This window comes from Equus quagga, chromosome 15 (assembly GCF_021613505.1).
Source record: "Equus quagga isolate Etosha38 chromosome 15, UCLA_HA_Equagga_1.0, whole genome shotgun sequence".
In the NCBI taxonomy this organism is placed as follows: domain Eukaryota; kingdom Metazoa; phylum Chordata; class Mammalia; order Perissodactyla; family Equidae; genus Equus; species Equus quagga.
The window spans coordinates 36,226,958-36,298,467 of NC_060281.1; the positions used below are offsets into that span (position 1 = coordinate 36,226,958).

Sequence of the window (71,510 nt, forward strand, 5' to 3'; positions counted from 1 at the left end):
TAGCTTAACAGAGATTTTAAATCATAGGGTCAGAATCAGATGACCTAGGCTCAAATGCTACCACTTGCTAGCTGTGTGACCTTATCTGTGTCTCATATTCCTCATCTCTAAAGTAGAAATAGTAATCTCTAACTCAAAAATTTGCTGCAAGGATGTGGTACAACAGGTCTTAGGATAAATTCTACAATAACACATAGTATGAACTAAGGAACAAGATTTATTGGAGAAACTTAGAAACCAAGAGTCAATCACAAGAAGCATAGTCCTGAATACTCTCATAATCCCATGGAGGGATGACCCTGGCCCAAGCTGTTTGACATGCAGATAGTCAGTGCTTTAGTCCTGAACCAATTACTCTACCTTCTCAAAGGATAAACTTGAATGCCACTTCTTAGAGAGATGACAAGACTACTTGATTGCCAGGCAGCCTCAGTTTAGATGTAAACTTATTATAAGAGCTGCCTGAAGAAGGCCACTACCTGGCACCTAAGGACCATGGATACTGTGGAAAGATGTGGCTGCTCCTGTTAGAAAATATAAGGTACTGGCCCTATGGTAAGCTGAGTTTAGGTGCAGTTCCTCCTTCCAGGAGGAGAGGGAAACCCCAGTTCCAGCTTTCTTACTTCCTGGACAACTACAGTGAGAACCCAGGATCACTTTTGAATAGTTCTTCACATTGCCCCACAGAAGATTACGCCAAGTTTTGCACATTGTGTTTAGTATAGTATCTAATTAAAGTGCTCAATAAATATTAACTATTATAGTTAGTCCTATTTGGCTATTGTTCCTTTATATAACTTTCATAAGAATCTCACAAGGGGAGAAGTGGCTGACAGAGATGGATTTAGCCTTTTCTGAATCCTTTAGCAAAAAAAAAATTCTAAAGCAACTCAGACCTCACCCTCAACTCTTAAAATGTGACTGATAATCACATCGATAGCTGTCTGAGTCTCCAACTTTATAACTCATCTGTATCTTTGTTTCCAAAGAGCTTTCTAACTGGTCTACAACTCCAAATTCTCTCCCATCCAGTTCAAATTTCAGTCACCAGTGTTTTCCTCCTGAGACACATTATCATATAATTAGTTTTGATAATTACTATAATTTCAAAGCTGTCAAGAAATAGGCTGGTCACTTCTATGTGATGTAGAACAGGGTATGACCAATGAGTCTCATGATCATGTGTCCTTTGTAACATGTCCTTCACAGTAAAATGAGCCCCATGATTTGAGATGTCAGTATACCAGACACTGAAAGTCCTTGAGTGGTGGTGTTAGCTGAGGCACTAGAGACAGGGAAACACATATATGTATACAGGTATATGTATAGCTAGAATACATATAAAATCCTGTAAGGATGAGTCTCTGACCACTCCAAGGCAGAAAGTGTCCAATGTGATCAACCTGCCATCAAATAGCTGGTTAATCTTTTCAAAAGATCATACCATGTCAAGGGCTCAGTGTCAGTGATAACTCTCCTGTCTGAGAAAATTAAAAGTATCCCACACCCTAGCGTTTAAAAGAAAGGACACATAGAAATAAAATATATATACAATGTGGGGTATATATTAGCGTCCTGGGGCTGTTGTAGAAAGGTACAACAAACTAGGTGGCTTAAAAACAGAAATTTATTGTCTCATAGTTCTGCAGACTAGAGATCAAGGTGTCAGCAAGTGGGTTCCTTCTGAGTGCCGTGAGGAATAATCTGATCCATGCCTCTCCCTTAGCTTCTTTTAGTTTGCTGGCAATCTTTGAAAACTTGGTTCATAGAAGTATCATCTGATCTTTTCTTCACGTTCACTTGATGTTCTCCCTGTGTGTGTTCAAATTTCCCCTTTTTTTAAGAACACCAGTAATATTGGATTAAGGGCCCACACTACTGACTTTATATTAACTAATTACATCTACAATGAGCCTATTTTAAATAAGATCATCTTCTGATCTACTCGGGGTTAGAATTTCAATATATGAATTTTGGGGAGACACAATTCAATATTTGATGCAGACAATAATAAATATAAAATAAAATGTTACATATATATTATATGTTATATATATAATATATAATATATATTACATAAATATATATAATAATATAGTATATATAATAAGAATAATATAATAATTATATATAATTACATAACTATGTATTATATAAATAATATAGTATATATATAAAATGTATATATAAAATATATATATAAAATGTTATATATATAAATATATAATAAAATGTTATAAATATTAAGAAAGATAATATAATTTTGCACCCAACATAAGAGCACCTAAATATATAAATCAAATATTAGCAGACCTGAAGGGATAATAGACAGCAATACAATAATATTGAGGGACTTCAGTACTCCATTTTCAACAATGGATAGATCATCTAAACAGAAAATCAATAAGAAAACATTGGACTTAGACTACATGTTAAACAAGATGAACTTAACAGACACTTACAGAACATTTCATCCAAAAGCAGCAGAGTACACATTCTTCTCAAGCACACATGGAACATTCTCCAGGAAAGATCACAAGCTATGCCACAAAACAAATCTTAATAAATTTAAGAAGATTGAAATCACATCAAGCATCTTTTCTGACCACAATGGTGTGAAACTAGAAATCAATTACAAGAAGAAAACTGGAAAATTCACAGATATGTGTAAATTAAATGGCATGTCACTAAACAACCAATGCGCAAAAGAAGAAATCAAAAGAGAAATCAAAAATTATCTTGAGGGCTGGCCCAATGGTGTAATGGTTGAGTTCACGTGCTCCGCTTCAGTGGCCTGGGGTTTGCAGGTTCATATCCTGGGTGCAGACTTAGCACTGCTCATCAAGCCACACTGTGGTGGCATCCCACATAAAATAGAGAAAGCCTGGCACAGATGTTAGCTCAGGGGCAATCTTCCACAGAAAAAAAAATTATCTTGAGACAGATGAAAATGGAAATACAACATATCAAAACCTATAGGATGCAGCAAAAGCAGTTCTAAGAGGAAAGTTCATGGCAATAAATGCCTACATCTATAAAAAAGAAAGATCTACATAAACAATCTAACTTTACACCTCAAGGAACTAGAAAAAGAAAAACAAACTAAGCCCAAAGTTTGTAGAAGGAATAAAATAACAAAGATAAGAGAGGACATAAATGAAATAGAGACTAAAAAGACAATAGAAAATATCAATGAAACTAAGAGCTGGTTTCTTGAAAATATAAACAAAATAGATAAAGCTATAGCTAGACAAACCAAGGGGAAAAAAGGACTCCAATAAATAAAATAAATGCAAGAGGAGATGTTACAACTGATATCAAACAAATACAAAGGGTCATAAGAGACTATGAACAGCTATACACCAACAGCTTGGACAACCTAGGAGAAATGGATAAATTCCTGGAAACATACAACCTAACAAGACTGAATCATGAAGAAACAGGAAATCTGAGCAGACCAATTACTAGTAAGGATACTGCACTCAGTAATTAAAAACCTCCCAACAGGGGCCAGCCCCATGGCCTAGTGGTTAAGTTCAGCACACTCCACTTCCACGACCTGGGTTCACTTCCTGGGTGCAGACCTACACCACTTGGTGACGGCCATGCTGTGGTGGAAATCCACATATAAAATAGAGGAAGACTGGCACAGATGCTAGCTCAAGGCAAATCTTCCTCAAGAAAAAAAACCTCCCAACAAATAAAGTCCAGGACCCAATGCCTCCACTGGTAAGTTCTACCAAAAGTTCAAAGAATAATCAATACTGATACTTCTCAAATTCCTCCAAAAAATAAAAGAGGAAAGAAAACTTCCAAACTCATTTTAAGAGGCCAGCATAACGCTGATACCAAAACCAGACAAGGACACTACAAGAAAACAAAATTACAGGCCAATATCCCTGGGAGAAAAAAATGGCACAAATCCTCAGTAAAATATTAGCAAACCGAATTCAACAATACATTAAAAGGATCATACACCATGCTCAATTGGAATTTATTCCAAGGATGCAAAGATATTTCAACATCCACAAATCAATCAACGTGATACAAATACAGTCACACATCACTTAACAATGGGGACATATTCTGAGAAAGGTGTCATTAGGCAATTTCGTTATTGTGCAAACATCATCAGTGTACTTACACAAACTCAAATGGTACAGCCTACTACACACCTAGGCTATATGGTACTAATCATATGGGAGCACCTTTACATGTGCAGTCTGTCGTTGCTCAAAATGTTATTATGCAGCACATGACTGTATTAACAACATGAAGGATAAAAATCTATGATCATCTCAAAGATGTAGAAAAAGCATTTAACAAAATTCAACATCTATTCATGATAAAAACTCTCAACAAAGTGGGTATAGAGGGAACATACCTCAATGTAATAAAGGCCATATATGACAAGCCCACAGCTAACATCATACTCAATGATAAAAGGCTAAAGCTTTTCCTCTAAGATCAGGAGCAAGACAAGGATGCCCACTCTCATCACTTTTATCCAACATGGTATTGGAAGTCCTAGCCTGAGGAATTAGGCAAGAAAAAGAAACAAAAGGCATTCAAATTGGAAAGCAATAAATAAAACTGTCTCTATATGCAGATAACATGATACTATACATAGAAAACCCTAAAAATGCCACTAAAAAACTGTTAGAATCACTGAACAAATTCAGTAAAGTTGGGGTATACAAAATCAACATACAAAAATCCATTGTTTTTACACACTAATAACAAACTACCAAAAAGAGAAGTTAAGAAAATTAATCTCATTTACAATTGCATCAAAAAGAATAAAATACTTAGGAATAAATTTAACCAAAGAGGTCAAAGACCTGTGCACTGAAAAACATAAGACATTGATCAAAGAACTTGGAGACACAAACAAATGGAGAGATATTGCAAGTTCATGGATTGGAAGAATGAATATTGTTAAAATGTCCATACTACTCAAAGAAATCTACAGATTCAACACAATCCCTATCAAAATTCCAATGGTGTTTTTCACAGAAATAGAAGAAAGAATCCTATCATCTGTATGGAACCACAAAAGAACCTGAATAATCAAAGCAATCTTGAAAAAAGAACAAAGTTGGAAGCATCACACTTCCTAATTTCAAACTATATTACAAAGCCATAGTAATAAAGACAGTATAGTATTGGAATAAAAGCAGACATGTAGATCAATGAAACAAAATAGAGAACCCAGAAATAAACTCATATATACATGGACAATTAATTTGCAACAAAGGGGTCAAAAACATACAGTAGGCAAAGGACAGTCTCTTCAATAAATGGTGCTGGGGAAACTGGACAGCCACATGCAAAAGAATGAAACTGGACCCCTATCCTACATCTCTCACAATAATTAACTTGAAATGAATTAAAGATTTAAATGTAAAACCTGAACCATAAAACCCCTAGAAGAAAAAATAGAGGAAAAGTTCCTTGACATTTGTCTCAGCAATTGCTGTTTTGGATATACACCAAAAACAGTCAACAAAAACACAAATAAACAAATGGGACTTCAGCATAGCAAAAAAAAATCAACAAAATGAAAAGACAACCTATGGAAAGGGAGAAAATATTTGTAAATCATATATCTGAAAAGAGGCTAATATCTAAAACATATAAGGAATTCATACAACTCAATAGCAAAAGGAAAATAATAATCTGATTAAAAAATGAGCTGAGGATCTGAACAGACATTTTTTCAAAGAAGACATACAAATGATCAACATGTACTTGAAAAGATGCTCAACATCACTAAAGATCAGGGAATTGCAAATCAAAACCACAATGAGATATCACCTCACACCTCTTAGAATAGCTATTATCAAAAAGACAACAAATAACAAGAATTGGTGAGGATGTGGAAAAAAGGGAACCCTGCACACTGTTGGTGGGAATGTAAATTGGTGCAGTCACTATGGAAAACAGTAGGCAGTTTCTTCAAAAAATTAAAAATAGGGGCTGTCCAGGTGGCGTACTGGTTAAGTTCACAAGCTCCCGCTTCAGCACCCTAGGGTTCTTGGGTTCAGATCCTGGGTGTGGCCATACCTACTGCTCAGCAAGCCATGTTGTGGTGGCATCCCATATACAAAATACAAGAAGACTGGCACAGATATTAGCTCAGGGACAATCTTCCTCACCAAAAGAAAAAAAAAATTAAAAATAGAAGCACCTTATGATCCAGCAATCAATCCCATTTCTGGGTATATATCCAAAGGAAACAAAAACAGGATATCAAAGAGCTATCTTTACCCCCATTTTCATTGCAGCATTATTCACAATAGCCAAAATATGGAAAGAATATAAGTCCCAATCAACAGATGAATGGATAAAGATGTGGTATGTGTGATGTAATATATATATAATGAAATATTACCCATGAGAAAGAAAGAAACCCCCTACCATTTGTCATTTGTGACAACATGGATGGAGCTTGAGGGCATTATGCTAAGTGAAATAAGGCAGAGAATGAGAAATACTGCATGATATCACTTACATGTGGAATCTAAAGAAAAAGTCAAACTCAGAAACAAAGAGTAGAAAAATAGTTGACAGTGGCTGAGGGTTGGGAAATAGGGAAAGACTGGTAAAAGAAGGTTAAAAACTTCAGTTATGAGTAAGGTCTGAGGATCAAATGTTAAACATGGTGACTATAGTTGATAACACTGTAGTTTATAATTAAAATTTTCTAAGAGAGTAGAACTTAAATGTTCTCACCAAAAAAAATATGTAAAGTGATAGATGTGTTAAATAACTAGATGAGAGGCGTAGCCTTTCACAATGTACACTTTAAATATCCTACAATTTTATATCTAAATTATACCTCGATAAAGCTGAAATTTTTTAAAAAGGAAAGATAAAGCAGGGTGAGGGGAGGGAGTGATGGAAAGTACTATTTTAGAAAGGATGGTCAGGACGGTCCCTCTGAGTAGGTGATATGTGAGCAGAAACCAGAATGAAACAAAGGCGTCAATCTTGTGAAAATTATGGGGAAGAGAATTTCCCAGGAAATTGCAAAGGATTTGTTTGATGCGTTTGCTGAATGGCAAGAAAGTCAGTGTGGAGAAAGTGGCATAATCGTAGGAGATTCTCCCTGTAGCAGCAGCAGGGGAAAGAGCTAATCGTGAGAAGCCTTATATTTCATATACTATGATTTTTATTCTAAAAGTGATCATTCAGAATATAGGATGTTCTATAAGATAACTTGCCCGGGCTCTTTAAAAAGTCAGTGTTATGAAAGACAAACGTGAGTGAATTGTTCTACATGCACAATATCCAACAAAAACACCATGTAAGCAACAAATGCAAGCCACATGTGTATTTTAAGTTTTCTAGTAGTAATTTAAAAAAGTAAAAATGAACAGCTGAAATTAATTTTAATCATATAGTTTATTTAACCTACATATTATTATTTCAACATGTAATCAGTATAAAAATTGAGATACTTTATATTTTTTTCCGTGTAAAATCAAAACCGGTGTGCATTTTAACGGACAGCACATCTCAACTGCACTAGCCACGTTCAGCTCAGAAGCCACACGCGACTCGTGGCTACCATATTAGACAGAATAGTTCTAGATTAAAATAGACTAAAGAAATATAACAATCGCAGTGTGTACCCTAATTGGATCCTGACTGATGGGGAAAAAAACAGCTATAGAAAACTTTCCAGGATAATGGGGAAATTTGAATGTGGGCTGGATGTTAGGTGTATTATTGAATTTCTAGTAATTTTCTTGGGTATGATAATGGTATTGGGACTACGAAAAAGAATGCCATTATTCTAAGAGAGGCATGCTGAAGTATTTAGGGATAATATCATGATATTTTCAACTTATTTTCAAATGGTTTAGAAAGCAATGAAGCAAATATGACAAAATGTTTTATAAAAGGGGGTGGTTGATGGGAAGCCACTGGAGAATTCTAAGCGAAATCGCCTGATTTGAATTGTTAAATAATCCAGTTGGCTGCTCTGTGGAGTCTGTCTAGAGGCTACCCTGTAGGGAGGCAAGAATACAAGCAGTAGCTTGACCTAGATGGAGATGGTAAGAAACGTATTCAGGGTATATTTTAAACATAGCATTGACATGATTTGCTGACATTCTTGAGATAAAAGGAAGAGAACTTTCAGGCAAGAGACTGGTAGAAACACAGGTTTTTACTTTTCCCCTTCCATGATTCGCCTTGAAATGCCCACATGAATACAGAAATAGCACGTGTGTGATTTATTACAACATACTGTTGATGCAGAGCTGAAAGCAGAGCATCATTTAGTCAAACAGGATTGCAGTGAAGGTCAGGAGAAGATAACGCCAGTTACATAATTAAGACTCCTTGCCCAGAAACTATTAGGGCAGAAATCCAATCAGAGGTTACCAGGGGCTGGGGGTAGGAGGAGTGACTGACTTCAAAAGGGACAAGAGGAAATTTGGGGGGATGATGCAAATATTCGTTCTTGATCATGATGATGTTCACACAACTATATACATTGGGCAAATCTCACAAAGCTGCACACCTAAATTTTATGATATGTCAATTACATCTAAATAACCCTGACTTTAAAATTTTTTATTATTATTACCATATTCAGAGAACATTTCCTCTTTTTTAGCAAAAGTTTATCATTAAAAGAGAGAAAGGAAACATTATTTATGCTAAATTCTCCCAATTAATATATGACTAAATACCATCTTTTTGTATAGGGAGAACTATGAGTACATAAAACACACACACAAAAGAAAGACTTCTTGCCTAAAGAACAGAACATGATACACAGCCACAGCTTAGGATAAGGGGACCAAGAGCAGTCAGCAAAGGCAAGAGGCAAGAGGAAAGGAACAGCTGGAGGCACTAAAGGGTAACCCAGAAAAAGCATATCATGGAAAGCAGGGAATTCATTTCATTCAAGAAATATTTACTGTGCCACCCGCCCCACTCCCTCCATTTACCAGGCAAGATTCTAGTGGCTTAGAATAGATCAGCAAACAAGAGACCAACTTCCCTGTCCTATATTCTAGCAGAGGGATAAGATAATACACGTAATAAATAAACATTATAAACAAATAAAATATACATTAGAAATTACTAAGATGTATGGAAAAAAGTAGGGTAAGAGCGATTGAGAATACCAGGAGGCAGGATACAATATTAAATAGGGTTAAGTTTACAAAAAAAAGTAAGGGCTCCTTAGTGTCAAATGCTGCAAGGAGGCAGATGTGGATGTGGCTGAGGAGAGGAAATTGGACTCGCTGATTTTTCATTCTCACGCTGAGGGAGTTTCTCTTCAGTACGCTTTCTTCTTTCATGCCCATTGGATCTGAGCTCACTCTGAAAGCTTTCCCACACTTCTCACATGTATATGGTTTCTCTCCTGTGTGGACTCTTCTGGGTACATTAAGATCTGAGCTCTGATGAAAGGTCTTCTCACATTCATTACATTCAAAGGGTTTCTTCCCAGTGTGGATCCGGTGGTGTCCAGTGAGGGCTGAGATATTCTTAAAGGATTTCCTGCAGTCCTCTCATTCACAGGGTTCCACTCCAGTGTGAATTCTCTCGTGTTTAATAAGATCTGAGCTCCCATGGAAGGCTTTGTGACCCTAGTCGCACATAGACGGTTTCTCCCCACTATGGATTCTTTTGTGCTGGGTTAGGGCAGAGCTCTGGCTGAAGGCCTTCCCACACTCTTCACTTCCATAAGGTTTCTCACCACTGTGAATTCTGTTATGTAGGGTGAGGGCTGAGATCACTCTGAAAGCTTTTCCACATTCTTCACATTCACAAGCTTTCTCTTTGTCATGCATTTTCTCGTGGGGAATAAGTTCTGACTGCCAACAGATGTTTTCACAACTTGTGCTATATTCACAGAAACTGTGTGCACTGTGAATTCTTTCATACATGGCATATTCCAAGTTTATGTGCAAACTTTCCCCTAATCCTCTTCTTTTTGTTCTGACGTCAGAATGTCCTGATCTTCGTTGTTCACCTCCTTAGAATTGCTATTCTTATCTTTCAATGCTTCTATGGATTTTCCACACTGATTCTTCTATTTGTCAAGATGACTCAGTGTGACTCCTCATTTTCAAAACGTTCTTTTCCATTGATTCCCCACTCCTAACCTGGGTCTTAACACTTGACACTAAGAAAAAGGAAAAATAACAATAAGGAAGAGGGAGAGCAAAAAAAGAAAATGTCACTTGTTTATTGCACTCACATGGGAGAAAAAATGAATAGTAATTATGTGGAAGAAGAATAATGGGCTGTGACGAAACATTTTCTAGGCGTAAAAATTGTTTAAATACTATAAGCAAGGAGCAAGACAAAATTTACAAGAAATAGTGGGATAGAGTTTCCCAAGAGAGACAAAGGGAAAGGAGAACAAGTTGAAATAGAAAATAAAAGGAAATAAAATATGTGGTAAACAATAAAATGGAAAATCTAAGCACACAAAGATAGGGGTGTATAACCTCAGAGTGCCCTCCAAACTGAATTAAATGGAGCTAAAAGAATAGGTTACGTCTGGAGTAATCCCACCAAGAAGGCTCAGGAATGAGATGCAATTGAAGGAATCTGTTCAGCCCTGGGCTAATGCACGCACCTCACTTCAAATACATTCTCTTCTGGCTGCTAGATTATTCTCAGTATTTTCTTTCAAAATATAACTCTAAACTCCTCTTCCATACATACAGAAACCACTAAGCTCCCTCCTATAGGAAACTTCCCTTGATTAACTTTGACCCAACTCTGATCAAACCAGGAGTTGTCTTTGGGCTCTCTTAGAAATTATTGTTCACTCTGTACTAATATGTGAATTGTTACATATGCTATTTTGTTAACTCTTAGCTAATCAGGTCATATATTTATTTTGTCTCCCTAACAAAAATGTAAGCTCTCTTCTGGCATAGATTCTACCTATTCTATGAATAATCTCTTAATCAAAACCCAAAAGAAAGTTTATCTTCAATATAAGTATGGTATATTATTTCAATGATGCTATTCATAGACTCTAAGCATAGCAATGACACCTGAAATAAGAGACTGGTATGCTCATGGGCTCTTTCAGCGTTCATATAACAAATATTTATTAAACATGAATCATATGTCACTATGTTCTGGGGATAACTACAGTCCCTCACTTTAAAAAGCTCACAGTCTAGTACTATGCTTCTCAAACTTCAGTGGGCATATCACATGGGGAGCTTGTGAAAATGCAAATTCGATCCTGCCCCTGGATATTAATTAGTAGGTCTGAGTGATACTCAGGAATCTATATTTGTAATAAGCACTCCCACTGATTCAGATTCAGGTGGTCCTCGGACATCACTCAGGGAAATACTGTCTAGTAAATCCATATGTTTTTTGAAAACAAACCAGGAGAACATCAAGGAAGACTGGGTTGAAGATCCCATTGCAATGGACTAACTGACCTGGGGGAAGACTAAGGGCTTTAAGAGTGTGGTATATGGGGATTATAAATTTTTATCTAAAGTGGTAAAAATAAAATGAATCTGAATGCAAGGGATCCTATGCTTTTTGAATGATGACAGGTTGAAACTCTGGTATTCAGTTTTTTTCCATTTTTCCTTCTGGAAGATTTTAAGATTCATAGCTGGAAATGATCTATATGATGTGTTGTTAAATTTCCAAGATAAAGAAAGAAGAGAAAAGAAAGTAGAAACTCTCAGATTCTTTATGACTCACCTGCCCAGGAGCTTGTACAGGCCTCTCTTAAGTCAGCTCCATGCAGATCGAGAACATAGGATTCCTGACCCTGCTCCAGCTGGGAAATTACAGCGGGTCTGGGAAATTGCAATGTTCCTTGTATGGAAGGTAACAGGATACAATTACCTGGAGAGTAAAACAAAGCTACTCCAAAGCCTGGTCCTAGACTTATAGTCAGTAACAGGTCAATAGAGATCAGAGGGATAAATAAGCAGAGAATAAATAAGAGACAGATTTAAAATATCCCCAGAGTATATAAAACATATAAATAATTCCTACAAATCAATAACAAGAAGGCAATCAATTAGAAGTGTGGCAAAAGAATAGGCATTTCACAAAATAGTATGTCTAAACAGCCAGTAAACATTTAACAAGGTGCTCAACTCCATTAGTTAATAGTGAAATGCAAATTAGAACCATAGCAGATATCATTTCACACCCACCATAATGGCTAAAATGAAAAGGACAGTGCCAAGTGTTGACAAGCCTGTGGAGCAACTATAACTTTCAAACACTGCTGCTAGGAGCACAAGTTTGCACAACTACTTTGGTAAACTGCCATACACTATGACCCAGCAATTCTTAGTTATAAATGCAACAGAAATGCATATATATGTTCACCAAAGACATAATAACCAAAACTGGAAACAACTCAAATGTCCATCTACAGTAGAATGACAAATCATAGTATGATCACCCAATGGAATAATCTACAGTAACAAGAATGAACGAACGGTGACCGCTGGCAACAAAAGAACAAATCTCACAAATATAATGATGAGTGAGAGAACCAAACATAACAGAAGATATACTGTTTGATTCCATTTATATAAAATTCAAAAACAGGCAACATTAATCTATCAGGTTAAAAGTCAGGGGGCCAGCTCCATGGCTGAGCAGTTAAGTTCGCACGCTCCGCTGCGGCGGCCCAGGGTTTGGATCCTGGGTGCAGACGTGGCACTGCTCGTCAGGCCACGTTGAGGCGGCGTCCCACATCCCACACCTGGAAGGACCTGCAACTAAGATATACAACTATGTACTGGGGGGTTTGGGGAGATAAAGCAGAAAAAAAAAAGTCAAGAAAATTATTATCTCAAGTAGAGGCAGAGAAAAGTACTGCCTGAAGCGGGCACAAAGGGGCAGGCTACTGAGGTGCAGGTAATGTTCTGTTTCTTAATCTCGGATGGTCATGTGGGTGCTTTTGCTTTACGAAAATTCATCAAGCTGTACACTTACAACAAATATATAAAAGGAAAGGAGAGAATCGTATCAGAGAATCAGCTTTCTGATCCCCAAAAAGCAAAGGCACATTTACCTAGGCTGCCCTCTTTCTGCTAAAGAAAAAGAAATTCTTCCTGATGGATTGTGTGCAATAAGATTTTATAGGAGAGTTTCTCTCTGATCTAGTGGAGCTGGCAGGAATTAAAGGATGAATTCCATGAGAATTCAAGGATAGCAAAGGAAGCAGTTTCCCTGTGTACATACAGAGTAGTTCCACAAAACCAGAAATGGTCAGCAGAGAGAAAATTCTATCTCTGGACCCAAAGAAAGTCCCAAGAAACTCTTCCCTCAGGAGGCCATAAAGATAGAGCATGATCCTTATCTAAGTAACACTGAACACTGATACATGAAAAAGTAAAGCAGAACCAAAGTGAGTGCATAGAGTCTTTACCCAGAGAAAGCCAATTCTCATAATTCTCCAGCATCACATTCCTATAGGCGTCCCTCTAAGCAAGGATCAAACACATCCATTCCTTCTGAGTGAAGTACAGAGCTATGTCTTCAAACATCACCAGCTCCTGAAACAACAAATACCTACTGTCCTGGGAATAATCCTACGACTGCAATAAAATAAACAAGGAGATCTTGCTAGAGTGAAATGCTATCACTCTTATTATGATTGTGGAAGAAGTGCAGGGAAACAACAGAGAAAGCAGTAAAGGTGTGAGGGTATAATCTAAAGACAGAGTTACACCAGCAAATAAATTCTATTTAATGGGAAATAAACATCTAAAATTTGGAGCTGGGTAGTCGAAGACTACCTTGATTGAGGGTATAAATTACAGTTGGCCTTATTCACAGAGAATAATCACTCTCAAGGAGAGAAAGGAAATCAGAGCTCACCTGGGGACAGTTTATCAAAGATAACTCTTCCCATGCCCTGTCTCCTTGGCAACTCTCATGATGAAAGGCAGATGCAGGGGAAGCAGATGTAGCAGACAGGTGAGAAAGTAATCAACAGAGTCAATGGGGGCAATTCCTCAGTAAAAGACTCCCTCCTGTCAGTAGTTTTCCTGTGACTCTAGGAACCCTATCAAGATGTATCCTAAAAACAGAAACTAGAACCCTCACTGCCATGGTCAATACACTCTCAACTCAACTGGTTTCTCTGGTAGCTCTCACCTATTTTCATACAGTGTTCAATCTGTTTCAACAAGCTAAAATGATCTCTGACATACAGGCTTCAGGTTTTCCCTGTAGGATTCTGTTCACACTGCTGCTGCCATCTGGAATATGTCTTTGCTCTTCTACCTATATCCTAACCCTCCAATCCCTACCCTGTCCCCACCCATGATTGACAGCACATCTCCTCTGAGAAGACTAGGGAACAAAATGATGCTCTCTTGGGGCAGCCCTCAAGCAAAAGTTCATTGGTCAGCTAACTATTACTTTTCTTTTACTTACTTACTGTGGTCCATCACAGAAATTCTGGGATTCTTTTCCTCAGATCAAACTCCTAAAATTAACTGCATCCTAGCATTCAGTAATCCTCCCACCTTTGATTTTCTAATCCTATCCTCTCTATATCTATTGTGGCACAGCCTTTTTAACAGATACAAAGGTGCAAACTATATACAAGAAGTATGTAACAGAGTCGTTTGATACTCAAAAAGCCTGACAGAAATCTAAAATATTAATAGGAACTTCCTTTTTCCATTCCCTTTGATATAGCCAGCTCATTCTGAAGCCTGAGGGTCACTCACTGGACTCTGTGCTGCTTCACTGTTACCTTCATAATCCATTTTCCTTTCACATCTCTTGGTACTTAGAAAAGAAACCCATTCAATCTCTAAAGTTAACCCACACTTTCATTTCCAAATTCATATCCTCACAGATTCTGAACTCTAATTTATCGATTATCCAGAAATCCCCTGGATAATCTTTCCTCATGTCTGAAGAGCAGTATCTCAGAGCTGAGGCACGGACCTCAGTATTGAGCTGGTTTCCTCCAGTTCTTCTAACACCTTTGCAGCACTCCTCCTTCTACCACAAGTGCAAGTCTGCCTTTATTTGATCTGTTTGAAATACAGTCATGTGTCACTTAAAGACAGGGATGCATCCTGAGAAATTCATTGTTAGGCAGTTTCATCCCTTGAACATCATAGAGTGTACTTACACAAACCTAGATGCTATATCCTACTACAAATCTAGGCTATGTGGTACTAATCTGACGGGACCACTGTCATATACGCAGTCTGTCATTGACTAAAACATCATTATGCAGCACATGACTGTACGTCACTTTTAACTATTCTCTTCCTTTCTCTGACTTCCTTCTTGCTGTTTCCTACTTAGTTTTCCTCCTTGGTCTCCTTCAAGGGTAGCTCTTCTTCTACTCACCTCTTGCACTCTAAGTGTATTTAAGGTCTCCATCCTAGTCCCTCTGCCAGTCTCACTGTACACCTTCTCCCTAGTGACCACATTTACATTCATGCCTTCAACTTGAGCAGATGACTCTCAAATCTGCATTTCTAGCCCAGATCTCTCTACTCAAGTCAAAACACGTCTTCACTCAATAGACACCTTTGCTTCCATGTCCACAGGCACCCCAAACTCATTATCTCTAAGTCCAAACTGATCATTTCCTTCTTCTATAATGCCAAACTTAGTGAACAGCACTTCTATCTACTCAGTCATCAAAGCCATAAACCCCTCTCTCTATGTACCTTATACATATACTCAGTCATAAAGACCAAATATTCCATCCCTGTTATACCTCTGACCCCACTCCCAGAGCACCTGGTACATGCTTCTACCACAGTACTTATCACATTGGATTATTATCACGGACTTCCTTGTTTGTTTCCCCAAACAAACTGAAGTGCCTTGAGAGCAGGAGCCAAATGTTCTTCAATTTTGTATCTCCACTACCCAGCATAATTATCTGGCACTTAAAGTATGCTCAATACATTCTGCATGAATGAATGCATGAATTAAATTAATTGTTAGCATCTGCTCCAGGAGTACAAGGGGCTTACAAAGAAAGCTGACCTTATTAAACTGAGAGCTGGCCTCTCCTCCTAGATATATCAGGTATAGGATTAGGGGCCAACCTGCAGCTCTCCAGATGAAGACCTACAGTGCCTCCTCAATTGCACCAGCAGTCTGGAGCTTTTGAGTTCCATCAGACAGACTTTCTGGCCCAAGGGCAATACATTTACTCTTATCAAATATTTTAATATTTTATCTTTAAAAAACATTTGGCTTGGATAATTTATTTACTATTCTATAAAACAGAGAACAGAATATCACAAATAAAATCTCCCTTTGTCTAATTCTCTTTCAGAATTTTCCCAATTAGAAATCCTGCACTTTCTCTGGGCTGGGGCCAAACGGCATCTTATCAGGTAACAAAACTTACCTCTTGTTTATGAGAGGTTGTATGTGACATCCAGATCCTCCCTCAATTGATAACTTGGTTCCTTAGGGTGAGGCTTACCCTTATTCAATCCCACCCTTTCCAGCCACAAACTAGAATCATCCTGTTTATCTCCCTCTTCATCATCTGGACTGAAATAGGATCCTATATTTTTCATCATTGTAAGGAACTGAACTGCTACATTACACCACAGCCATTCTCTCTAAATAAGGGCTATCTAGTAAATTATTAAAGGTGAAGTCAGTAACCAGAATATGAAAAAGATGCATGTCTTTTTACCATGAAGCTGTTTTATATCATATTTCCTAATAACTAAATAGTCTGTTGTGAAAATATAGCGAAACGCAGAAGGAAATGCAAACCCCCTGACTACGTAACCCTCATCGTAGCTTTACCATTATTTGGACCTAGGCCCCCACACCTTGGAAAAGACTTCCTGACAATCTTACCTAAACTGTCACATCTACCACCCCATCTTCTCCCAACCTCATCACTCTCCCCCTGCTTTATTTCTACATATACATACATATTTATTTTCTCTCTTTTCCACTACACTATGTGAGCTCCCTGAGGGCAGCAACTTTATCAATCACCATGTCCAGAGAAAGCCTGGGGAATGAAGGAGGGCAGGGACAGAGCTGTGAAGCCTGGAACAGCTGAGAACAGGGAGTTCAATCCCCATACCAATTTTAAAGAATGGGCTGTGGGTCACCCTAAGGAAAACATGGATGATCTGCAAACATGTTCTATAAAGGGCCAGATGATAAATACTTATGGTTTTGCAGGCCACACAGTCTCGATCTACTCAACTCTGCTGTTCTAGCATGAAAGCCGTACATAAACAAATGAGCATGGCTGTGTTCCAATAAAATTTATGGACAGGGAAATTAGAAATTTTATAATTTTCACACGTCACAAAATATTATTCTTTTGATTGTTTTTCAACCATTTAAAAATGTAAAAACCATTTTTAGTTCAAGGGCCATACAAAAACAGGTGGTAGGTCCCATTAAGCCTGCAGGCTGACCTCTGCCATAGGGAATAAGATGGCCAGTCTCCAGAGCCACAGCAGGGTGGGGTTGCTTCAGGAATAGCTCAGGAATAGCTTTCAGTCACTCAGAGGGCAGCCCAATGTTCATTTAGTTCTTTTTTTTTTTAATATTCATATGTATAACATCTAAAAATCAGTTCTTGGTACCATCCTTTGGAAGACATGATCTAGCTCATTTTCTATTGGACTGCCAGAACTCTCTTCATAAGCAGAAGGATGACTGCTAGCTCCCCACCTCTCTTTTGTAGGACCCAAGAAAAAGGGATGACATTTTCAGGCTGGTTGACTATGGGCCAATGTTGGATAACTGGTGAATCCAAGGCTGATACCAAAATCTTCTCACACGCCAAGCTCTGCCTTTCTTGGGCACCAGATGGAACCCCGATGTAGGAATGTCATCAAAAGGGAAGAAAAAAAGGACTATTCATATGTTAAAATTAAAATCCCAGGAAAGATATGAAGGAGCAATCTCACTGGACTGCAGAGAAAGGGAAAATCCAATTCTCATTCCATTTTAGAAAAAGACAGAGGATTCATACAGAGTTTCCTACAAAAGCATGCAACTCTAAAAACTATATCAATATAGTCAGCAACAAAGAGGTCAAGGAAAAATCTCAGTTGAGGAGCTTTGCCACTACCTGCTTTAGCCCTTAAGAAAACCAGGTTCTTCATTGTCTCTCCCCTGGCCAGTAGAGACTCCGCCTCCTCTTACCTACTCTTCTCCACCCAGATCTCACTCTTCATCTCCCATCACTCCTATGACCACCTCTCTGCTAGGTGAATCATGGACCCACCTCCAGTCCTGTCTCTCTCCAGGTAGGACATCCAGGGCCTGCTCCTCAGGACAGGCCTCCTCAAGGGAGCCAAACCCATGTGGACACCTATCAGAAATAACTGCCTTCTCTGACGTGACTGACATTTTGAGCCACAGGGCAGGAGCTGCTCTGCCTTTTCTGTCCATTGACAGTATGGCTTTAGAGACCAGTAAAGTTCAGAGGCTCCACTCTGCATTTCAAGTATTGGCCTGCAAGAAAAGGGCAGGAGAAAAGAAAGAGAAAAGAAGTCATGAATGAGAGTAGTACCACATCAACAATTAAAGATCACAAAAGGAGCCAGCCCTGGTGGCCTAGTGGTTAAAGTTCCATGCTCTCACGGCTTCGGCCACATGGGTTCACTTCCCTGACACGGAACCACACCACCCATTTGTCAGTTGCCATGCTATGGTAGTGGCTCACATAGAAGGATTTACAACAACTAGGATATATAACCATGTACTGGGGCTTTGGGGAGGGAAAATAAAAACACTTTTAAAAATCACAAAAGAACCTAGCAGCTGGAAGGGAAAAGAAATTGGCAGACAGGAAGAAAATTAAAGCTCTGATCAGAATTTTAGGGTTACCAAGGACAACCTAATACGGTGGTTAAGAGCTCAGATGCCGGCACCAGACCCTTTGGGTTTCCTATCTCAACTTACCAGCTATGCCACCACGGGCAAGTTTACTATCCTCTCTAGGGTTCAAGTTGCCTATCTAAAAATTGCGATAGGGATAGCACCCACCTCATTGGGTTTTTTGAGAGTTAAATGACTTAATACATATATATATAAAGCACTTAGAACAAGACCTGACCCAGAATAAGCGCTATATTCAACTGTGTGCCAAGTAAAATTTTAAAATTTTAATGTTAAAGAATGAGGAGCTTAGGATCTTCTCCTAAAGAAGGAGCACGGGGAGTAGAGAAAAACAGGCTAGAAGAGGTAAAGAAAAAGATGCTCGGCCAGGCGGGACCTCCTGCATCCCAATTCACCCCACCTCCCGCCCCGCCCCAGAAGGCCGGCGAGCGGCGGCCGCCAGAACTCTGCCCGAGACTGCACATACCTGCCCCGCGGCCTCAGCTCCGCCGCCGCCCTTGCGAGTCCTGCCTTCCCGGCGGTGGCACGGAAGGAGTGCAAAGGGCGCCCCCAAGGTGAGGTCGAAGAAACCCCACCCGCGCCTCAGAGCCCTCAAGTTCCGCAGTCTCCATGGTAACGCGCGGCTCACCCTTCTAGGACCCCCGGAGGACTCTTCTCTTTGGTCCAGCGCTGCAAACCCTGAGAAGCTGGAGGGTCTGAGCCATTGCTTTTCAGTTTGAGACTGTTGCCACGTTTGAGAACAGATTCGCTTGCACAGGAAATTTATTTTCTTCAGTGAATGAAGAGAGAAAACAAAGAAAGAAAATGGGAGCAAGAGTTAATCAGAATTACTTGATTGTAAACTCCATGGGGCAGATATCTTTAACTCTTTTATTCACTCATGTATCCCAAGCTCTTAAAACAGTTGCTGAAGAAATGCTTATTAAATAAATGATTTGAAACGGGTCTGAAAAAAATCGCCGCAAAGCATCTTTGACTAACAGCATATGCCTCTTATCAGTAGCTTTATTTAAAAGAGAACTACGTGTCGCATATATTTAAATGTGTTAGAATTTTTAGGATTATGAAGACCCGCAAGCATGCATTATAAAGTATGCTGTATTTTCCAAAATATTGCATTTCCAATATATGGTATTTTTCTATAATATATTTAATTATATTTCAGCATAATGATTAGCAGCAGAAACTTGAACAGAAAATATTAAATATATGTTAGTAATAAAGTTAAGCACAAAAGATATATTTAAAAGTTTGAGGATGTAGCAAATATGTTTTAGATTGTTCTTCCCAACACTAGAATATGAACTTTCTAGCATAAAATTAGGGGACATTACCTTTTTAGAAGAGGAAACTCCAAGAAAATTATTTCAAAAGGACAGCCAAAATAAACAAAACAAAATCCATGAAATCAAAGACAAAAAACAAACACCTGCTAAATTTCTGAGTTGAACTGGAAAAATAATCAGAATACTTAACAAGATTATTGGAAGGAAAATGATAAAAGACCTATGACAGTTAAAATGAATGAGCTGGAGCTACATTTTTCATTAAGGACAAATCTCAAAACCATAAAGTTAAATACAAAGTACTAAGTAACCCCTCTGAAGTATTCTTGCCAAAAATATTGAACGTAAATCAAATCAAGCCTTTAAACTTAGAGAATATGTACACAGTGAAACCATTTGTATAAAATTAGTAAAATGTAAATTATACTATATAATGTTTGCGGCTACCCACATATATACTAAAAATGTATAAACATGCATGGGAATAACAACATCAATATCAAGATCATAGTTAATCTGAGAAGGAAGGGGAGAGGGCTTGGGGAGGGGAAGACAAGGGAATTTAATCATTTCTGTAATATTTAGGTCAAGTTAGATGTTGAGTATTTCTTAAATTATTCTTTTGTATGCCTGAAATACTTGCTATTTTTTCCCAAAACCCCAGGAAATGAATTTGGTAATTTCAACAGATGGCAGAGGGGCCATAGAATTACTTAACAACGATCAGGCTTCTATTTCTCCATCAAAGATCCTGACCTTCAATTGAGAGTGGGAGGAAAAACAGTAATATGTGGAAATTAAATTTCATGACATACAAGGAGATAGTAAAAGAATAACTACTTCCTGTAAATGCAAGTCTTCATATCTAGATAAAATCACTTGAAGGATCCTGAAGGCAGGCAGATTGGCCACAGGACCCCTGAAGGCCACTTTGAAGGAGTGCGACTGATGCCCAAGACTGGCAGATGTCCAAATTTTTAAAAAGTAAAGAAGGTGAATTGTGGAATTAACAGGCTGAAAATCTTGACATGGATCCCTGAAAAATTCCAGCATTAATGATTTTAGGACATCTTTTATGAGCAATTAGGGTTAATCAAGAACAAAGAGTGTAAGTAAATTGTATCTCAGTTGGACTAGATTATTAAAGTGGCAGACTAAGGGTCTGCTGTGGAAGTAAAGTATCTTCATATCAGCAAAGTCTATCATAAATGAACCCCATGAATATACGCGAATTGGAAGTTAGTACTGTTAAGTAGATTGACATGAGGAAGGAAGAATGTACCCACTCAGCCTGGATGGTAGGTGACTATGTATAGCATCTTTCCTGCAGCCCCTTGCTCAGTGTCTTTGCACAGTATTCACTGAACTCAATTACAGAATTAGGGACTTAGTATCCTTAGGGATCAGTCTAATCAAAACACAACTTCCTTTAGAGGAGAAGGATAAAATTGTATTAAATGGAGGATTGGAGACATTTTTTTGTATAAAGATCATTATTTAGCAATCATTATGAGCCAGGCACTTTCATATAAAATACATTATATTTTCCTCCTCACTATAAGCTTGTGAGTGAAGGATTTATTGTCACTATTTTACAGATGCAGCAATTGAGATGCAAAGGAGTTAAGTGACTTGCCCAAAATATCAAGCTAGTAAGTGGCAGAGGCAGGAATGAGGTCTTCTGCATATAAGATTGGTGCACTTTCCATGATACCACTTTATAACAAATGTGCCAAGTACTTTCTAATCTCCTTTGCCTTTGAATAAATAGAAGCCCTGATTGGGCTGGAGAGACTGCCTTTATGTTCAGAATAGTGCACATATGAGATCCAAGACTCTGAAGTCATTAGTTTCTCTTCTAATTTTATCCTCCTTTGTAATTTTAGGCAAACTTTTAATCTCTTGGGCCTCAGTTTTCCCAGGTGCGAAATGAAGGAATTGTACCTGATGACTACTATGGTATCTTCCAGAGGTGCAATCTATTATTCTAATCATGAAATTTGATGTCAGGCAATGTGTTAAATGATTTCAATATATTATCTCATTTAATCCTCATAAAACTCTGAAAATTAGGTATTTATACTGGATCCATGTTGCAGACGAGGAAACTAGGGCATGAAAAATATACCTTGCGTAGGGTCTTATGCACACAGGTACCAGGTAGTTTAGCCTGAATTCAATCCCATAATTAAGTAAATTTGATTTCATTTTGATAAGCTTTAAAAGAAGTTAACTATGACCATTCACAAAGATATGCTATCATTCTTCCCACTGAAAGGAACCGAGACTCCTTGGAGAAATGGCTGATTCCAGGTCTGGAACAGGAAATATACAAAATGAGACTGAAACATCTTGTCCTGCCAGAAAGCAAAAAAGCTATCAAAGACTCTTAGAGTTAGATGAAAAGGACAAAGGAGGCAAAATAAAGGGACTCCCACTGGCCAAAGATGGAATCATTTGAACATTAAAAAAATGTAATGACTGCAATTGATTAAGACTCCTTGAATGTTTTTTTAAAATCCATGAGTTCACAGTGATACTCAAAAGGAGAAAACAAATATATATATATATTAGTTATCAATTACTGCATATCAAATTACCTCAAAATTTAGAATCAAATATCAAATATTTATTATCTCAACAAGTTTCTACAGGTCAAGAATCCAACAGCAGTTTAGCTATTGGTTCTGATTCTATCACAAGATTGCAGCCAAGATGTCGACCTGTGCTGCAGTCAAGTGAAGGCTTGACTGGAGGCTGGAGGATCCACTTCTAAACTCATTCATATGGCTCTTGGCAGGAGGCTTCAGTTCTTTGCCACATGGGTCTCTCCTTACAACATGCAGCTAGCTTCCCCCAGAGTGAATGATCTGAGAAAGAGAGAGAGAGAAAGAGGGACCAAGATGGAAGCCACAGTTTCTTTTATAACCTAATATTAGAAATAACATCACTTCTGCTGTATTTAGTTGGTCACACAAACCGACCCTGGTATAATGTGGGAGGCAGGTACACAAGAGTAAGAATACTGGAAGACAGTGCCATTGATGGACATTTTGAAGGATGTCTAACACATCATTGGTCATGGCACCTGGGCCACAACTACTTACTCTGAATATTGGCAATTACATTGAAAAGTTAACTTTTATTCTGTCTTTCCTATATGAACTACATTCAGAATAACCAAACAGCCCTGAATTGATAGGTTGATGACAGGTACTCCTTCTTTGCAAAGGAATTCTAGCTCATAAATGTGAAAAAATTATTGAATTAGAAAATCACAATTTCACCATCTCTAATGAAATGGTTGATTCAGGCAAAGAACATAATGGACGAAACCACCAGATGAAAGGTTGATGGAGAACTTGACATGGAGGGATCCAACTACCAAGTGCTGAACTCATTCATCTATTCTAGCATCACAAAGAGTGGAACAATTGGACATTATATGCTTCCTGATATAAAGCAAAAAAAAGAAGTACATAGCAACGGTTAAGAATTCTTACCCATAAAGGTAAACCAAACTCTAATCAAACCTTTAGAGCTAACATCTAGTTAACAGGAAATACAAGGCTAGAGAAAAAATGAGGATGCCAGAGACAAAGCCAGTATGTGGAGCGTTCAGGACAAATGACCCAATTTGTTAAACGAGGGAAAAAGTGAAAGATGTTAGGAGAAACAGAAATAATCAAATAAAGCATGTAGACTTTAGATCTGGATTCAAAGAAGCAGCGTATTCTATATATTTACGAAAGTTTAATATGCACTCGGTGTTAGATGGTAACCGGTAATTATTTTGTTAGAAGGGATGATGACATTGTGGTTCACTTAGAAAATGCCATATTTTTTAAGAGATGCATTCTGAAGAGCATAAAATTGAAATAATATGTTTGGGTTTTGCATTAAAATAGTTCAGCAAGAAAACCGGGAGACAGATGAAACAAGTGTGGCAGAATCTTATTTATTGTTAAATCTGAGCGATGAGTATATGGGGGTTCATTATACTCTCCTCTCAACTTTTGTGTAGGCTTAAATTTTTCATAATGAATTTTTTAATTTTTGGGAAAAAGTATCCAATTATTTATTTTGTATTCTTAGCTTTAATATTTAAAAGTAACTTTTTCATATATTTATGTCACAAAATTTCTGTCCATTCCAATCAATACATCCCTCCACGACAATAACGGGTCAATATGGTAACGTTTCCGCAACCGTTTACCCTTCACAAACTTGCGCAAACTCCTAGAAGCCTCAAGCCGGAGGAGGCCAGGCGGAGAATTTCCAGGAAACTTCTCGACCAGAGAGTTGAGGGGTTTCCTAGAAAGTCACCGGAAATGATTACTGGAAGACTAGGAAGTGGAACTAGTCTAGATTTCTCTATTTTGTCATTTCTTGGGGAGAATATCGGCTGGAAGGTCTGTGGCTCGAGCCAGCGTGGGACGGGACCTCAGCTGGAGTCCCAAGCTCCTAGCGAGGCCGGAAAACTGCCTGAGAGGCGGGAGGGGAGGAGCCCGGCGCCGCCACTTACCTCACTTGAATACACCGCCTCCTTGGGGCTCCCGGGATTGCTGGCGGGGAAGGGCGGACCTTTGGAGCCGGGTCCGCTGGGAGTGGGGTCTGCTCGGGTTCCTCCCCCAGACCGGGCTTTCCCTCTGGTGTTCCTAACTCCCTTCTGCTCTTACTGCTCCAGTGGCTTACCTTTATCGTTTATTTTTCTCACCAGCATCCATTCATGCATTCATTCAACCGATTCCTAATTAGGCGCCTACCAGTGCAGGCACTATTTTAGACATTGGCAATATAGCAGTGAACAAAATAGAAAAATTCCTGCGCTCAAGAGCCTAGGAGCCTACATTTTAGTGAAGATGAGACCGACAATAAACAAGAGATATAGTATATAGGTAACTCATGCACCATTTTGGAAAGTGATAAAGTGCTACAGAAAAAAAAATAGAGGGAATGTAAAGCAAGGTAAGGCATACCTGGATTGGAAGGAGGGGGTAGGTTGCAATTTTAAATAGGGAATCTAGAGTAGGTGTCCTTGGGAAGACGATATGCAAGCAAACACTTGAAGGAGGCAAGATTATTCACCGTGCGGATAGCTTGAGGTGGAGGGAACACTGTTGCAAAGGACCTAAGATGGAAATGTGCCTAAGATGGAAAAGAAAAAATGTCTGTGTGACTGAAAAGGATTGAATGAGGCAGAGAATAGTAGGAGAGGTAATAGGCACATCCTAGAGACTTGTATGCCACTGTAAGGACTTCACCTTTTATTTTGAGATGGTTAGAAGTAATGGGCACATTCTGAAAGGCCTTGTATGTGGTTGTAGAGTAAGATGGAGCCATTGGGAGGTTTTAAGCAGACAGACGAAATGATCCAACTTAAGTTTGAAATGGACTGCTCTGATCGTTGTATAGAGAAGAGACAGACAGAAGGCAAGGATAGAAGCAGGGAGACCAGGTAGAAGGCTACTGCAATAATGGCGGGCAAGGCACGTGATGGTGGCTGGGACCAGGGTGGTAGCAGTGGAGGTTATATTCTGGATATATTAACATTTTCAATTTGTCTTCCTGTGCTCCGTCATCTCCCGCAGATACCTCAGATCTTCAGTGATTTCTTTTTGCTGTGGTCGTGTTACTTTCTTTTCTCCTCCTTTCATCGAATATGCAGGAAAACAAGGTGTGAGACCACAGCTAGCTTAATGCTGCTGATGAACCCCAAATCCAGGGCAGTATTTGACACATCAAGACAAGTAGCAGCTGCCCTGTGAGTCAGGAGAGGCCCTTTGGCTGACACCACCGAGATTAATATCCCCCAAGGGAAGCTGGCATCTACCAGAATCACTTCAAAACTCGTTGTCTGAGCAAAGCCAGAACTGACTTTGGGAGCAGGATCCAGCCAGCAGAGAAGAAACTGAGACAGCGTTGGAAGACTGGAAAAGAAAGCTGGGTAAAAAAATGCAACAGGTAAGAAGAGGAGGGTCTGCGATATATCACAAGGAGGACGAAGGACAAGTGAACCCAGGAGAGGAGGAAAGCAGTGGGAGTGGTGGTGGGCCCTGATTGACCTTTTGGAGCTCTTCTCCTTCTGGATGTTATTTTTCCTGGATGGCCTGGTGATCGTTAAATCATAAGTCAAAATTAAATTTTCTGTTATATGTTTTTCACCACAGTTTTAAAAAGTTTTTAATATAATGAACCCTTTCTAGTTCTAGAGTAATCGGATGCCATTTCTAATTTTCATTAGGTCAGCTGGAGACCGAGTCCCTGATTTTCTCTCCCCTCTTGGTATTTCTGAGAGTCAATTTCTATGGAAAAAACTTTCTAGTTGGTTGAAGCTTCCCATATATTTTTCTCCCCTCCATAACCTCCCCGAATTTATTCTGTGCCCTGCAATAGGTTGTTATGTCAGATGAGAGTCCAGGACCACCAAGCCAGCTGCTTTGGACCCCTGAAACCCAGCTCTTCCAGGAAAGAGGTGAGGCACACAGGATATTGTGGCAGGAGTCAAGGGAGCTGAGAATGGAGCAGGGGCATAGAATGCATGGGAAATGCTTCCTGGGGCCTGGAAATCTGCTTATTATTGAGCATTTATAGAATGTTCCTGTTATTTCTGTACTACACTTGGATTAGTATTGAGAGGAGCTAAATTATTCCATTTCTGCCCTCATCTTAAATTAAATTTAAAAATTATCAAACATCCATAAGAGAAGATTCTACAAAGCAATTTATCAAAGAAATTGAGTGCATTCAATCACTTATTATATGCACAACTTGATATATATGATAAATAGCGTAGCTATTTGTACATAAATATTTACACCTATAAAACTTGTGATATAATTCAGTAACTCTTACCCAACCACAGTTTTACCAATTTGTAAAATTTGAGTATATGTAATTTTATTTCTGTAGACTTTTTTGGAACCCTGAGATTTTTAATTATACTATAGGAAATATGCTGAGAAATAGAAGATAAAGCAGTGGCAAAAGAAAGAGTAACGATTTTGTCATGAAACTTTGTGAAAAGGAAAAGAATTTTATTAATTTATTTTATGATTTAGTGATTCTGGGCATTAGAAATGCTCTTTGGTGGCATATGTGAAGAGGAAAGTGAGTAAGGTTTGTATTGAAATGGCTGCTGGAGGGGGGACCCAGGAGATAGTATTTAGCAGTTCTGGAGTCATAAAATCAGACCCTGAAAAGCATAGACTTTTTGACAAAGGATTAGGCACCTGGGAACCCCAAAAGTAGGCTTCTTAATTTATATTACCGCCAAAGGAAAAAAAAGTAAAATATATTTCTAAGTTTATTATTGGGACTTCCAGAGGAGAAATCCTGAAATTTCTACTGTATAAGGATTCATAAATGAAAATTAATATTATAGAACATATGTATTACAAATTCAGGAGAGATAAAAAATAATGGGTATTGCTTAACTTGGGTGCTTATTTTATTTCATTTTTTAAATATAAAAATATATACTTTATTATGGTTCACAACTGACTGAGTCTCCCAGTGCTCTTTTTCTCAAAACATCTTGAATTGTTTTCCCATAGGTGATTTTCAGGACCATAAAGTTTACAGTTACCTAACATAATATAAATGAACTAATCTTGTCCCAGATTATATCTGTACACCACTTTAACAAATAGTTTTGTTATGGACTGAATGTTTGTGTCCACTCAAAATTCATATGTTGAAGTGCTAACCCCCAATGTGATGATATTTAGATGGGGGGCCTTTGGGAAGTAATTAGGTTTAGATAAAGTCATAGGGCTGGGGCTCCCATGATGAGACTAGTGTCTTTATAAGAAGAGGAAGAGGGGCCGCCCATGGCCGAGTGGTTAAGTTTGAGAGCTCTGCTTTGGCGGCCTAGGGTTTCCCTGGGTCGAATCCTGGGCACGACATGGCACTGCTTATCGGGCCATGCTGAGGCGGCGTCCTGCATGCCAAAGCTGGAAGGAAGGACCCACAACTAAAAATATGCAACTATCTACCGGGGAGGTTTGAGAGAAAAAGGATAAATAAAATCTTTTTAAAAAAAGAAGAAGAGAAAGAGACCAGAGCTCTCCCTCTCTCCTCCATGTGAGGACAAAGCAAGAAGGCAAGCCAGGAAGCGAGCTCTTAACAGAACCTAACCATGCTGGCACCCTGATCTCACACTTCCAGCCTCGAGAACTGTGAGAAATAAATTTCTGGCATTTAAGCCACCCAGTCTATGGTATTTTGTTATGTCAGCCTGAGTTGACTAAGATAGTTTTGTATTGTTTGAGCATGTAGGCTGTCTCCCAAGTTCATTTTTAACTTGAGGGCAGAAGCTGACCTTTCAAATTCCGAAGCTAAAAAATAAAGCTTAAGAATCATTATGTTGGTTACCAGGTGCTGAGAAGAGGGAGAAATGGAGAGTTGTTTACTGGGTATAGAGTTTCAGTTTTGCAAGATGAAAAAGTTCTGGAGATCTATTACACCACATTGTGAATATTTTTAACGCTATTGAACTGTACACTTAAAAATGGTTAAGATGGTGGATTTTATATGTTTTTTGCCACAATTTAAAAAATTTTTAATGAAATGAACACTTAAAACAAAAAAGAACCACTATAAGTTGGCAAAACTTTCCCAGTTTGTGAAGAGGATATGGTAAAAGTCCAGCTGGGATATATCTGGACGCGAGTTTGAGTTAAATAGGAGTATATTTTGTCAAAACTTCTCCAATGGTACACTTAAGACTTCTGCATTTTACTGTATGTAAATTTTACTTCAAAAACAAGAATGTAAACAAATATTGAACTCTAATTAATGATATGTGTGATAAAGTGTTTAGGGGTGAAGTATACTGATGTCATCAACTTAGTTTGAAATGCATCAGAAAATGAAATGGATGAGCCAGCACTGATGGCCTAGTGGTGAAAGTTCCATGCTCTCACCGCTTTGGCAGCCCAGGTTCAGTTTCCAGTCACAGAACCAGACCACCCATCTATCAGGAGTCATGCTGTGGCAGTGGCTCGCATAGAAGAACTAGAAGAGCTTAACAACTACAATATACAACTATGTACTGCAGCTTTGGCGAGGGGGGAAAAAGCCCTTTCAATAAATAAATAAATAAATAAATAAATAAAATGGATTATTAATAATAAGACAGATACAGGGATAATTAGATAGATATGTGATAAAGCAAATATTACAAAATGTTAATTGTAGAATATGAGTGGTGAATATATGGATGTTTACTATACAGTGCTTTCAGCTTTTCTTCATATTTAAAATGTTCATTGAAAAAAGCCCAATTGGGAGGTTTAAGCTTGTTGACGTTATAAGGAAAAGAATTGTTATGTAGCATTACAGAGCAGAACATGTACCTGCTGTCAGCTCTGTGTTATTCAGGGGGGTGGGGACTTTTTAAGACAAAGAATTATACAGTAACTTGAGTTTGTTTGTTTTTTTTTTGAGGAAGATTAGCCCTGAGCTAATTACTGCCAGTCCTCCTCTTTTTGCTGAGGAAGCCTGGCCCTGAGCTAACATCCATGTCCATCTTCCTCTACTTTATATGTAGGATGCCTACCACAGCATGGTGTGCCAAGTGGTGCCATGTTCACACCCAGGATCCAAACCAGCGAACCCCAGGCCCCCGAGAAGCAGAACATGCACACTTAACTACTGTGCCACCAGGCCAGCCCTGTAACTTGAGTTTTTACAGTGAGATAGTGGGAAAACTGAGTGGTATCCACAGTGATTGAAACACAGCCCTGGTCTTAGTTAAAAGCTAAGAGTAGCCTAGACCAGAGAAGAGTCTTCTCTGGAAATGTCTATGGGAAGAAGCCAGTTTGCTCCTAAACTGAGTTTTGGTAAAATTGGAATGACAGTTTTGGGGGCCTAAGGCCAAGGGGTGATCCAAGCATCTTACCATAGGTGACTGACCCCATTCAAGCTTGGACTTGGGGGAGTGGTAATGAATGATCAAGAAAGATAAGTCACCATAAACACTGAAGCTACAGAAGGGTTGAGCTGGCCTGCAAGGAATGAAATAGGACCCCATTAATTAGTAATGTGAAGCTGTACTTCTCACTCAATCCATATGGATTATACCTAGACACTTGGACTCTCTGAGAAAGTTTCTCTTGCATTTTAAAAAGCTGTGTGTGCTGTTATACGTTGGTATAGGGAGGATAGCTTACTGTTAGGAAATTAATAGGAGAAAGAATCACAGGGGGAAAGTGATTCTTCTCTAATAAGAACAAGGAAAAAATTTTTTCTGATAAACTAATTGGACGTAGACGAGCCATTAAGTTACCTAAAGAAATAAGCTTTGGGCTTATCCCTGGATATTTCTGTTTCACACCTCCCCTCCTTTCCTTTCCCCCCATACCCACCCCAAGTCTCTTTGGAGGAAATGACTTCAAAATTCAAGTACAGGAAGAAAGGTTATCATCCAAGCTGGTGGTCAGTGATTTGAGCCTTTTGGGGAGGGAATAAGGTTATTCTCAGGTAAAGAGGGACCAGAGAAAAACATATAGTAGGTGAGAGAGGAAGAATACAGTTACACTTGGTTTGGCTGCTGTGCCAGGCCTGATGCCTAAAACTGGAAACTGAGACTGGAGAAATAATGGAAAAGGAGGATACTGTAAGGCAGTAGACTTAACCTCTAAGTTAGAGCTCAAGAAGCTTCTACATTTGAGGAAGAGAGGATGAAAGTGAAAGTTTTCATTAATAATATGCTGAATTGACTCTCTGTTTATTTCTCCTCTCTCAGCTCTACCAACTACTCAATGTCCTTCCTTTGGTAAACATGAAAGCCAAGGAAACCTGCCAGGAGCAAATATCACACTGGTGAGCCAGGCCCAAGTGAACTGAGGCCCCCTCCATCCTTCCTGGAAATATTTCACTGCCTCCTAAATTATGACCTTATTTTCACTGCATTCCCTGGCTGTGAAACTCCCAAATCCAGATGCTGCCTCTCATAAGGATCATTTTGTTGGATGACAAACTTTTTGATTTGTTTCCTCTTTCATTATTTTTCACTTTTGATAGCCTGTGCTCCCTTTCATCTCATCCCCAGATATATACCAAATAGTAACAGCCTTTCACTTCTGTAAACCTTCTCCCTACAAATTCCTTTCTTCTGCCTCTGTTTCCTGAGAGAACTATGGGGTCTTCTCCGGGACAGCAGGACATATTTTTTCAGGAGTCAGTGAAATTTGAGGATGTAGCTGTGAACTTCAGTAGCGGAGAGTGGCAGTGTCTGACCCATGCTCAAAGGCACCTCTATAAAGATGTGATGCTGGAAAATTATGGGAACATGGTATCACTTGGTAAGGACTTTCCCTGCATTTGGCTTAGTACTTTCTCCCTCCATTTTTTTTAATTGCTTTATTTATTGATGTATATGGGGTCTCATATTGAAAGTCAGAGCCCTCATTCTTTATCATCAGGATCGTCCCTCAAAATTAGAATTTTGAGTTGCCTCTGTTACATGGCAAGATAATTTTCTGGCTAACCTAGTTGCTGTTTTCTGATTCTCTGGGATGAGACTTTGCCTGGGAAAAAGGAGACACTTAGCTTCTGTTCTCCCTGGATTCTTGCCTCCTCATGCCTCTTATTTTCCATTAGGTGTTGTGTATTTAGTTCCTTGTCACGATCTCTGTCCTAGCAGCCCAAAATAGATGGCCTCCCTGTGCATGCTCCCATGCTCCAAAATAAAGCAGAGAAATACAACCAAATGATTATTTCCCAGAGTCTTTTTCTTTGCCCTTTTGATTATGACTTTTCTGAGAAAGTCCCTAAACCTATTCATTTGCATTTTACCAGACCCCTGAATAAACCCTTCTCTCTACCTAAATGAACACTGCATTCCTGTTTCCATATGCAAACAGAGGGGTCAGGGCAAGTGTTAGGACAGTTCCATGTTGCTCTGCACACTGTCTTATTCCTTCTGTACAACCAGGATTTCCATTTCCTAAACCTCCTTTGATCTCCCATCTGGAGCGAGAGGCAGAGCCCTGCGTTCAGGATCTGCAGGACAGCGAGTTCCTGAGCTGCTCCTACCCAGGTGAGTGATGGAGAAGCTTTCAGTCTCCTCCTCTCTTCCATGTGACAAAATGGTTGTAGAATGTTCTTAGTGGTGGGGCATCTATCTTCAAGGGCTCAGAAGAAAACCCATTCAGGAAACCTTAAGGAAGAGGAAAAAAACAGCAAGCTGGGCAGTTATTCAGTCATTATCTAATTGGTTCTTTGCACCTATCTAATAGGCTTTTTGCAGTTTGGTTCTCAAAAACAGTTCAGACAATTCATCTCCTGTCTGTATATCAGTTACTCCAGTGCTCAGAGAAGATTACTTTTTTGCCTCCAGGTCTTTTTTTCCAGCATTTTGAGTCCTGGACCCTTCACCCTTGCCTTTTCCATTCTTTCTCATTGTGAAGTTAGTTTCTTTTGTGGCTTCAGCTCTGAGCTCTGATGCACGTGCCTGCCACATTGATAACGCTAACCCTCACCTCTTTCCTGGGCAGCAGTCTCATGTTTCTAACTCCTGGTTTTTATTTGGATATCCCCTTGTCATCTGGAAAGCAACATATATAAGTCAAACCCCTCTCTCCTCACAGGCTGTCTCTTCATTAACTCTCCCTACTTCTGTATCTGGTTCTACCTTTTTCTCACTTTGCCTTTCTGTTCTGCCTGACCCTCTTGTCTAGTCAGTTGTGAAATATTATCAGTTCTTCATTCAAACCATTTTCTGTATTTGTCCTCCAAAAAAATCGTTCTTTGTTTATAGGCCAACTCCAGCTACCCTATCATAATATCTACCTTTCCTTTCTTCCTCCCTTCCTTCCATCCATCAGACATTTATTGACAAATTATTGTACAACAGGCACTATACAAGGTACTAGAGATATAGAATCAAGTAAAATATAGACCCTCACCTCCAGAAGCTTATTTTCTGGTGGGGAAGTCAGGGAAGTAAATAAGCGATTGTGTAGTACATTATGGTGAAATTTACAGAGATACGTAGATAGAGATATGTACCTGGTATATACAAACATAGAAGAGAAGCATCTAAATCTGACCTGGGGACGAAAAGACTGCAGAAGGAATGACAACTGAACTAAGTTATGTGGAATAAGTGAGATCATTTAGTTGAAGGAGGGGAGAGGCATTCCAGGCAGAGGGAATAGCACGTAAGTATTAAGGAGTAAAAGAATATGAACTGTGAATAGTTCAGTACGACCAGAGTAAAGGACTTGGGGTAGCCTGTGGGGAAAGCACAGGAGCAGCAGACAGGGCAAAGATCATGATTGAAGGAGTTTTTGATAAACTATAGACCTTGAACTTTATTCTTCTAATAACAGCTAAGATTGATCAAGTACCTACTTCAGTGTTGCAAGTGCTTTACGTACATTGACTCATTTAATTATCATGAGTAGTCTAGATCCCATTTAATAGATAAAGCAACTCTGAGGCACAGAGAGAAGGTACATCATCCTCCAAGTTTGCATAGCTGTTAGAGTCAGAGCTGAGATTTGAACCCAGGCAGCCTTACTCCAGAGCTGGGTCTCTTGACTGTAGGCTTTACTTCCTTTCTGTCCGGTTAACTATGGAGTGCCATTGAAGTATTTTAAGCTAATCAGTGACATGATTAGATTTGATCTTTAGAAAGAATAATGTGGAAGCAGTGTAGAGGATGGATTAGAGGGCAGCCAGACTAAAGGACATTTGGGGGATATTGAAGTTAGCTAGTGAGGATGCACTGGCAGTACCAATGAAGAGGAAGGCATAGAGCTAAGAGATAATAAGAGATGGACTTGGACTCTTTAGTTGCCAACAGTGGGAATGAACTCAAGCGAGCATAAGCAAAAGAACAGGAATTTATTTATTATTCAGGGTGTGTCATGGAACCTAAGGGCAGTAGATACATCAGGCTTAAGAAGGGTCTGGAATGCCATCAGGCCCGTCTCTCCAGCTGTCTTCTCTGCTACTCTGTGCTACTCTTTCTTGACAGATTCCCCTTCTCTGCTTCTCAGTCCAAATGGAAGAACATTCCCTCCCTTATACAATATGCCATCCCACCACCACTGGTTCCAAAATTTAGTTTCTAATGCTCTAGCTATCGTCAAAGCCTGGCCTTACCTGCTCTCACATCACAATTCCAAAGTCCAAGAAGAGAGAATCTGGCCTCGTTTGGGTCAGGTGTTGCCCAGATCTAATCTGCCCTATCCAGATGGGCAGAGTTACTCTGCAGAAATATGGCTCTCCAGGGCGCACTTGGAGCAAAGCAGACAGATCCTAAAGGGGGACTGCACTGGCACTTCAGCACCCCCTCTACAGCTCACTTCACAGGTGGAATTTGTAAAATGTTAACTGCATAAATATGAAGAGTTGAAGATGATTTCCAGTTTTCTGTCTTAGGTGACAAGGTGTATGAAGTTGCCATTCACTAAACTAGGAAATTCTAGAGGATGAGTAGATTTGTAAAGATTTTTGTAAAGTTCACTGCGTTTGAAATATCATAGTACTTTTCATTATTTCAACCTATCTCGACCTTTGCCATAACGTTAGCAATTTTTCTGGCATAGGAAAGTCATTTACTCTCGAACAGCTTAACATTGCCTCACCTCTCCCATCTCACGTATTTCCTTTTCTCTGAACACTGACATTTTTATTTTCTTGTTTAAGTATCAACTGACAAGTCATGGCCTGAGAATGAGAAGGCAAGTTCGGAACAAGAAATTTTTGACAATGAAGAAGTCTGCTTGGTGAAATTTAAAAGTCTCCTAAAAGTTGTTTCCCAGGATCCTCAGGTTGGAGAATTTTGTTTACAAGATATCAAATTAGAGAGTCAATGGGAAGTGCCTATGAAGGAGAAACTGAGAGAAGAGAAAGAAAGCTGTGAGAAAGTGACCTTCAAGAAAGGAAAGAATCAGAAGATACTTAGAAAAAGCTTCAATCCAAACTCCAAATATATTCCATATAATAGAGTTCTTATAGGACAGAAACTCCATGAATGTGCCAAATGTGGCAAAAAATGCAGTTGGCTTTCTGACCTAATTCTCCATGAGCGAATTCACTCTGGTGAGAAACCTTATGTGTGTAACGAATGTGGGAAAGCATTTAAGACCAAAAATCAGCTTTCTATGCACCAGATAATCCACACAGGGGAGAAACCCTTTAACTGTACCCAGTGTGGGAAGGTCTTCAGTAGTAGATCAGCTCTTTGCCGACATAAAAAAACCCACAATGGAGAGAAGCCTCACGGATGCAGTGACTGTGGGAAGGCCTTCAAGACCAGGAACCGTCTCAGTATGCATCAGATAATCCACACTGGGGAGAAGCCTTATGAATGTAATGACTGTGGGAAGGCTTTCCAGTTCAAGCATTCCCTTACCATCCATGGCAGAATCCACACTGGGGAGAAACCATATGAATGTGAGGAGTGTGGGAAGGCCTTCAGTGGGCGTTCAGACCTCACCAAACACACAAGAATCCACACTGGAGAGCGACCTTATGAGTGCAATGAGTGTGGGAGGGCCTTCAGCCGGAGCTCAGACCTAAGCAAACACAAAAGAATCCACACCCAGAAGAAACACTATGGGTGCCCTCAGTGTGGAAAAGCCTTCAGCAGCAAGGCAGAGCTCACCAAGCATAGAAGAATCCACACTGAAGAGAAGCCTTACAGGTGTAAGGAGTGTGGGAAAGCATTTCGTCATAACTGTAAACGCAGGGCTCACGAAAGAGAACACACTGGAGAGAAGCCCTATCAGTGCGGGGATTGTGGGAAAACTTTCCAGGATCGGCATTGCCTTACCATCCATCAAAGAATCCACACTGGAGAGAAACCTTATAAATGTCCAGAGTGTGGTAGAGCTTTCAGTGGGAAGTCAAACTTGACTAATCATCAAAGAATCCACACTGGAGAGAAACCTTACAGATGTGAGGTGTGTGGGAAGGCCTTTCATCAGAGTTCAGTCCTGAGACAGCACAAAAGAATCCACACTGGTGAGAAGCCATATACCTGCGGTGAGTGTGGCACGTCTTTCCGTCAGTGCTCAGCACTAATTGGACATAAGCGAGTTCATACTGGGGAGAAACCTTACGAATGTGAGGAGTGTGGAAAAGCTTTCAGAGTGAGCTCAAATCTTACTGGACATAAGAAAAGAAAACACAGAGCATGGAGAACCCACAAACTTGATGAGAGTGGGAAATCCTTCTCTCCACTAACTGTTTCTCAGACCTTTTCAGTAGTCAATATTTTGACCACCAATGCCTGAGTAATGATTCTGGTGTTTACACTTTCCCATTTCTCCTCCTTCCTCTCAGACTGTCCTTGCCTCCTGATTCCCTGACCCCTAATTGTGAGATCAAACAGCCTTTGTCCTTGACCTTCCTATTCAGTGTTTCTTCAGTGAGTAACTCACTTCCAAGGCTTTGTCTGTCAATCATAATATTAAATACTTACCAGTGCTTGCCACGTGCCAGGCACTATTCTAAGGGCTTTACACTTTTAACATTAAATCTATACAGCCTCCTTATGGGATGAGAAAATTGCATAAAAAGATTAAGAAACCTGCTCAAGATCACTTAACTAGTAAATTCTGCAAAAATGCCCCCTGAACGCTCAGACTTATTTGGGCAATTTCCGTGTGCCTGCACCACATCTTTTGGATGTGAAACTATACCTCAGTTCAGCACAGAACATTTTTTTAATTGATAAACATTCATCATTTTTAGCATAGTTTTTTTTAATGTAAAGCCTGAATGGTACTTCTTCATGTGGAATCAGGATTGCTGAGGTTCAGGGGGAAAGAGAGGCAGGGCAAGGACATTTTTAAAAATTACAGATAAGTAGAAGTCAGCTCTATGCTGTGTTGATTTCTTAAATATTTGCTATGTGTGTTTGCATGACATATAAAATGCTCTTTCAAATGTATTAGTAAATTTATATCCTTCTTTTGAAGTCTTTCAGTGTCTCTTAACATCCATCCTTTCTCTCTCAAATGTTATAGGTCCTTCGAACAGAATTACCATAAATACCCACATACAGTAAGGCTGTTAAAAGAGAAATTGAAAATCCTGGAAGAGGTTGCAAATGTGTCATCTTAATTAACATAATGACTATAACTGAGAATTAAATTTAGTTCTGAGATCCCTGGCTGGTAAAGAAAGATATGAGCTGGGTTAATCAGCATTTCTCAAAGGTGTTTTACAGGTTAATGTTTCTTTAAGATAATAAGTTTGGGAAATGCTGGCTAGGTGAGTTTTTTAATTCCCTTAAAGACTTCTCAGGGCTTGTAAGATGCTAATGTCCTTTCTGAATCTTAAAGGAGCTATAAAAGCATTACTTTCCAAAAGTAATTGACCACAGAATCCTGTTTAGTTGAGCATCTTTGTGGACCCTTGTTTCATAGAAAACATTTTGGGAAGTGGTTACACATCATCTAAAAATGAAGGGCAAGGAGTCTAAGAGATGCAATTTTCTAGGAACAAATTCCAAAGGGAATTACATGGTTTAGTATTCAAAAGATGGATTAAGACATTGTTCCTTAGGTTCAATTTCTACAGGAAATTAGAGCATATTCTTTACATAGCTATTTCTTACATGGTTTGTCGATGAAAGCATTTAGGACATAACTCAGTGAAATTGTTTCTCTGGAGGATGAAACTGGATATGTGGCTTTCAGATGATACATGACTTAAGGAAAGAGTTTAGGATGTGTCTGGAGAATTGGTAGTGGTTTTCCAATCCTTTTAGTGTTTCAGGACCCCTTATTTGATGATCAACACATTTCACCGACACCCTCTCTTATACATGCACACGACAGTAGTTGTACTTTAACTCTTGATGACAAAATGTTGCCATGCTCTTCTAGAGAATCTGAGGTTTTGTTAATCACAAATGTATATGCTTTTGGAAAATGTATATACATGTTCAGGATGTTTATTTCGCTCACAGGCTATGATGCGCGTTTGGATTTTGGACTCCTAAGTCCTCAGCCCAACTTGAGAACCCTATAGTGCATCCCTTCATATCACTTCTTCAGTCAGTTTTAACAGAATCTGGCAAGGTGCGATACCAGTTTAAATTCTGGACCATCCTGGAGTGTTGATGTTTTGTATTGCTGATTGGAGCGGCCTATTCTTCAGATCCCAGTGAACTGGAGGGGTAACAAGCCTGACATCCTGTTGTGAAAGTTGAGATGCCTTTGTATTGAGCCCAAATAGAATACTTTTAGACTCCAGTGGTGTAAATTGATACAACCACTTTGGAAAACAGATATTATCCTGTAAAGTTGGACTTTATCCTACAACCAAATAATTCCATTCCTAGGTGTATATCCTGAGAAGCTCTTCCACATAAGCACCGAGATTTACCTACACAGATTTTCAGAGCATAATTGTTCATAATAGTAAAAACCAAAAAACAACCCAAATGTTCATCAACACTAAATAGAAAAACAAATTTTGCCATATTTAGATAATGGAATAGTATACAGCAGTGAACATGAATGAACTATAGCTATAACCAATAAGATGGATAATTAGTAGAAATTTCATGTTGAGTGGAAAAAGTGAGTCTCAGAAGACAACATACAGTTTGGTACCATTTTTATGAAGTTCGCAAACAAGCAAGACAAAATAATACATTGATTAGTGATTTATTTATAGGTGTAAATTATTTAAGTAAAGGAATGATAGACACAGACTTTAGGATAGTGGTTCCCTCTGACAGCGAGTCAGAGTGATGGGACAGGAGAGAAGCACATAAGTTGATGCAAATGTCTTAGTAATATTCTAGCCCAGAACTGTCCAACAGAAATACAATGCCAGCCACATATATAATTTCAAATTTCCTCATTAAAAAAGTAAAATTAGTGAAATTAATTTTAATAATGTATTTTATATATGGCCCAGTATATTCAAAATACCATTTCAACATATAATCAAAAATATATTAATGAAGTATTTTATTTTTTCGTGCTAAGTCTTTAAAATCCAGTGTGTATTTCATTTACAGCACATCTCAGTTTGTACACTAAATTTCTATTAGAAATACTGTCCTTGAATTTCATAAAACATATAGTTGAAAAAAATCAATTCATAAAGCCAAGTTGTCCCAAACATATTAAAAGTTTTCCAGTAACAGAATGGAGAATCCTCTTTTATTTATTTATTTATTTTCTGCTTTATCTCCCCAAATACCCCTGGTACATAGTTGTATATCTTAGTTGCAGGTCCTTCTAGTTGTGGAAGAATCCTCTTTTAAATTTAAATTTGCACTAATTAGAATTAACAATTCAGTTCTCAGTCACATTAGCCACATTGAAGTGCTGAATAGCCACACGTGGCAAGTGGCTCTGTATTGGATGGTGTAATTCTAGATCTTGAGTGATGTGTTGAAAATTGTTCATTTTAATGTTATGCTTCAAAACTTGCTGCATATCTTTTTGAATGTATAAAATATAATAAAAGGAAACAACAAAATCTAGAGAAGCAATCCAGGGATCCCAATTAGTGGAAGTTCCAAAAGAATAAGAACATAAAAACAAACAGTAGGAAATTATCAAAATAATCATATAAGAAAATTTGCCAGAAAGTAAAATTAGTTCCTAGAGGGAAAGTCCTGCCAAGCACACAGTTCACTGAATGACATAACATCTACACCGAAACACATCAATGAGAAATTGCAAAATACTGTGCATAAAAGAAATTACAAATACTGTGGATAAAAGAAAGATCCCCAAAGTTTTCAGACAAAACAAAATCAAATACAAAGGACAAATAGAGTAGAATCGAAATAATCAAAAATAGCACTTGGAGATGATAGACAATGCAGTAATGCCTTCAAAATCCTAAGGGAAAATTATTTTTAACTTAGATTTCTATATCTAATCAAATGATTAACCATGTATGAGGTAAAGACATTTTAAAGACATGGAAGATCTCACATGCATATTTTATCATATGCTCCACCCAAACAAATGAGTAAAATCAAGAAGAAAAAAAGAGAAATGGGATCCAAGAAGTAGACTTTACAGCAGAGGAAGGAAGCCAAGGTAAGCCCCTGATTCTAGCTATGCAGCAATCAGTCCGGACTGGAGAACTCTGGAAGTTCTCCAGGGAAGAATATTAACTAGTGCATTTGACGAGTTAGAAAGAAGTATTTAGGAGTTTCACAGTTATGTTGGAGAATTAGGAATAATGTGTTATAGTGACAGAAAACTAATCACATGAAAAGATAAGGCAACTAATAAATTTAATGTGATCAAAGTTTACAAAAAAGAAAATATCATCATAGTATGGTACATGTCTCAGTACAAAAAAAATACTTTGTACTGAGAGGATGGCAGATGAGAATCAGTTGTGGGATAATGAGTCAATTCTCAAATTCCAAAATAGAAAGAAAAGACAGTGTCTAAAAGGATAGATAAGGAAATAGCAGTAGCAGTATGTTATTTTAGCTGAAACTTACTTTATGCACTCATAGTGTCCTCTATTTGTCCTTTTACGCATTGTAATCCTGAAGTTTGAATTGCAACTCACACATAAGTGGTAACAATTTAAACATCAAAGTGTAAAAGGGAAAATAGTAGTTTCTGTAATCTTTTCTCTGCCTGTTGACAACATGTAACCATCAAGAACTGTGAACAGTCTGATAGTTTACTGCATTTGTAAGGTAATACACCAGACTGCCACAGTTTCAAGGTTGCTGCTGGAAGACCTGGGGCAGAGATGTAAGGGAAGCAAAATTTTACCTCTGTTCTCTTAGAGTTTTCAGCTGGGCCTGACATAAGACAGATGAACAGGAGAAAAGCATACAAATTTATTTAATACATGTTTTACACAACATGGGAACCCTCATAAGGACATGAAGACCCAAAGAAGTGGCAAAACTGAAATGCTTTTACACTAAGCTGAAAAAAGAGAGGCAACAGTGGGAAAGTAACTAAAATAGATGGGGAGGTTAAAGGAAGATAAGAATTATTTTAACATGGTTTGCACAGAATTCTCTCAAGTTCAACTCTCTGTGCTTAATGATAAGAATATTACTTTCCTCTTGGTATAGAGAGGACATCCTCCAGAGTGCCCTCTTTGCACCTGTTTTAGTGCTTTTAGCTCAAAATAATCCTTATGCCAAAGTGGCATATTCTGCCACCCTTCCAAGACAAAGGACATTTCATTTCTCACAGCAATAGCAGGAGCCAGATTATCAGCCTTTGTGCAGCTTCCTCAAGTACCAATTCCCACAAGGGTGACTCAGATGGGCCTAGATGGATGCCTGCACACAGAGTGGGTAGCATTGCAGGAGAGGATCCCTGAGTGGAGGGAACTCAGCAGGAATGCCTGTCCTTTGATCCAGATGGAGAGGCTATCTCTATCTTCCAAGGCTGTTTTTATATAAAAATCTTTGAGGGGCCTGCCCGGTGGCATAGCATTTAAATTCACGTGCTCCACTTGTGCAGCCCAGGTTCACCGGTTTGGATCCCTGGCGCAGACCTACGCATTGCTTATCAAGCCATGCTGTGGCAGGCATCTCACATATAAAGTAGAGGAAGATGGGCACAGATGTTAGCTCCAGCCAATCTTCCTCAGCAAAAAGAGGAGGATTGGTGGGGAATGTTAGCTCAGGGCTAATCTTCCTCAAAAAAAAAAAAAAAAAAAAAAAACCTTTGAAAGATAATCCAGAACAAAGCACAGTTAGGGATTCTGTGGGATAATAAGGACTATATATTTGATCTTTGTGCCCAGTTCCTGACACAGCTCCTAAATCCCTTGAGATTTTCTGGGTACTAGGAGCCGCTTTTGTTCTAATGAGGCCATTCTTGGTGGGTCCCTAGATAGTTTCAGAATAGGGGCTGGTCATCAAAAAGACAAAGCCATGATTAGAAGCCTAGAACTTTCAACCACACCCCACCCTTAATCTCCCCAGGAGGGGAGAGGGGCTGGAGATTGAGTTAATAATCTGTCATGCCTACATGATGAAACCTTCATAAAAACCTCTAAATGACAGAATTAGGAGAGTTTCAGAGCTGATGAACGAACGTATGGAGGTGTTGGAAGAGTGGCACACCAGGAGAGGGCATGGAAGTTCCATGTAGCTCCCCTCATGCCATTCCTTGCCCTGTGCAGCTCTTCCATTTGGCTGTGTGCCAAATGGAGTTATATCTGTTTATAATACACCAGTAAATGAAAGTCAAGTGTGTTCCTGAGTTCTGTGAGCCATTCTAGCAAATTATCCAAGCTGAAGATGGGGTTGTGGGGTCCCTTGGTTTATAGCTGGTCAGTCAGAAGTACAGGAGGCCTGGGACTGGCAAATGGCATCTGAAGTGGGGGACAGTCTTGTGGGACTGAGCCCTTAACCTTTGGAATCTGCACTAATTCTGGGTAGTTAGTGTCAGAATTGAATTGAATTGTTGAACACCCAGTTGGTGTCTGCATAGAATCAGAGACTTGGTTGTCGGTGAGTAAAAACAGTTAAGAGACTCACAATACACCCAGAAACCGAGATAATCGGGGAAAATTGTCTCCCAACAGTAACCACTGGGAATAATTTGATGTGTATCCTTCCACCCATCGTGCAAGACATGTTATTCTCTAACTTCTTTATTCTCTTAAATCTGGAACTTCATTCAAAGTCTACACATAGAAAACTATCTTTTTTCGTAGAGATTGTACCATATTTGGGCGATTACTTGTCTAATGCTTATGAACCCCGCTAGACTCTACGTCATGAGAGCAGGGACCCTCTGTGCTCTTCCCCGAATATCCTCTCCATACCCTCACTAACTCTAACTCTGGAGCTGGTAGGAGGGAGAGGGGGAGATCAGGGAAGGCTTCTAGGAGGAAACTACTTCCAAGCTAAGGTCTAGAGGATGAGAGACACGATGTGTGCATAACAATCTGCTCAGAGCAGAGAGGGCACCCACTCCAAGCCACAGACACGTGGGATGCAGCTGAGCTCAAAAGCCGAAAAGCGCGCAGCGAGTGGAGGGCACGTGGCGCTGGTGGGATGTGTCTGGCAGTTGTGGGACAGGGCGCTGGCGCTTTCTGCAGAATCTCTTCTCAGATCTCCATAATTAGGGTTCCAAACATGAAATAAGCACGCTGCAGAGAAGCTAGAGGAAGAACAGTGACTATTCTGAACATAAATTATTCCTTCAGAGACATTGGCAGGATCTATCTTAAGTTACAAGTGGCTCCAAGGAATCTGACATCCATGAGCTTGTATGTAATAAGGATTGTACGCATAAAAGCCCTTTTCGTCTGTTACTCATTGCTGTATCTGCAGTCCCTACAATCGTGCCTAGAATATATTGGCCTCTCAATAGTGGATGAATAGATTATTTGAGCGTTTATTTTAGGTTGACCATTGTTATAGGTCAGTTATCTCTGGCCCCCAGAAAAACAGAAGTCAAAGGAGGAGGAGAAAAATGGGCTTGAGTTTGGAAGATGTGAGAACTCTCCACGCTGCAAATGAAGAAAAGGCGTCTACTAGGCCACGTGGTTGTAAAAACGAAAAAGGCTTGGCAGCGGTGGGATTCGAACCCACGCCCCCGAAGAGACTGGAGCCTTAATCCAGCGCCTTAGACCGCTCGGCCACGCTACCATTTCCGGCGTACTACGTCTCCCACAATTTCCCTAAAAGCCAATGTCGTCCCCTTGCCGCCCCACGCCGCTCTGCTCTTCAGGACATTTCTTTCTCTGGCGTTCCTCCCAGTACCACCTGACAACCTCACCCAGCCTGACCTTGCTTCCCCACAGCTGGGAGTAGTGCGGGAGGAAACCAGCGAATCCGAGACCCCCGCCCCTTTGATCACCAACACAAGAAGAGGCCGCGTGGACCGAGCGGGTTTCAGGTTCCCCGTGGACGGTGACGCCCAGCCAGAGCCCCGACGGCGCCGAGTGACTCGGGGGTGATTCTGGCGAGGGGACAATACGAAAGAAGGGCAACCTGACGAAAGGAGCAGAGAGCACATTCCTTGCTGTTTGCGGAGGTAAAAATTCATAAGGATCGCAGTCTCCGCAGAAATGCCCCCAGAGCCAAAGGCGTTGGGCCGTTCATTTTGAAACGCCAAGATTCGAATCATTTAAAAGTATAGTGGCTGTCATAATATAATGCAATAGACTGATAAAGTCGCTGCCTGCGTTTCTCTTCTTAATGCAGGCGGTGGCGCTTGGACCTCTCTGACCCAAAAGTTTTGACTCAGACAGAGTCATAAAATGAAATCACATTGTGCAGATTATGTCAGAAATAAAGTCGCAATAAAGAAAGCTAATGCTAGAGTTTGTTTTGCCATTCATCTCCAAGAAATTCAATGCTGGTAAGCGCTTTAATCCAATATTCCAATGAAAATAAGCTTTCTAACAATTTCCTATACTGGAATTGTTCATATGGAATTCATTGTGCACTGCCTGGGTGTTAGTTTCCTGTGGCTGCTGTAACAAATTACCACAAACTGCGTGGCTTAAAACAATGGAAACGTATACTCTTACAATTCTGGACGCCAGACGTCCAACGAGTATCACCTGCCAAAATCAAGGCATCCTCGGGGCCCAGCTCCCTCTGAAGACTCTAGGGGAAAATTGGGTTCCTTGATTCTTTCAGCTTCCACTATTCGCATACCTTGGCTTGTGGCCACATCTCTCCAGTTTTCGAGGTCAACATCTACAAATCTCTGCTTTACCTTCCCACGGCCTTCTCTTCCTTCTAAAAAAAAATAAAAATAAAAAATTAATGCAGTAGTATCTCAACATCCTTAGTTGCAATACTTTAGCAATTACCAGATGTTATTTCCTGGGGAGATTACTTTAGGAAAATGACTAAGAAAAAAGATTCTCAAGCGAGCAGAACCAACACAGTCGCCCCCTACTCTTTCTCCTGGCTAAAGCCTCACTTTCCCCTGTTCCTCCATATATCCCAAGCTAGGAGCCTATTTTCTCACCTGCTGCGTCAGTCTGAGCTCTCTGCCTGTGTCTCTTTCTCAGTCCCTCGCAACAGCAGTAATCTTCTCTCCACTATCAGGACTATGTATTCCCACCCGTCCTGGATCTCTGAGGGCAACATGGCCACAGTTTGATGGAGACACTACTCTGTGACAGCTTTAACCCTCAGAGACATAGAGCAAGGCTACCCTCCTGCTAGGTGCTAATTCGTTCAATGCTTCATCACCTTCAATTTGATTCCATCAAAGGCATCAATCCAGGGACCAATTTTCTCTCTCTACTGTTCGCATTCCTCCAGCGTAAACCAAGAGTCGAGGAAACAGGAAGAAAAAGTGAAGAAATAATCTGAGAGACAATGACTATATCAACGAGTGGGCATCAGTAGTCCATTCAACAAGCATTGAGTGAGTGCCTGCTGCCTACCTGGGCCCTAAGCTGGGCACTGGGTATTCAGCAGAAGAAACACTGACAGTTGCGGTCCTCACCCTCAGAACTAGCAGAGAAGGCAAACGTTCATCAAGAAATTACAACTCAGTGTTGTGATTGAAGAAGGGCTGGGGTCACACTCAGGTGAGGGAGCTAGCTAACTTAGCGCAGATCTGGAAAGGCCTGCTTGGAGGAATTCACGAATGCACTGAGGAATGACGTCGGGGTGGGGGTTGGAATGAGACAAGACAGGCGAGAAGTGTAAAAAGAGAAAACAGTTCGGGTGTAGGAAGCCTGGGGATTGAACCCGCAACCCCTCTCCCCAGACAAGCCCTCTCCCGGAAGGAAGACTGGGATCCCTGAAGGAGTCAAGGATGAGAAGGGGAGGAAAGGAGAAAGAGGGGAAGGAGGATGAGAAGGGGCTTCTCCCACAGCCCCCACGGACATTCGGGGTGATGATGGGGGGGTCCCTGGGAGCTGCCGCTACCTGGCCGTTTTCGGATCTAAGACTCTAAGATTCAGAGAAATAACAAGTCCAGACGTGCGCCTCAAGAATCCCTGTGAGGAGTAAGCGTCTACGCCGCACAGAGTTAGAATAAGGAATTTGAAAAGTAAGTGTTTCTCCTGGTCCTTGGAGAGACACTTCCTGGTACCCTCCATCCAACCACGCGTTCAGTGTGTACTCTCTAGGAAACGAGGAAGACTGCCTTTCTCGCTGGTTCTATTTCAGTCAAGAGGTTCAGCTTCAGTTCCGCTGTTGCGTAGGCTGAGCATGAGCGAGGTTTGGAACCAGCCGCACAGATTCCTGGAAATTGAACAGAGAACTCTGATCACCCTCTCTTTAGAGACAAATTGATTTTAAAGCATTTAAAATCATTTCCCCTGGACCGACTGACTTAAAAAAATTTCCTGGGAAGCCACTATGTACCTGTATGAGCTGGATTTGTCTGCAACTGCTGTCGGATTATATGTAGAGGAATTCTAGCTTCACTGTGTATGGCCAGAAAGCTTGACATAGAAAACTTATGCCATCCCATCAGCAGCAAAGATTTTCCACGTTTCTAATTCAGAATTCAAAGAATTCAGAATTCAGAGTCCTGAATGATCCAGGAGATTTCACAATTCTGTGCTTTGCTTCTCCTGATCCCTAGTCCTGGAATGTCGATCTCCATTTTGTTCCCTCACAGAAATCCTGCTCATTCTGCAAAGCCCACTTCGAATAGATCAGTTCTCCACCCCGCCTTGGAATCACACACACACACCACATCACTGTGCTTCTCCACACTTCATTTTAGCAGATTACTCTTTCGGCCCATAGAAAACTTGTTCACAATTTCTGTCTCCTCCACTCAACGTAAGTACCACAACGGTAATAATAATAATGATGATAAAAACACATAGATTAGGATAATAGTATGCCTGAGCGCTTTTTGTGCATTTTTTCATTTACTCCTCATAACGTGTATGCAGTAAATATTTTTATTCCCTTTTCACAGATGAGAAAACTGGGTTTAGGGATGTTAAGAGGTGAGATTGTGTCTTATTCGTTTTTCATCTTCCATAGAGATTAGTGTAGTGCAAACCTATACTGGCCCTTAATATTCACAGATTGATATATTGACTCCAACTGTTGTCCTTTTTCTTACAGCCCTTCACATTCTCCCTTCTTCTTGTCCTGATGTGGATTTGGTTTTGTTATATATGTGCCATTTGTCTCTGAGTTGGCAAGTAATCAGATAGCAGTCTGGTGAGTGGACAGAACCTACTGTACTAAAATACAGATTAGGCAATTTTTTTCTCCATGGAATATGAGTAATAGCTCATAACAGATGAAGGAAAAAAGTCACTTAGCTTTCAAAGCAGAGTCCCTTGTCTCTAATCTAATTAGCTTTATATGGAAAGTTAAAAAAAAAAAAAAAGGCATTAAACACATTCGGAGCCCCACCCAGACTGCTCCCCAAAAACAGAGATATAAAAAGAAATGAAGCAAAGCGTTCTTGCTACATATAGAGGAGACAAAATATGACATCATGAAGAGAGGATGATGTTCAGGAAGTGATTGCCATCAGGCCTCCGGGATTGATTTCCTGTGAAGCATTAGGCAAAAAGACACAGAATAGCTTCAGTATATATAGGAATTTGACAAACCATACTACTTTTATGCTTATGTCAAAACAAAATTTCTTACACAAATTGATCTTACATATGTGTCAAAGTTTATTAACCCAAGAAGGGTATTGGCAAAATGACAAAGGAGTGTCCCAGCTCAAAGACGTTTTGGAATTTGTGAATTTATATATGGGGGTTGGGGAAGAGCAAGAAATGTGCAATTAATTAGAAAAAGAGTACTGCTTCATTTAACATGGTCATAAAAACATCATGTCCCCATCTCTTGTAAAGATCAGGGGCACCGCGATCTTTGTTTGGAAGTTTGCTGAGAGGTCGTATGTGCATCTAACTTTTATAAGAAATGAGAAGGAAATAATGAGCAATACATCTGTGGCTGCTATTTAGACAAACAAAGTAACAAAGATTTGTGCTCCAATACTGTCAGACAGGAGCTAATTAGCACAGAGGCACCAAATCTTGTCAAAAATCAGGAAAATAACAGTCTGCTTTTTCTCAAGTAGCTATCAGTAAATTTCTCAGGTCTGCATTCAGAGATGCTGGATGCATCGTTTGCCTGTTTCTCAGTTTTGTGACAGCCTTTTACTGTTGATACTATAGCCTTCCCCTATTCCCTTTCTCAGGAAACCCCAGACAAATTGTGCATTCACGGGGGAAGACAGGTGGGGGCGCTGAGAGATCAGGCAGCCCCGAAACCGCTTTGGCATAGGACTACGTTACTGTGTCGGTATTTCTAGGGGGATCCCCCAGCGCCCCCCTGTAGCAATGAGACGAAAAATCTGAGGGAGAGGGAGCGCATTTCAAAATTCCAGCCGCTCTCCGGGATTCATAAACTCACGCACAGACAACTAAGACAAATCTCAGGGAGATGACTTCCCCATTTCCTCTCTCTCATCTTCGTAAATGTCTTTTCAACGGGTTATGCTAATCTCAACCTATTCCTAAAGTTAATCAACTGCCTCCAAAATTTCCCGCTCACTGAATCATCCAATTTAATGAGTTAAAATTTTAGAGCACTTAGAAAACTAGTGCCCAGCTCTCGGTCAACGGGAGGTTAAGAGCTCATGGACATTTTAAAAATCATTGAAAATTACATCGATTGTTATTTTGCACTTCGGATACCAAAACTGTTGCAGAACTAGGCAGAAAACACCTCATATGAAAATTAATTGTTACCTTGCATGCAATTTAATGTTTAGTCTTTACAAGTTTCCTCTTCGCCGTGAGTGAAAATATGTAGGCCGGAGAATGAAAAAAGCAACCGTATTCCCTGACCGGGAATCGAACCCGGGCCGCGGCGGTGAGAGCGCCGAATCCTAACCACTAGACCACCAGGGAAGGTGTAAGACGGTTCAGGAATTAGACTTAACAAGGCGAAGACTCCATACGTACACCCGTGGTTCCCTCTTCCCAATCTACCAACGAATTCGTTCAAAAATCATATTCATTTATTCGTGGACCTCCTGTTCTACACCAACCAACAAAATCTGGACAAGAGGAAAGTGTAGCAACGCCAAAGAAAGAGTGATCAGGAGGCACGTAGCTGGGCGGAGCCTTTTTCTGCTCCGGATCTGTGCATTCAGCCGCGAATAAACTGTTAACTAAGTCGTCACGGCAGTTCAAATGTCATTAATTTGTAATTGTCTTCTTGTCTTTATTCTCGTAAACTAGTGAACCATTCGAAGACGAAAACCGTTTCTTAATTTATCTTTTGTTTCCTCAAAGTGCATGCTACGGTATGTGTTTAAAATATACGTGTATTTAGCGAAGAATAAAACCTAAATGATAAAGCCTTTACGGCTTTTTTTAAAACAGCGTGGGCGGAGCCGAAATAGCTCAGTTGGGAGAGCGTTAGACTGAAGATCTAAAGGTCCCTGGTTCGATCCCGGGTTTCGGCAGAAGGACACCTTGTTTTAGACCTTGACTATTAAAATAACTCAGTACACATATGAAAATACTCGTTGAACTGAAAAAAAGAGGAAGGTTTTTTCTCAAATTTCAAAGGCACAAGAAGATTGCGGAGTGAAACGGTTCTTCCAGTAGGAGAAGCCTAGGTATGGTCTTCAACATCTCACTAGATAAAAGAGACAGGGTCAAACGTGATGAAGGAAAACCACTTTCCCTTCTTTGTAGTATTTAGTATCTTCTTTCTGGCTTCGGGCTCTGTTCCACTTATGCCATTTTCCTTTTTCTCCAAACCTACTCCTTCTTCATTCCCATGAAGTTATTCCAACATCCATAAGCCAAAATCAAGGGGCCCCAAAGGATTTCTCTTCCTCCTGTTCATTTCTACTTCATGATCCCCTGCTTCCCCCAAATCTTATCTCTCTCAGGAAAGGAGACTGGTCCTCTAGATAGATATGGAAAAGAGAAGTTTAATATGAGGGATGCCAATTACCTTTTGTTCTTGGTTTCATGTCCCTTCAATGAACATTTATTAAGTGGACTCACATGCAACTCTGAAGAGAGAGAGGCAAGGCAGGGGAAACTGAGGAAACAAGGAAAGATTCCTGGAACAGAGAGCCATCTGAGTGCAGCTGAAGAGGTGGTTCCTGGCAGGAAGTGGTGGTGTCAAAGCTGAGCCCTGCAGGAGAGAAGAGAGCCAGGATACTCCCTTGGCCTCCTTTTTCCCTGCCTCCTGATTTTGCTGTGTCAACATATCTCAACCTCTTCCTTCCTACTCAGAGCAAAAGTTTTCCCTCATTTCCAAGGCTGATTAATACTCCATCTGAGCTTTTGACACCTCTTCCCCTTCCATTCTGCCCTTGTGTCTTTGATCCTTCTCTCTTACCTGCCTCTCTTCAAACTACAGAATGCCTGAATCTCCCTCTTTAGACAACAAAACAAGAACACATGCCCTCCTGTCTTGCCCTCATGCTTTTTCCTTAGACTTATTCCTTCCACTCACCATCAAACTTGTTGCAAGAGCAGTATTTGTCTCCACTTCCTTGCCTCATCAGTTGCTCATCAGCTGATTTCTGCCTTCTAATCGCAGGATACCATTACCATCAACTTCCCAACTTTCAAATGCCTTGACGCTTTTTTAGCCCTAAACTTAATTTGTGCGGGTTGCAAACTATTGACAACCCTTCCTTCATGAAGCAATCTTCTTTTGGACCTTGGGACTCAACTCTCCCCCATTCTTCTCTATACTCTCTGGATGCTCTGTTTTAATCTCCCTCCCCCCCCCACCCCACTTCTAAGGACGCTTTAAAAATGGCTACTTCTCAGTGTCATGATCTCCATCTTTTTTTAACTAAATTTTCAATTTTTAAATAATTGTAGATTCACATGCAGTTATAAGAAATAATACAGAGAGATCCCATGTACCCTTTACCTAGTTGCCCCCAATGGGAACAGCTTGCAAAACAATAGCACAATTTCATTACCAAGATATTGATATTGATAAAATCAAGATACCGATCCTTTCCATCAACACTAGGATCCCTCATGTTGCGCTTTCATAGCCACACTCAATTTCCTCCCGCGCCCCAACATCTGGCAACCACTAATCTGCTTTCCACTTCTATAACTCTGTAATTTCAAGAGTAATACATAGATGACACCACACAGTATGTAACCTATTGTGATTGGCTTTTGCACTCACTATAATTCTCTGGAGATTCATCCAGGTTGTTGGGTAAACCAATAGGTCGTTCTTTTTTATTTCTGAGTAGTATTCTGCCATATGAATTTACCATAGTTTATTTGAACATTCCCCCAGGACATTTGGGTTGTTTCTAGTTTTCAACTATTACAAATAAAGCTGCTATAAATATTTGCATACAGGTGTTTATGTAAACATCAGTCTTCATTTCTCTGGAATAAATGCCCACGAGTACAACTGCTAGATGGTATTGACTTGTGTATTTAGTTTTTAAAGAAACTGCCAAACTGTTTTGCAGAGTGGCTGCACCATTTTACATTCCCACCAGCAATGTACACAGCTTCATCAGCATTTGGTGTTGTCCCTAGTTTTATTTTAGCCATTCTGATAGGTGTATAGTGATGCCTCATTGTGTTTGTAATTTGCATTTCCTTAGTGGCTAATGATGTTTCTTTTGCTTATTTGCCAACTATCTATCTTCTTTGGTGAAAACTCTCTTTAGGTCTTTTGTCCAATCCAATAAGAACATTCATGTACAAGTTTTTGTGTGAGAAGTCCCTGAAAAGACCTTTTGCAAATCTGTCCTGGATTATATAGTTGTCGTGCAATGCAGTTCTTAGGTAGCAGTATTTACAACATGCAATACAGTCTTACTGTTTTAGGAAAGGCCCAGCACAGAGTGGAGAAATCCCCAGGATAGCCTCTAAGAGGAGTTTCTGACTGCATCACCCTCCCCTGTGCACAAAACTTAAAGATCAAGCATAGGTTAGTGTTAAAACACAAAACAAAACAACAGGCCCAAAATGGAGTCGCTTATGCTAAGTCCCAAGTCACCAAACCAAGACTTGATTACAGTTGCAGCTCTGTCAGAAATGGAATCTTAAATCAGTCAATCAGGAATCACCTGACCAGCACTAGTTAGGTAATCCGCCTAAGAGACCCCTGCCATTCCCTAAAGGAAAGTAACCTTGCAATAACCAACGTTTTTTCGCTTTGTTTGTTTGTTTTTGCCTAGTATAACTTCCTTGTTCCTGCTCCCTTCTGCCTATAAAAGTCTTTCATTCTCTATAGCTCCTCGGAGCTTCTTTCTATGGGCTAGATTGGATGCTGTCTAATTGGGATCAATTTTTGCTCAAATAAACTCTTAAAATGTTTAATGTGCCTCAGTTTACCTTTTAACAGTACTATGTACTGTTAGGTACACCGCCCCACCGGTCAAGTCAGGTGGTCTGCTATGTGCAAAAATAATGCTGGAGAATAACGACTTTAAAAATGAAAAGCCTTTAAAAAGAAGTTAAAGAAAAGAGACCGGGTCTCGTCGGATGTCCGGGCGGAACTGCAGGCATTGCTCGCAGGCGCGGTCCCACCGCCGCCCAGCACGGGGAGTTTGACCTGCTCCGTGTCCGGCCTGGGCCGGGTCCCCCCCTCCTTAGACAACCTGGTACCCCCGGGCTCCCCCGGGAACCCCATGTTGGTGCCAGGCCCGGTGCGGACGCCCGCTCTACACAGCGCCGTAGCTCCGAACCCCCGGGCACCCACGATCCGCCGACCTCAGCCTCCCCAGGAGCTGGGATTACAGGCGCGCGCCACCGCGCCCGGCGCTGGGTGGGGCGGCGCGGCGGGCCTGGAGGCTGCGGCCGGTGGCCGTGCAGCGCTGGGCGGCGCGACCTGCGCGGCGATTCCTGTATACCCAGCCCGCTGCCTCTTCTAGATTGCCAGAAGTGGCTGATAGAACGGAGATGAAGAGATACAGAAAGCACTGGCAGAGATGAGAATAAGCTTCCCTTGTCACGTTGTCCTCGGAATCTCTGCCAAAAGGTCAGTTAAACAAATGACCATAAATTTAATAAGGGGAAAATGTGAAGGACTGTGTTGAGCACCGAGCGTGCTCCGCAAACTTCGATGTGTATCTGAAATCACATGCGGATCTTGCTAAATGCTGTAGGTCTGAGTAGGGGTCTGAGATTCTGCATTTCTAAGAAAATCCCAGGTTAGGCCAATGCTGCTGATCAGCGGCCCGTCCTGCAAATGACAAGGTTGTGGAGGCTTTGGAACCTGACGGCTCTACACTTTTTCCTTTATTTTAACAGTCACAGCATTATGATATTAGAACATTAGAGTAAAGAGAAAAATAAAGGATACCCACAGTTCCAGCTCCACAAGTGAATATGGACAGTTCCCTTCTTCTTTTTTATGTCTTGTCCTTACACAGACACAAGTTTTGGCATGGTTGAAACCATGACGTTTGTACAACGTCATTTTGGGTACATTTCCATTTTGTGGTAATAAATAAATATATGCAGAGAATTGTTCTATCACTACTTCCGTCAGCCAACATTTCCTGAGACCCTTCTTTGTGTCATCTATACTAGGTCCATCCGGGGAAGCTGAGAGTACAAGGTGCACTCTTCTAAGGAGCTTATGGCCCGATAAAGAATACAGACGAGTAAATCAGTGAGAATTAAGATGCACTCATATATTCTTCCATGGATGTAAGGGCAGAGAGAATCACCAATACCGGTACCTAACCTAAGACAGGGATGGTTAACTGGAGGTAATAGCTAAAATGAGTCTTAAAGATGAACTATAATTAGGCAGGTAAGGAAGGTGTGATAAATGTGACTTGTAATAATAAATATATATCTGGTCTTCAGTCACATTCCTGGGACAGACCTCATACAACACTTGGAATTTCCTTAGTGTAGAGAACCAGAAAGGTGACTTTTGTTATGTTAACGAGGCAACTTTTGGAAAGCCCCCTAGGTCACCTAAGGATGGGACCTGGTTGCCAGAGGAACCAACCACATGATTAAAGGGTTGGAACTTTTGGTCCCACCCCAACCTCCCAGGGAAGGGAGAGGGGTTGGAGATGGAGTTCAATCACCAATGGCCTACGATTTAATCAATCATGCCTATATAATGAAGCCTCCATAAAAACCCAAAAAGGATAGGACTTGGAGAGCTTCCAGGTCTGTGAACATGTGGGGCTTTGAGAAGAGTGATGTACTCTGAAAGGACGTGGAGGCTTCGTGCTGTTTCCTCATACCTTGTCCTTTGCATCTTTTCCGTCTGACTATTCCTGAGTTATATCTTTGTATAATAAACTGGTAATCTAGTAAGTAAACTCTTTCTCTGAGTTCTGTGAGCCACTCTAGCAAATTAATCTAACCCAAAGAGGAGGGTCTTTCATTCAGAAGCACAGGTATCAACTTGGATTTTCAATTAACGTCTGAAGTGGAGGGCAGTCTTGTGGGACTGAGCCCTTCTCCTGCGGAATCTGATGCTATCTCTGGGTAGGTGAGTGTCAGAATTGAGTTGACTTGTAGGACACCCAACTGGTGTCAGAGAACTGCTTGGTGGTATGGGGGGCGGGAGGGAGGGGACTCATACGTTGGAATTGAGTGTCAGAATTATAGAAGGCCATAGAAAGATTCTTTCCATGAAGCATCAGCAGGTGCGAAGCTGAAAAGGTGTGAGTGTCTGAGAAAATCACTAGTTCCTAGTTTTCAATTACACCTGATCAGAGAGAATCAAAAGTACATGGGCCAAGAGGAATAAGATGAAGATGAGGCTGCAAGGGAAAAGAGTTACCTTGTATGGTAGTTAGTCTTCAAAACTGACCACAAGGTAGCATGTCCCTCAGTAATCACACCCTTGCATAGCCCATTCCCACAGTGAATCTTGGCTGACCTAATAGAATTTCATCGAAGTGACACTGTGCCAGTTCCAAGCCTGAGTCATAAGAACCTCTGTAGCTTCTGACTTGGTTTCTTGGAATGCTCAGTCTTGGGAAGATTTCTCTCAGAACCCAGTCACTATAATGTGAGAAGTCCAAGCCATGGAAAGGCCATGGCTAGACACTCTGGACAACAGCCTCAAATGAGCTCCTAGCGTATCACAAACATCAACTGCTACTGCCAATCACGTGAGTGAGCCATCTTGGACATTCCAGCCCAATCAAATCCTCAGAGAACTGGAGTTCTCGCTGACATCACATGGAGCAGAATTGCCCGGATGAGCCCAGTCAACCCAACAGAATCGAGAGGGATAATAAAATGGTTTTATTTATCTACTCTTCTGCTTTCCCTGCCACTTTTCAGAATTCTTGTGACTTGGATCATCTTTCCATCTCAAGAGCCTTAACTTTAACCACATCTGCAAAGTCCCTTTTACCACATAAGATAGCATTCACAGGTCCCAGAGATTAGTGAATATCTCTAGGGGACCCAAACCATGAGCCACTATGTTTTGTAATTCTTTGTTACATATTAGTAGATAATGAGAACACGTTGTGAGCTGTACCTTGACAATGCTAAGGACTTTGGACTTTACCTCAAAGGCTATGGGGAGACAGAGAAGTATCCTTCTGAACATAAAGGTCAGTGTAACTGGTATTTTTGCAAGCTTGTCCTGCCAGTACTGTGGAAGTGGGGCCGCAGCTAGCACACAGAGTGCCTTTGTGCAAATTATGTAATAATGACCCACTTTGGTGAATGACTGACTAAAAAGCAACCCTTAGGGCTGATGAAGTACAGAAAATGGAAAGTGCTACCTCTCTCCAAGGACTCATGGCTTGGTTTTCAGAGCTCAGGTCATGCTTCAGCCCCATTCACCTTCTCCAAACATGTATTTTGCAGGGCACCTGTGGGTGACAGCTCTGCGTAGAGAAACAATGGGAGACAAGCAATGCTAGAAGTAAAGAAACTGGATTGTAGGCTGTTGCAGAAATAGAGGAAAGACACAGAGGGAGGAGCAGGAGGGGAAAGGTCTCAAGTAAAACAGTAGTAGAATCTGGCAGAGGAATGAAGGAGCCAGATTCAAGAAGTACTGAGGAGGTAGAATTCACAGGATTTGGTCAGTGGTAGAACGCTTGAAGTAAAACAGAGGAAGGGACTGAAAAGGATGCAAATGTGATGACGCCATTCTCCTGCCATCGGAGGAGGAGCAGGGCTTCTCCAAGATAATATTTTCCATACAGAGAAGTGAGATTTGAAAACCAGGGAGAAGACAATGACAACGACAGCCCTTGAGTCTGGTGCCTTAATGCAGTTGTCCATGCAGATGAAGAAATACCATTGCATGCTAGAATGTTTTGAAGTCAGCAAGACTGGATTTGGAAGTGAATGAAAGGAAAGCTACAGAGGTGATGAAAATGCTTTGATGGGAATCATCTCCAAGAAAATTGACTCTGAATTTAGGGATCTCAGAAACTGAGGAGGCTGGAGATAGGAGAATGAGGAGAAAATGGAGGAGAAAAAAAGAAGGATAAGAATATAGTAACAGGAAAATATTTCAGGATAAAATCTAAGACAGTTTTCTAGTCAAAGAGAGAAAGAAAGATGAATATTTTTCTTAATTTGAGAACTGTGGTTTCTTCCTAGAATTAGAATTAGAATATTGAAATTATAATTTCGAATATATTTGTAGCGGGATCCATAATGAGAAAGATAATTTACATCACAACCCTTACTTACTTGCAATGCACTCTGACATTTTACATTCTATTCTCTTTCATTAAAATCAAAATTCTAGTCATGACTCACTGAATTGATTTCATGACCCACAAAGGCATCACAACCTGAAATTTGAAAAACACACTACCCTTGACCTTAAAATTAAGCTAAACTGCAGGCACCAACCCAAGATGTAAATTTCAATTATATCTTATACTAACCACCACTTCTTGTGTTTTTAGATCTTTTTTTCTTGCCCACTGGCAAATTATTTAATGCATCACCCTCCTCCTCATGTCTTTACTTCCTTCTTTATACAGCATGTATTTTATGATTAATTACCAGTATTACTAACCTGTATAACCTTCATCTCCTTTGCCCTGATCCCAACCCTTGGTGAAACCAAACACTGATACATACCTAAGGCTAGATTGACTTGAAGGGCGCCACATTGCAACTTAGAATAACCTCTGACTAGCTCACCCAAGCTGTGTATGTTTTGCCTTCCATGTAGCCTAGGAAATAAATAGCTACCCTCTGGGAAACAATCCTGGCTGACACACGTACCTCCCAATAGCAATAGATGATAACTTTGTTCTTTTGAGTTTCTTAGGAACATGGCAGCCTTCTCAGAGAAGAACACGTATGTTGGCATCCATCATCAATGACAACTGAAAGACCTGGTGTGGCGACCCCATCACCGATACCAGATGGTCAATGTTCCTGAGCCCCTCCTTCATAGCCCACTAGTCCCTGTATAACTACCTCGAGATTATGTGCTTGCTTACGATGGGTGTTTTGAGACATCAGCCTGCCATCTTCTGGTTATGCTGGCTAATCAAAATAAAAGCTTCCTTTCTTGATCTCTAAGTCATGATTAATTGGCTCATTTCTTGGCGAGCAGAGTGAGCCCATTGCTTGGTATCAACACCACCACTTTCTCCAAACATGAACATGAATGACTAAATGAATAGAGAATACTCTTAACTGTGTTCTTCTCTTTAACCCACTCCAAACAAAACTTTTATCCCCTCCACTCCACTGAAGCTCCCTTGTCAAGTCCCCAGGAACCTCCCTCTTGCAAAATCCAATGGTCACTTCTCAGTCTACAATTTGCTCAGCCTCTCAACAGCATTTGGCCCAGTTGATATTCCCTCTTTATGGAAACTCATTCTTCACTGGCCTTCTGGAATACCATACCCCCTTGGTTTTCTTCTTTGTTTCCTCCTCTTCCCAATCTCTAAATCTGGGAGTGTTCGAGGGCCCTAATCTGAGTCCTCATATGTTCTCTATATACTCTCCTTCCCTAAACGAGCTCACCTGATCACCTGACTTTAAATACCATCTATACCCTGATGATTCCCAAATGTAAACCATCAGACTTAATGCAAATCTCTGCATTAAGCGTATCCAACCAATGACTGACATGTCCACTGAACGTTTAAAAGGTGTCTCAAACTTAACAAGCTCAAGATCTCTTGATTTTCTCCCCACCCTCTAAACCTGCTCCTTCTCCAGTTCTCATCTTGAGAAAAGCACAGCAGTAATTTGAACTTGAGAAATAAAACTTGGATTCCAAATAAGTTATACTTTTAGTAAAGAAATTGAGAAAGTCTTGTTTAATTTGACTATTTAGCTGTCCTTTCCCGGTAACCTTTCTTTTTTTCTTTCGCCATTCATTCTGAAGCAGTTTTATTTCTCAAAAAATTGAATCATTTATTTGGTGTATGAAGTTTGTCACACTCTACATAACATAACATCAGACAATGTTGGAGAAAGAGCATATAAATTTCTGTTTTACTGTAGTCCTTTTCTCCATTCTTATCCTCAAAGTATTTCCAAATTAGAGAAGGACATTCTTCTTATGCCACACTTTGAAAATAAAATAAAATTTTACTTAGGTCAATACTTTAACATTGTTTTCTATGGCCAGCAACAATGACAGCCATCTTGTAGGTAGCCACATGCCTGAGGAGGCTACCTCCTTCCATTTCTGTAAAGTCAAAAATCTCACTAAACGCTTCTGCACACTTTGAAGACACTAAAAAGTGATGATAAAATTCAATAAACCATGAAAACTTCGATATCATGAGTGCATAAACCACAATCTTTTTTAGCAATGTTGTGTATAGGGTGTGCAGGACATTTAGCAGACAAGATCTTTTCATTTTCTTTGGTAAGAAGTTTGTAGGCTAAATGGAATTTGCCAAAATTTACATTTGCACTATCTGCCAAATACATAGATAGTGAGCTAGGTTTACTTTGTATTTGAACAAGGTATCAACAATTGGTTGATATTTCTGGTGGTTTCCTAAATCTTCATACAAATCAAGAAAATAACTTTCCAAAGCTGTGTTTCAAATTAAAGTACGTAAGAGCTAGGGGAAACATTTTTTTGTTGCCACAATTTGACACATGAATTTGATACATTGTAGAGAGCAAGGCTATCTGAGACAACAAGCTCCATACAGCAAGGGGCCAATACATGGTATCGAAATTTCCCCTTTTGCGTGCCCTCGGGTTGCAACCTCTGAATCAGGAAACAGAGTAACCAAAAAAATAACGCGTGTTCTTTTCTAGTATTACGCCCAATGCTTTCTCGACTGAAGGTCGGGGTCACTTTGAAAGACGACAACCTTTACTTAAGAAGTTCTTGCCTGTCTCATCCCGGACTTGAGAGATTCAGTCTCCCTATGCACTTTCACATCTCCTTTTCCACCAAGCCCAATTCCAAATCTTTTTCTAAGCATTGTGGAGTAGTCCCCTGTTTGGGTTGTTTACCTCCTAATCCATTAGTATGTGTCCTTCCACCTGTCATTAAAATAACAGTCATTTAGACTTTTTCAGTAATGTCTAGGTTATGCTGGCGTTTACACAGTAGTAACGGTTCTCATTTTCATTGTCTAAACTCTTAGAGAATATGGTCATAATATTCACAATGTTAAAAGTTAAACTAGCACCGTTTCGATACAAAGCTCAATCGTTAATCCGCAGTCAGAGCCGAACTGTTAACGCTCACGACCACAAAGCACTTCGCATGTTTAGGACACATCACTCAAGTGTGATGCAACACCGGATGGCCCGTTAGTGGGAGCCGATATCCTTTTCTACATAAATCATGGTTGTCATCATCAGAGGCCAGGGGAAAAACAGCGACTGCGACTACAGAAGTCGAAAATATATGCTGCATCCATTTGACAAAATCAGTATTGCTTTCAGGCCCCCAGGGGCTGGGGGCGTAGGGGTAAAGCTGTCTGTCACATGGTTTTTTGTACTTTTCCCAACCTTCCGCGCCCATCGTTTACTCGCCGAAAACCGGGACTTTTTGCACCCCAGGAAGGGGTTTCCCGGGAGGTGGGACTTTCAGGGCTAAAACCAGGACATTCCCTGGGCGAAGCGAGACAGTAGGGAAACCAGGCTTTTCGCCTCTTCCTGTTCCTGTAACTACGGCTCTCACATACTAGCAGATTCCCAAGAGTTTGCACCAAGGATACTTTATTCTTTAAATCATCTGGTCCCCTATGTCCAAGAACTCCCTTTGGACTTCCTCCGGACGGAGGAGCGGTCAGGAAAGATTGCAGTCTGTTGAAAAACCAGTGGCACTTGGGCAGGTGTTTTCTTAAAACGAAGAGAGACGGTTTTATGAGAAATTTCTCTGTGAGGGAGCAAATGAGACAGAGCGGTGGCTGGAGACCGAGGAGCCGAATCAAGGGAAGTTTTTGTTGTTTAAGATAGTAGACACTTGAATGTGTTTAAATACTGATGAGAAAGATCCAGTATGGAAGGAGAGAGGCATAGTAAGAGAGGAAGCGGACCAGTTTCTTCTTGCATCGAGACAAAACGGATGCAAGACGGCGCGGGTAAGTGGGCACGATTCTGGGCATTAGGAATTTTTTCCTTCCGATGTGAGAGATAGGGATCATCAGTTCAGACTGAGGGGAGTGAACACAGCAGAATCAACAGCGGCTTTCTTCATCTGAGTCTGGCTTTAGAAGCTGTTGCATTTTTAAGACGTTGCAGGACAGCATTTCATTTTCAAAATTTTAAGTGAAATTGATCTGGAACGTAAATAAAGTTTAAGCAAAGTAAAATCCAGTGCTAAAAATATGTGATGAGAAGTCCCCACCACCTGCCTCCTTAGCGCAGTAGGCAGCGCGTCAGTCTCATAATCTGAAGGTCCTGAGTTCGAACCTCAGAGGGGGCAGTCTCGTTTTCTGCCCACGCCAAAAATTCAACCCCGTTGTTCAGCTTTAATCTACCTCCTGGCCATTGGGCAGGATGCATGTTGTCCAAAAGATTTAAGTCTACACTGTCTTCCTCCTGATTGGTAGATATATCGACGTAGATATTCTTCGGTTCTTCTTTACACGTATTGTCTTGTTATCTTCATCGCTTTCCAATAGACGAGCTCTTTTCTCCAAGTTCCTCTGATTTCTATTCCTTCTTGGGACAGTATCCTACCGGTGCAACTTAATTTATTGAAAAAAATGAATGGACAGATAGAGGAAAACGTGGTATTCAATTTTCCCAGTAAGTCTTGCTGTTCCCTTTTCATGTATATATATAGATAATCTCCTTGTCTTGGCCTCCCTGTATAATCTGATCCTAATTGTTTTTCCGTCTGTACTGCACTGAATAGTGTTCCACAAAAAAAACGCATGTCTGCTGGGAACCTCAGAATATGAGCTTATTTGCAGATGTAATTAGTTAAATTAAGATGGGATCATACTGGATTAGGGTGGGCCCTAAATCCAGTGACTAGTGTTCTTCTAAGAAGGCCACGTGAAGACATAGAGAAGCACACAGAGGAAAGTAGGCCACGTGAAAATGGAGGCAGAGACTGAAGTTACACTGTCACAAGTCAGGGAATACCAAAGATTGCTGGCAACCACCAGAAGCTGGGCAGAGACAATGAAGCACTCTTCCCCAGAGCCTTCAGAGGGAGCAGAGCCCTGTAAATACCTTGGTTTTGGACTTTTGGCCTCCAAAACTGTGAGAAAATTAATTTCTGTTGTTTTAAGCCACCCAGATTGTGGTAATTTGTTATGGCTGCTCTAGGAAACTAACACACCCATTCTCTCTCTCATTCACCAACCTCCCATCACATCACCTCAACTGGTTTTATTTTCTTCATAGCACTTATTACTATATGAAGTTGCCTTACCCTTTTATCTGTTTAACACCGTTATTATCTATCCCCACCCACCCCCTTAGATTGTAAATTCCATGAGAGTCATCACTGGTCTGTGTTTCCAGCACCTAGAACAGTCTCTGACAAACAACAAACACTTGTCGAATCAATCAATTAATTAATTAGCATGTTAAATGTTATTCTTTTCCTTCCATATTTCCAATCACTATCTTACTCTGGGCAATAGACATCTCAAATTTGGATTTTTGCAATAATCCTCTCAGGAAACACAACTACTGAAATTCATCCTGCAGACCATACCTCTCTGACACAGTTTGTGCTGGCAAAAGAGAGGGCAATACTTGGGGTGCTCCATGCAAAATGTCTGGACCACAGAGAGTCTGTATTTCAGGACAGCCCTCCCTACTGTTCATTCTAGTTCAGACTTAAGAAGGCATATAATAGAAAACATCTTAACAGTTTCTTCCGGACCATCAGCCTCTGATCCCAGGAGCCTGCATCTGCCACAGTTCAAGAGATGTGGTTAAGGATTTGGGAGAGACCAAAGAGCTGGATTGCCTGGCTTTTCAGCCAATTCCTTAGAAAATACTTGATCTTCGTTGGAGCCATCACTATTCAGAATCTATTCTCTCCTTTGTAGAATCAGAAACTATTTTTAAATTCACCCAGAATTTTTCATGCTTGCAGGACTGACTCACAATAACCAAATGTCAGAGACATTTCAAGCCAGAGTCTGAACATATTGTAGCCATATTGGTGGTTGATCAACATATTCTCTCCTTTGTAAAATAAACTCTATAGTGGAAAGCAAATAACATTAGAAGTTTCCTCTGTGCACCTGTAATTGGACTAATGGAAGTAATAAAGTATTAATGTCTATATGATATCAAGCAATGATGGTGTGGTACATTCACCATCAAAAAGCTGTGCTAAGCTAAGCCAAGCAAAGCTGACTTAAACTTGTGTTGGCTTACGTGGTTGCCTCGGGGCAGAGGTGGAAGCATGGATTTCTGATCACAGCATGCTATTTTCCTAAGCAAGATTACAAGACCATTGGTTAGATGAGAGTTCTTAGTTCTATTTGTTATCTTTGTTACCGTTATTGAACTTGGATGTCCAGAAAAGCCTCCTCGGCACTCATTTACAAATCAGCTCCTGAGTAGGTCCCTTCTATTTCACTCAGGGAATTCTACAAATGGCCAACCACATCCTTTACAAAGGAAGGTAGTAGCTTCAATCTGACTTTGTTTTTTCAGTTAAATGGGATTAACAGGCAAAGAATATGGTTCGGGCACAAAACCATGTACTCTAAGGTACCCCTGAAATGTTAGTTATTTTCACAAAACTTGGGGCCATCTTAATGTAGAGGTCCTCTGCATTCACCTATCTTTCTGTAGTTTGCATGAGTCATTTACCCATTTGTGGGCCGAAATACTTGACCCTAAAGGTTTTTCAGTCCTTTATACAACCTATGTAATCTGTCCCTGTTCTGTATAAAGTGAGCTGTGTTTTGCAAATGTGGACTTCAGAGTAAGATTCTAAAAACTGGAATTGTCGCCCGAACAGGGACTTGAACCCTGGACCCTCAGATTAAAAGTCTGATGCTCTACCGACTGAGCTATCCGGGCCCTTAGAAGGGGGCTATTTCCTTGCATGGTCTAGTGTTAAGATAAGTACATGAACAAAGTTCAAATGTCTTTCCTTTTTAATTCTATCTGTGTTCCTTTTCCCTATTCGTATTTCTATCCTTGCCCCTTTAAATACGGCTCATGACTATTTCTTCCCCCTGCTCATGGAAAAAAAGTAACTCCCATCCTTGTCTAATGTAACCTAAACAATTAATTCTAAAACTTGCATATAACTAGAGTCATAATTACTTGGGCAGTCTTGTCCTTCATCTTCAAAATGTATGCTCTAGTCTCTTCCCAGACTTTAAGAATGCCTAGCACAAGAGAGAGTAACCCTAGGAATAAGAATAGTTGAAGCAGTGCACAGTGTGAGGCTTTCTGTGTGGAGTGCGGGAGATCCAAGCAGAGAGTGGAGCTCAGTAGAACCTTCTGGACTAAAGGAGTAAATCGGAATAGACAAAGCCATTGATTTTAATGAGGTCACTCAAAAATCTTTCAGGGAAGAAAACAGAGGATGGAGGAGGGAGCCCTGAGAAATCCTGATAGGTAAACAGAGAGAGGAAGAGGCATTCTCTGAGGAGATGGAGATGACCCAGTCAGAGGGGTAGGAGGACAGTGTGGAGAGAGTAATGCCTCAGCAGTTCAGGAAGAGAGTGATTCAGGAAGGGTGCGGCCAATAATGTCAAATGATATTGAGAGCTATCTTCTATATTTGGTTAAGAGTTCATTGTCTGTCATTTCCCACTAAAATATAGTAAACTCCATAAGAGCAGGAGCATTTTCTGTTGTGCATAGTGCTGTACCTCTAGCCCCTATGTATCAGTCAAAGTCTAGTTAAGAAATAACACTAGGTATTTCAACTGGAAACACTGTGGTAACCCAGAGATAATAACTATGGAAAATAGCTACCATCTTCTAGGGCTGGGGCAACAAAAGGGAAGAGGTTGTGACCTCTGAGGAAGGGCATAAAGAGAATAAAGGAATCAACAGCCATCGTTGAAGCAATCCTGACTTGAATGGCAAAAATCAGAAAACCAGTTCCTCGCCTTCTGCCTTCTAGCTCCCTCTGGTTCCTCTTATTGACAGAACCTAAGAGAAAGCAAAGGTTTAGGAAATGTAATGCACAGATGCCCAGCTCCAACATCACACAAGAGCATTCAAGGGTGGACATGAGGCTGAGAGAGAAAGGGTTAACAGGGAGGGATACAGCTTTGAACGGTGCTCAGCACATAGTAGGTGCTCAGTAAATATCTGTTGACTACTTCCCACTCAACAAGCTGAGATGTTAAGAGCAGGGTATCAAATATCAATCTTGATCATTTTTATTGGATAGGTGCTTATCTTGACTCTCTAAATATCACTTCTTCCTGTTTCTCGTTTTACTCCGTCCTGTATCTTGTAATTTGGATGACCTAGAGATCCAGTCAAGAGCCCTGGAAGCAGGAAATGCAATGAGACTGAGGGGGAAAAATTTTTTTTCTTTTTCATGTAGAATGTCATTGTTGATCTGGTGGTAAGCAGTTCCAGAAGAATGACAAAAGATAACCAATCAATAATTAATTTGAAAATGTATTGCACACCATCCTACACCTTCCACATCCCTGGTACAACCTTCCATCCCCTGCTCCCTCTCAGTCAGAAAGTTTCTTGACCCTGATGTTTTTGTAACAAAGACAATTGCCATGCATATCTGAAAGGCATTTGAAAAATCTCTTAGCTCCATCTACTACAATTGGTACAAAAAAGAACACGAAGAATTTTGGAGTATTTAATTCTTAGAGAAAAACACTATTTTGTGTCTGAACTAATATTACATGGTTCCGTTAAACAGCAAATTAGCCGTTCAGTTTCATCAAAGCAATTTCCTCAGATTTTTTTTAAAAGACATAGTGTACCCTTTCGACGGAAAAAAAAGTAGATGAAGAACAAAGATTTGTGAACTTGCAGCACGTCACTGTCTTGCCTCTTTTTGTTACTATGGGAGGGAAAAAGAAAAGATCTGCTGCCCCCTCTGAGGTTCGAACTCAGGACCTTCAGATTATGAGACTGACGCGCTGCCTACTGCGCTAAGGAGGCAACTGTCCCTCCCACCTCCATAAAATATGTAGCAACTTCATTGTAAGAAAGAATCATTTTTAAATTGTCTGAATTACAGTGTTTCAAAACAAGGCGAAACTGTGATTTCATTCGTGTCTAAAGCATGCGAGGTTCGGATAACAAAGCCACGCAGAACGAGCTAAGTGCCCACGACCAGCCCATCCCCGTTTCCCCTGCGGACTTTTCTGCGAAGACTTTAGGGGCTGTGAGGGCAAGTGAGTCGGGACTTGCGGAAGTTTTGCTCCGACACAACCGAGGCCCGCGGAGACATGCCTCCTTCTGAAAGGCAAACAAGACTTAAGTAACAAGGACGGCCTCCCCCATGAGGTCCCGTCGAGGAGCTCGGTCCCCTTAGATGGATGAAGGAGGGTGGGGGAGGGGCCCTCAAGATTCTTTCCTTGTTTCTCCTTAGCAGCTCCCGGGCTCAAACCCAACGCAGGGACTTTCTCACACCTGAGGTCCAGAGGCTTACTCTCTGGAGTCCAGGAGAATGTGGAGCCCACAGCGTCCTGTGTTGGTGACAAACGGGACAGGAGCCTCCTTCCGCGCCACCTGCGGCGTCCCTGTTCAGGGTCAACCTGGAAGCCGTGAGAAAGCGGTGTCGGAGGTCAGGCGGGTCACGGGGTTCTGGGGCTGTGCTGGGAGTGGGGAAGGGAACGCTAGGGGGAGGGCGTGGAGCAGCGGGAAACGGGAAGAAAGGACTAGAAACTGGCGATGTTCAGCGGAGGGAAGTACATGAGAAAGAATACACCGCAGACGGTAGCGTGGCCGAGCGGTCTAAGGCGCTGGATTAAGGCTCCAGTCTCTTCGGGGGCGTGGGTTCGAATCCCACCGCTGCCAGGGTGAATTTTGTTTTCTTTTTTTCTTTTTTTAAACTTGCCTCCTTAGTCAAGTCGACCTTTTTCATGCCCAGTGTAGATACTTCTCACAAACTTCAAGTTGAGGCAGGCTCCTCTCCTCCTACCACTTCTGTTTTCCCAGAGGCCAGAGATAACACCCATATGTACTGTCCACAAAAGTGTCCACCACATGATAGGCCTTCAATTAACAAAAAGTTGAGCATCTACTGTGTGTGTGATATTTACTCCCTTCTTGTATTTTCACCATCCAGAAGTATCCAACATATAACAGACCTTTATTTAATTCATTCGTTTATTTTAAAAAATTATTCTGCACCTACTATGTGCCAGGGTACTTACTTAGACCCCGTAGATACAGCAATACTTAACTTATTACATTATTCAATAAATGATGGACGAATGAATGGCTATGAGTCTTCCTGAATCTGCTTGCAACTGGAGACAGGTCCCGCCAAGCTGGTTTTTTTCTCGGCATCCCCGCAGCCTTCTCATTTCACATCTTGGACCCTAATTATGCTGATCTGAGCTGTGGCAACTCCTCTCAAGGCTCCTCACCTTGCCACTCAACTGTCCCTCAAATCGCGTCAACTAGAGGTGCTCTCGCACCTCTGGGCACGTCTCTGTCTTCCCCTGGGCACCCTCTGTCTCTGCTCCAAGCGGTTACCTCTGCCGTCAAGTCTTCTTATCCTCCAGGCCTCAGTTTCTAAGTTGCTTTCTCCTGGAAGCCTCTCTTGATCTCTCCCTCCAGAATTACAATTAGACACTAGGATATGGAGGGGAACAAGGGAGAGGGTTTCTGCGCTAGTGCCTAGTAGGAAAGATAAGCATTAGAGCATAATGGCCCCAAGATGACATTATTTCCACTGTAGAGAATGAGATTGAAGTATGAATGACATCTTAGATATATTGTTACCAAAATAAAGAATGTTACCCAATAGTACAACGTATAGAAGGACACACTTCAAATCGTTCCCAGTGACGACAGTGTCAGAGGATAGGAAAGGGGGAAGATTATAAATTTTACTTTAGACACTTCTGTTTGAGTTGTTACAATGAGTGGATATTTACTTCATAAGTTGAATGAATGAATTCACAAATTCATAAATGAATTTTTAAAAATCCCAATCTGATAAATACAGCAAAGGAGAAATGCAATGTGCTAGGGAGTATGCAGCAGGCCTCAGCTCAGCCATCCCTTCCCCTGGCAGGCTGTCCTCATTGCTAGCTGTCCTTAATTGAGTATTCCTGCTGGTTAGCATTGGGTATGGTCTGTTATCATTCAATCCATGACTTATTTTAGCATTTACCATAACTTTTGGAAATTTCTGTGTAATTGTCTGCTTTTCCCCATGCATCATAAGCTTTGTGAGATGCAGAACCATATTTCTCTTGCTTCCCCACGTCACGAAAACTAAATCAATATTTGTCATAAGTTTCAATGAATAAATAAATATGTGAAAGAATATCTTTCTAATTTGTGAAGTGAGCACGGTATACAGAGCTGATAAGCCAGGAAGACTCTAACTGAGAGCTTCAGTTTTAGATAGGGTCACTTTCTGAAGCCCCATTTCTACAGGACACTCCAGCTGAACTTGGTTCTGGACTGCTGATTAGGCCACATTGACTTGCTTTTTCTGGGTTTAGGTCTGATACCAGGTGACTGCAAACCATCCTTGCTTAGATTCCCAGGGAACTGATTGCTTCTGGATCGTGGGGTCCAGACATTTCTCCCCCTAGTCATTCCCCTCAGCAGTCTTCATTTGTTTGCATTCACCTTGCAGTATGCGTGAACCAACCATGGGCGATTCCAAGGAAATAGTGCAGCCTTCTGAACTCGAGACTCAAGAATAAATACACCAACCCATGGCCATCTGGACTATTTTCCAGGTCTTTACCCACTATCCAGTCCTGGGAGATAAATGTTCTGAGGTTGAAAAAACAGTCATCTGTGCTCCTTCTCCCTTGCCTATCCTCAGAGAACAGTTTAAAGCCTATAGATGAATAGTGGGCTTTTGAGGTTCTGGTAGCATTTTAAAACCAATGGATATTTTTCTTTTTCTTTAAGAAATAGGTTTGTGGCTCATGGAATAAAAAGCATGCCACGTCTGCTGGGGAAGACAGACTTGCTCCATTATACACCCGGATCTGAGATAGCTTAGACCATCTTTTAAGGCCAGGAGACTCATAAAGATAGAATGGAGAGTTTATGCTTGTGGAGGGAGTGGGTAGACACTTAGGAGTTCTTTATAGTCACGGGGCCAAAAGTCTTTGAATTTCACAGCTTCCCTCTCCGCCTCCCAAATGATATATTTACTTCAACTACTGAGCAGCTATTTTGTGACAGGTACCTTCTTGGTTGAAGATACAACAAAAGAATGAATGCCAAAAAATCACTCAGGGATTCCTTAGCAATTCAGCCTTGGGAGACTTCCGGAGGCACATTAAGAATAAATGGCCAATAATTCATATTTAGATCAGCTAAAGTAGAAATTTATATCTGAGTATTTCTTCCAGTCATGCTACATATATGATCTCTTTGTTATATGTTGTTCTTAAAGTTACTAGGTAAATACTCATGTTATCTTAATAAAGTTAAGATTTAGAAAAATAAATGACTATGCTCAGCACTATGACATCCTCTCTTGGTCGTCCACACCCAAGGACACCTATTTGTGGAGCCATATGAACACTGGAATGTCCACCTGGGAACTGGGACCTGGAAAGGCCGAAAAAACAAAAGAAAACAAAACAAAAGATGCAACAGTCATCCCCTTTAGACTTGTCAGATTTAGCCTATGGATAGGAGGAAAAAGAAATGCTCAGAAAAGTCTCAGGCTGAACTCTCCCACTGGCTATTCGTTCACTCGTTAGCTCATTCATTCATTCGCTCTTACTTTCATCTATGCGTCCATACAACAAGCATTAATTAAGCTTCTACTGTGGACCAGACCTTGGGGTGTCAAAGAGAAATGATACCTGGTCCTGCACTTAAGGCATTTTGGAGTGGGAAGCCAGATTTTAACATTTCAAGCCCATGGTTACAGCTGAGCAGGAAGCACCAGGAAATTCCAAGATTGCTCTAGAGGTGTCTGCAGGTAATCTGGAAGGACTAAGTAAAACTGTAGAAAGGAGATGTTATATTTTTCTTTTCTCCCTTTTGAACAGTGAGATTAAAATCGAATTTGCATTTGCTTGGGTCGGAAACGAAAGCAAAATCAAAACCGCCAGAGGTAATAATATTCTTGGATCAGGATCCTACCCTGCCTCTGACATCGAAGGAAAGAAACTTGGGAAGATGCCACTGTGGAAACAATCAGTGAAAGCCCCTCCCACCCTTGAGTTTGACTTTTTAAAAAGTAGCTGAAAAGAGTTGTCGCTTAAATTGGCGTTTCATTTTCAATTGTATTCTATACATCTCCCTCATTAAAAACACACACACACATGCACACACACACAAGGAAAGAGATATCAGATGGACAGTGTGTCCAAGCACCACCAAGAGGGGTTCCATGGTGTAATGGTTAGCACTCTGGACTCTGAATCCAGCGATCCGAGTTCAAATCTCGGTGGAACCTTTCCTATTCTCTTTCTTTTAACTTTACTTCCTATCACGCGGCAGAGTGAACCATGCTGCTTTCAATTCCAGCACTTCTATTTTTGGTGGGCTCGGGCAGTGAGGAAGGACAAGAGACTACTGTCCCCATAGCCCGTAATCCCAGGACCAGCCTGAAATCACCAAATCTGTGTCCATACATGTCTTTCTGTTCCCACAAGACTAATTTTTTTCCCAGGACGTCCCAGAGCTGATCAGCGTTCAGTAAATGCGCCTTTAATGAACAAACCAGAGTGCAGAGCAAAAGGTGATCTGTGTTAAGAAGCAACCAAAACGGGAAAGGAAGTGGACAGACCTCATTGAGAACCCATAGTTAAGACTGAAAAGGAAAACGTAGAGAGAAGTATGAAAAGAAAAAATGGCTGAGAAAGTGGTTAAGATTAAGCGGAAGGAGAAAGTGGTTGAGAATAAATGGAAGGAAAACGTCGTGTCAGAAGTGGGATTCGAACCCACGCCTCCATTCGGAGACCAGAATCCTCTATCCGAGGAAGCAGAGCTTGAGTCTGGCGCCTTAGACCACTCGGCCATCCTGACACCTGGCACAGCCTCCTTTCCAAATGAATAAAATCTTCAATTGTGATGAAAGTGCACCCACTATAAACCACTGATTTTTTTTTTTCTGGTTGAGAGTTTATCCAAGAATTAGAAATGTAAATCTTGATTGAACTCACGAGGCTTCCCTTTCGACTCGGGCTACAACTCGGTGTTTCTCTCCTCTCCTTTCCCCGCACGTGAGGATGCTAACAACCGGAAACCGGACTCCAGACTGGAGTAGAGAGAACCTCCTTTAACTCCCCTTACCCATGACAAGAAAGAACACGTAATGCAGGCTCTGTTCCCGAGAAGCTGACTAGCAAACCGATCAAATTGGTGGGAACTCCGTGGGGAAGTAGTGAGCGAGCCAGTGTAGACCTGGGCAGAAAACAAGCGAGTTAATAGAGACCAGAGATGGGCAAGGTGAGTGGAGTTTCGGGGCCTTGAGCGTGAAGACTGGCTGTTGATGTGAGTTGCAGGAGCTGACATGGTCAGGAGTTGAAAGAGGGAGAAGCGCGGGAGTGAAAAACAAGTGTGGCCCGAAGGGGATGTCGGCACTGAGCTCAAATCCCCTAATCCCTTCCCCGCCAGGCTCCCAGAACTCGACAAACAGGTTCATGCCCACTCCGTCTACTCTGGGCAGAAGGTTTAAGGTATGTCAGTGGAAATTGATCCCAGAGATAAAGAATTACAGACATTGACAGTTGAAGGCCCCCCAACCAAATGGCCAGATCTCCAAGCGACCCCCAAAGACTCTCCAGTCTACAAGCTTGGTCCACCCCCACAGAAACAGCTTCCAAAATCACGTTTTTAGTTCCTTGTTTTAAAAATGAACGACAGCCAAGAATCACCAGATATTTCTGAAAATGTTTCTACAATAAAGACGGACTGATACAGACAAAAGGCAGGAAAAGGAACTAAAACCAAACAAATACAAAGCAA

At 40.7% G+C, this 71,510-nt stretch overlaps 1 protein-coding gene, 2 long non-coding RNA genes and 9 other non-coding genes across 12 annotated transcripts; 5 read left to right on the top strand and 7 right to left on the bottom strand.

Moving 5' to 3' along the window:
* Positions 1-7,446: 7,446 nt before the first annotated feature.
* Positions 7,447-19,615, bottom strand: LOC124225963 (uncharacterized). Its single transcript, XR_006885167.1, has 3 exons — positions 19,325-19,615; positions 11,716-11,862; positions 7,447-10,153 (listed from the first exon to the last, which is right to left on the bottom strand). It is a non-coding gene; the product is annotated as an uncharacterized LOC124225963 (long non-coding RNA).
* A 4,942-nt stretch (positions 19,616-24,557) lies between these two features.
* Positions 24,558-37,227, top strand: ZNF311 (zinc finger protein 311). The gene is made up of 7 exons (XM_046638696.1): positions 24,558-25,112; positions 25,736-26,108; positions 26,541-26,619; positions 30,895-30,971; positions 31,327-31,453; positions 32,086-32,190; positions 34,809-37,227. Exons 2-7 carry the CDS (start codon positions 26,100-26,102, stop codon positions 36,398-36,400), a joined length of 1,989 nt encoding a protein of 662 aa, XP_046494652.1. The 5' UTR covers positions 24,558-25,112; positions 25,736-26,099; the 3' UTR covers positions 36,401-37,227.
* Positions 37,228-41,846: 4,619 nt separating this feature from the next.
* Positions 41,847-46,113, bottom strand: LOC124225964 (uncharacterized). The gene is made up of 5 exons (XR_006885168.1): positions 45,985-46,113; positions 45,495-45,564; positions 45,298-45,416; positions 44,752-44,835; positions 41,847-43,243 (listed from the first exon to the last, which is right to left on the bottom strand). It is a non-coding gene; the product is annotated as an uncharacterized LOC124225964 (long non-coding RNA).
* TRNAL-AAG (transfer RNA leucine (anticodon AAG)) lies at positions 43,653-43,734 on the bottom strand. Its single transcript has one exon. It is a non-coding gene; the product is annotated as a tRNA-Leu (tRNA).
* Positions 46,114-48,890: 2,777 nt separating the features above from the next.
* On the bottom strand, positions 48,891-48,962 carry TRNAE-CUC (transfer RNA glutamic acid (anticodon CUC)). The gene has a single exon. It is a non-coding gene; the product is annotated as a tRNA-Glu (tRNA).
* Positions 48,963-49,449: 487 nt separating this feature from the next.
* On the top strand, positions 49,450-49,522 carry TRNAF-GAA (transfer RNA phenylalanine (anticodon GAA)). The gene has a single exon. It is a non-coding gene; the product is annotated as a tRNA-Phe (tRNA).
* Positions 49,523-60,815: 11,293 nt separating this feature from the next.
* TRNAM-CAU (transfer RNA methionine (anticodon CAU)) lies at positions 60,816-60,888 on the top strand. The gene has a single exon. It is a non-coding gene; the product is annotated as a tRNA-Met (tRNA).
* Positions 60,889-63,391: 2,503 nt separating this feature from the next.
* Positions 63,392-63,464, bottom strand: TRNAK-UUU (transfer RNA lysine (anticodon UUU)). The gene has a single exon. It is a non-coding gene; the product is annotated as a tRNA-Lys (tRNA).
* A 2,003-nt stretch (positions 63,465-65,467) lies between these two features.
* Positions 65,468-65,540, bottom strand: TRNAM-CAU (transfer RNA methionine (anticodon CAU)). Its single transcript has one exon. It is a non-coding gene; the product is annotated as a tRNA-Met (tRNA).
* Positions 65,541-66,319: 779 nt separating this feature from the next.
* TRNAL-AAG (transfer RNA leucine (anticodon AAG)) lies at positions 66,320-66,401 on the top strand. The gene has a single exon. It is a non-coding gene; the product is annotated as a tRNA-Leu (tRNA).
* A 3,523-nt stretch (positions 66,402-69,924) lies between these two features.
* On the top strand, positions 69,925-69,996 carry TRNAQ-CUG (transfer RNA glutamine (anticodon CUG)). The gene has a single exon. It is a non-coding gene; the product is annotated as a tRNA-Gln (tRNA).
* A 466-nt stretch (positions 69,997-70,462) lies between these two features.
* TRNAL-CAA (transfer RNA leucine (anticodon CAA)) lies at positions 70,463-70,568 on the bottom strand. Its single transcript has 2 exons — positions 70,531-70,568; positions 70,463-70,508 (listed from the first exon to the last, which is right to left on the bottom strand). It is a non-coding gene; the product is annotated as a tRNA-Leu (tRNA).
* Between the last annotated feature and the right edge of the window lie 942 nt (positions 70,569-71,510).

Coding starts and splice junctions, on each gene's coding strand:
- ZNF311 (XM_046638696.1), top strand. Junction 31,454..32,085: donor TGGGAACATGGTATCACTTG/GTAAGGACTTTC, acceptor CTGTACAACCAG/GATTTCCATTTCCTAAACCT. Junction 32,191..34,808: donor CCTGAGCTGCTCCTACCCAG/GTGAGTGATGGA, acceptor TTCTTGTTTAAG/TATCAACTGACAAGTCATGG.